A 70,882-nucleotide genomic window follows, 5' to 3' on the forward strand; every position below is an offset into this window, starting at 1 on the left:
CAATTTTAGCCAAGTGGGGAATATTTCCATAAAACCTGTTTTGAACTTGCAAATGCAAGTGTTCATGCTGGAAGTCTCATTAGAAGAATTACAAGTAATATTCCATTAATGTATCCAACAAAAAGAAATTAATTCTGAAGATGAGCTACAAATGAACTTCAGCTCAAGAATTGTCTGCGGGAATTACTTTGTGATGAACTGAATAGTGAATACTGGCAATTTGTGACAAGAAAATGAGGCAGAATTTATTGAATAAATTACCTGTGGTTTTGCTGTAGTGGTGGTGGGGAGATTGTTGGGCTGAGTTTACCATTAGGACTTGTGCTTTTACTGTAGAATAAACCCTTTGTTTTCATTTCTTGACCTGGCATTTTCAGGGATGACCGATTTATTTTTCAAGATGGGGAGAAATGGACAGAGATAGATGGGGAAAAAAAGAGCAACATCAGACTAAAAGCAGCAAGCAAAAGCAAAGATTCTTAAGCAAAAATGAGATCCAGCAGTGCTCCCCAGAGGTGCACCTTGCTCAGGTGAGGTAGGACAGTGCCTGCCCTGCCAGATGTGCGGTTCTTCTGGCTGCCTCATGCAGTGCCTGTGTGTTTGGGTTGGCACCCAGTCCTTATACAAAGACTTCATCTGATGGCAAGTCCACATCCTTGTTGCTTTGCTGTATGAGCAGGTAAGGGATTTTTAATTGAAATGATTAAAAACTAAGACAACATGTGTGCATTGCTCCATTAGAGAAGGGAGCCAGACCCAAAGCAGTGATCTCTGGTGGCTTCCAGTATACCCCTCTTCATGCACCTTGTACTGCTGTGTACATCATCAGCAATATGTAGACACACACCCTGTTCTGTAGAATGCACTAGTGCACTTTTGTTCTCTTTCTATGTTATAACAGCAATATTTGCCATGAAGACAAGATTGAGCTCATGAGCTCACTCTGCTGCCCCATTCTGGTGAGGTTTTCGGGGAGGAAGGGTGGAATCCCTTCCTTGGCAATGGGCCATCAGCACAGAAATGAGGATGCCTCATGAGGTGCAGGAGCACAGGAAAGATCAAAATAGCTACGAGCTTTCTACACCTAAGAGGAAAAGTTTATGTACGCTTTTAATCACTGAAGAGTTTCCCTGCATTTCTTGCATGACTCTCTAGGTGGCGGATGCTACCTTACTTAACGGAGTTATTCAGTCAGTATTTTCTTGATATTTGGGTGTGCGCTTCTTGGTGCTAACGTACACTTAAAGGATGAGTAGGAGCATACAGCTAGATTTTGTCATTTAATCCACGGAGGAGTACATCACCATTATTTCATCTCCCATTGAGAGGTCTCCTTGAAGGAAGAGGCACTCCCCAAGCCAGAGTATGGATAGCACAGCCAGGTCCAAGAATGGTGTCAGAGACCATGGGCTCTCTAGGACACTGTTGAGCCTGGGCAAATCTGCATGACCATCTGAAGGAGTTCCTGACCATAGGATTACTTCACATCACTGCCAAGTTTACTCTTCTGTATCTGGGGAATTCTTTGCACTACAAATAAGTAACCAGGTGCTAGCCTTTTAATCACACAGAAAAGAAGCTTTTGTTCAATAGGGGAAATGGTGAATAACACGTCTAGCTAAAGCTAGCAGGGACCATGCTTTACTTAGAGGAGTTCTCCAGTCTACAGGTAGTTTCATAGATTTCAGTAAGGTTCAATTTGCGTATTAGGAGCATTACTCTGATTTCTGTTTTCTCAAGATTTATAGGAAACCAGTACTTCTTAAATACTGAAACAAACCGGATAAATGGCTCTCAACACACCAGTGACCAAATCACAGAAGGCATTGCTACTAAAAGCCCATGTTTTTGACAATCTCAGCAGAATTATTCAGGGATGAGGGAACTGTACGTCCATGGCGGGACTTGGATTTGCAATCAATGCCTTCAAGTGATGAAGGAGTATGGGGACATGAGTAGCATTACTGGAAGTTTTCCTGAATCAACTGCTTTTTTTACTGAAGACTATCTCCTTGTACTGTGTCCTTTCATACGCCATCACACAGACATGTCTGCAACATTCATAAATGTCACATCAATGAAGAATAAGGTTCAGTTAAAAAAATGAATATAGTAGTTTCCAATCTGGAGGAAATCAGTGTAGCTTCAGTAGAGTCAGCAGGGAGATGCTGATTTACAGGCACTGAGGAGCTTGTCCTAAGACTACAGTTTAAGCAAGTTGTAACTGCCATGACAGTTTAAGGATCTGGTGATTACAGAAAAAAGGAGTATGTGATTCATTGCACTAGATGAGCTTTCCTAGCACATGGAAGTGCAGTGCCTGGAAATAGGCAATATAATTAAAAGACATTTTTTACTTTTTTTAAAGTTGTACATGATAATGCACATTTGAGACTACCTGATTAAATGCACTTTAAGATTGCAAAAGTAACAAACTAATAACTACCTTGTTCCATGCTTGTAATATAGAGCAGTTTACTTTTCTGTACCTTAATCAAAGGCAGCCAGCCTTCCTGCAGCATATTGTGATTCTGTGCTTGCTGGCTAAGAGAGCTGTGTGCTTGGGTATGCTAAAGACCAAGCGAAATTGTTATCAGCAAATAGATGACAGGGAAATATGAAATGGTCAAGAACATCTTTCAATCTTTCCACTTTTCCCAAAGAAGAATCTCAGCCTTTGTTTTTCTGCAAATATAAACTGAGATTTATCTCAAACAAACCTTAGCTCATGTCTGACCATTTCACCTTGTTCTGAGTACAACCTGTGCTTTGGCTTTCAGTCAGGGATACAGATTTGGGAGTGGCTCTCTTGTTCCTCTTCTAGCCTGTAAAATACTTGAAAAATAGTCATTTTATACGTAGTTTAAGATTCTGGACTGACTTTGTATTTCTTATCTCTGAGTTTACTTAGCACTAAGACTACCAAAATAAAATCATCCATTATGCTTGAGATTTTTATTAGCTTCTAATCTAAGAGCTGATAAGAGAAATTGGAGTTTATTTCAAGCAGTGGGATCTGCAAGTGTGCAAAGCAGTACTGGGGTGAGGCTCAGTGCATTCCACACCGGTGAGAACCCACAGGTGCATTTCCTGAATACAGCAAGTACTCTTCTCCCTTAGATTCTGGAATAAAACAGGTACGTGATAGCTTGAAAATAATGGGAAACGTTTATGACCCAAGAGTTCCTTTCCACCCAGCTGTGCAGAGGGTCAGCAGTGTCCAGCACTGACACTGAAGACTTTCATTAATGCTCACTGCTGTGTTTTCTTCCACAGGAGCCCAATGCCTCTGCACCCTGTGAGACAATGCAGTGATCACCATGCCTCACACAGAATCGTAGAATTAATGCAGTTGGAAAAGACCTTTAAAGCCATCTAGTCCAACCGTAAACCTAACACTGCCAGGTACACCACTAAACCATGTCCCTCACATGACAGGGTGATGCTCAGGTAAGACAATTCCCACAATACAATCACCCAAAACCACCTGTCCCTGAAAGGCATCTGGGTCTTGTTTTGTGCCATGCAGGATTTCAGTTTCAAGCTATTAAATCCCCACCAGAAGTGATAAAATATCAGATGTATAATGCAATTGCTCAGAAACAGAGCTGGGAGGCTTTATAAAATATATTTATTGCAGTTATTATATGTGCTATTCTCAGGGGACAGGAGGCTTAAAAGCAGCAGCTAGTAAAATATCTCAGCTTGCAGATTATCATTGGAGATCACAACTAGCATACCACTTGTTTTTGCCTTTTTATAGTTCAGTGCTCAGTTCAAAGTGGAACTGGACATCGGGGATGCTGTGGGTGTATGAAAGGAACCAGCAGGTCATTCTGGCAGGTGACCTGGGCTCTGTTCTCCTGTGTGCTCACAGCCTTTTGGCTTGCTTGCCTGCCTTTTTTCTAATTAAGATGAGCAGTGAGTACGCTCTGAAATCATCAGATAAAAGGCATTCTATAAATGCAACAAATTAAATATCCAAGAGGAATTAGGCAAGATAAAAACAAGTTCCCATCCCCGTGTTTGCATTTTCAGGAAATTTGAAGGATGTGGGACCTAAGCATATTCTAGAATATGTTTAGATCTAGGCATTTCACAGTCATTATTCAGGTGAAAACAATACTTAATGTACCCTTCACCTCTGAGGTATTTTGTCTCTACTTTTTGACTTTAGCTTTACCAGTCTATTTCATAACTCAGGTGATTAGTGTGAAGATACGTATCCACACATATACATGGCTTTATGTCTAGTTCAACTTTAGAGATAGTTTCCAATGCTGCAAACTTCCTTATGCTCTTAAACATGCATAATTCATGCCATGGAGATTACTGAAGAAAAATAAAATGCATTCCTGAAGACGATAGGGACTATTCATTCAGATTACCAACGCAAGATTAAATGGAGATGTTTGTCGCTTAAAAGGTCAGCTGAGAAATTCCCAAGTAAGTAAACTCAGAGTAGCAATTGCTCCTTTTTAGCAGTGTCCATTTTGCTCTCAGTAGAGGTTTCTTTATGGGATTTTTTAGAGTCATTCTGTAATACTCAGGGCAGGGGGGTAAAGTGAATGGCATAAAATAAACATAGATTCTTGCTATTCCTGTCTCAAAACCCTTTTTGTGTGGAACTCTGAAAATCTGGGTAGTCCTAATAGACACACACACCAAGGTCCTTTGAGCATCTGCCATAGCCTTGTAGTGCTTGTTGTCTGCAAACAAGTACATTAACATTGCAGTGATTGATCTACTGGAGAATGAGGTTCTTGCTGGATTGCAGAATGCATCTGGACCAGCCTAATGAGCACATTCTTCACCATCAGAGAGGCTGTGGAGGGCCTGCAAATATTTTAGCCATGATTCACAGAGCCAAAAGGTCTTGTTTACTGATATGCTATTTATACCTTACTCAATTAAACCTCTTTGGAAAAAAAAATAATCAAGGATGCCAACACAGGCAGTGCTGTTGGAAGTGAGTGTCTCCTCATTAAAGAGGTTAGAAAAACACTATTAATAATTTTGATAGATCCTTTTGGGTATATTTATATTATCTTTGTCCACCTACATCAAGTATTTTATATGGTGCGATTCTGGCAGCAGAGAGGGAGTTTAACTGTGTCTTGGTGGCAGTCAGCTACAGGTGCTGCATCCATGGGGATGAGCTTTCCCCCTATCAGCCCAGTGTCACCCTGCCAGGAGGTGAGCTGCCTGCAGTGCTCCCTCCACCATGCATCAGCCCTGCAGGGCTAGCACAGGGGCTCTAGGGCAGCCACCCCTGTGTCAGGGCAACTGCTGAAACCAAGACCTGCAGCTCCCTCCTGTGAGCAGTACCGTCATGTCAGGGTGTCTTCTGAGCAGAAACATTTCTGCTTGCTCCAGCTTCGTATGAACACCTAGTAGAAAACTGATTGCTGATTCTCAGTGCTCAGCAGTTACAAAGCCTTCAGGGATGGAGACAGAAAACAGGGTGGCATAACCTGTGAGGCACATGGCAAAGAAATGAAGAAGAGACATGGAAGGATGTGCAGGCAGCAAGCTGCTTTGCTGAGGTCAGATCAGTTCCTGCAGGTCCTGACTTCATGAGCTAGAAAAGAGGTAAATTGCCAGAAGGTTCCATTCTTTGTGTTAGTTGCAGGCTTAGAGAGATGCCTGTTTGAAGGAGAAAGCTAGAGAATGATTCATACTGTTTGAATCTCAGTTTCTTGGAAATCCAGGTCTTTCAAACCTGATGGTTAAAAAAATCAGTGCTATGGGCATGAAGTTGAATGTACTGCAAAGTGCTCTTTCCTGGAGCTTTCACTGTGGAATTAAATACCTTGCCTTGAAATTCACATTAATGTAAGTACATGAACCAGCTGGAGCTTTTGAAGGTGTCTCCCTGAGCAGTGTAGCCGTACCTTACTTAACCCCTTGATCAAGAGCAAGAAGCCTATGAGATAAGCATGAATGCTCATGTGGCAGTGAGCACTAGGAGCATTAACATCAAGTACTGAGACTTAAATTAGTAGTGGAAAGTAAGCACAGCAGCTTTCATATAACACTTTATAATGATGCACCCATTAAATAATGAAAATTTTGTTCCCGTAATACACTATTAATAAATTTCAAACCATCATACCTTTAAAAAAATGTACTTCAGCCAAGTGGAAAGCAGACTAATGTGGATTTAGAAAGAGGTTGGGAGTGCAACAAATTATAGATTCTTTCTCCTTTATCAGCATTACAGAGTACTATTAATTTTAAAAATAGCTTTTAAAAACATACGTGGCATACCATAATGGAGATGGCTGTGTTTCAATACATCATCCTGATGACTCTTTCCACAGCCATGAGTTATGCAGACGTGCCAAGCTCTGTTTTGCAAATATGGAATGTACCATGCTGCAGCTGGAAGTTAAAAAAAGTAGTTTCGTCTTTTGATTCAAGATTGGGCTCTGCTGAGGCTTCCGAGTGCAAGTGCTTACGGATGTGCACTGTGTGCGCATCAAAGGCCGGGATGCTCCCTTCCAAATGTGGATCTCTCAAGGAAGCACCATCCCTGAAAAATTTCCGTTGTTCATTATCCCCATACAGCGTTGGAATCTGATCACTGATGCACGTTTTGAATGATTAAACCCAAAAGCGTTAATGGAAAATGGTAATGCAAACGAGTAGCTCCATTAAAATACGTTGTCCATAAAAGTTTTCCGTGCTAATTGTCTTGAGGATCCTCAGAATAGTGGGTTATGTCTGTCTGAATGATGAAGGAGGTCGTTGCCATAGCAAGGACTGTTTTTATTGACTGCTTAAAGGAAAGAGACACATAAAACCGTAACCGAGGCCAGAAAACGAATTACAGAAATCTCTGGGTAGCTCTAACTTACTCTCCAGCTTGTTTGCTTACCTTCTTTATTTTTTCTTTTCCCTTAGACTCCACAGTTCTTTACTCCTCATAAAACAGCAATTATAAATATGACAGAGGTCAGCGACCCCTCCCAGCAGCCCTCAAAGGCTCCGGCTTGGGTAAAGCTCTGCCTTCTCACAGACTGCAAGGCCCCACAGTCCCCAGACCTGATGTCCCCAGGCTTCAGGCTCAGCCTTTAGCATGCCCCAGGTGAGCGGCAGCCACCACCCCCTTGCAGTGGCTTAGGAGCTGGTGCAAGAGGGGCACCAGAGCTGTCCTGTGACCCTGCCAGTTCCTCCTCCCTTCTACCAGCAAGAATTTTTTCTCCTATTTGTGGGTTTCAGCTGAATTGCCCAAAACCTCCCTGAGTCCTCAGCACAGTGCTCACAGTGGTGTGGGGCTGGAAGGGGTCTTGCTGCTGCTGGGAGAAGGGCTGCAGTGTGAGCTGGGCTAGATACATGAAGATCCTCAGAGAAGCCTTCTGCTCTGAACACAACTGGCCATGAGAACAGAGGCAGGGGTTGTATTATTTAAGGCATCCAGAACATAAGCTTGAGTTTCTCTCTTGAATGGCCTTTTTTTATGCACTGAGACATGAACCCCAGTTCAAGCTTTCACTTCAGCCTTGTCATTCCTAACTTTTTTTCCCCAGTATTTATGAGCATAACTATATCACCACTTTCTGTGCAGACGAGAATGCTACTTACAGAGCATGTACATGCTGCATTAATATGTTCCCTAGTCCCATTTTATTTTATTTAGTAACATAAGAACATCCCCAATTTAATCACCATTTATTCATTACCCAATTCAACCCAAAAGACCAGAATTCACTAAAAGGAAGACGATTTCTTCTCTAAAAGCATTAGAATAATGATTAGACACTAGCTCAAACTGTAACAATAAGGTTAGCAAAGTCATTTATTACTTTATCACTTATTAAACATAAATTTGTCCACCTAGAAATGGCAAACTCCATTTACCTATGTACTGCTCTGTTCAACACCCCTTCTTCAGGCATTCACTCTTGCCTTCCTACCAGCATATGCCTACTGAGCTAATTAGTTTTTGCTGCCTGTTGAGGACTACAGTAATTGAATCTGTCTTTGTGCTCTTTTATGCCAATGTCCAGTTACACTATTTGGAGCTGCATTATCATATTCCTGGTCAAATGAATAGCAGATGCAAAAGCATCTCTTCATAATGCTTATGTAGCACTCTGTTTCCTGTATTGTTGATGTGATTATACAGATAAATAATTCCGCTGGAACTGTGCTGTGTAAAATCTTTATAGTGACAAGTACAAAGAAATTCCCTTGCCCAGATTTACTTCCACATGCTGCTGTGCAACTAGGAGCTGTAAATCTGGCTTTGTCTGTTGCTGACAGCCACATTCCAAAACCATGTGGTGAATGTGTGTGCTTGTCAGTCTGGGGTGGATGGATGGATGGATGGATGGATGGATGGATGGATGGATGGATGGATGGATGGATGGATGTACGCACCATCGTCACAATCAATCATCACCAGCAATCCACTTTCTTTCTCAAACACTGGGAACTTCATGTTCAATATCAAACAGCACCTTCTCCAGATTATAACTCAGACCATCATGTGATGCTTCCGTGGAAACAGCTATTAGGGACTAGGTGCAATAAAGATGTTTTTATAGCTCTTATGAAAGGCCACAGACTTTGTATTACTGGTCATGGAGCCCCTGCCTGGACAGCAGATTAAGTGTGTTTGTGTAGGATCCAGATATGCTGCAAACTGTAACCTCACTCCCTCGTTTTTTCTATTATGTTATGATCAACCACTATTATTCGAGAGTATTTCAACTCCATTCATGATGCATACAGAGAAAAATGTTCCACACCACCATTCTGAGAGTAAGCTATCGAGCTTAAATGAAACATGATCATTTCTGCTTCAAGCAAATGAGAAGAGACTTTCTATTTTGCACATCACTGAGTTCTACATGTTGGCATTGTTTATTTTACGGAGCCTCCATTACTGAATTGAAATATTAATATATTGGTGCTATTCAGATGGTAACTTGAGTATGTCTCTCATTTATATGAATTTCCCAGAAGGGAGATGTTTCAAAGACCAAATCAGGGAACAGATACAACTTTATCTTTTCAAATCGTGAAACATCCTCTCCTTTATTCCCAATTAGGGGTTTCAGCACCGCATCCCTAAGAAATCACCAACAACATACTCATCACATGTCAGTCATCCAATGTCCCCTGTTTAGCACTTCTGGCCGTATCTCTCAGCTCCATTCCCAGTTCAGCATGCCTGCCTTTCCCTGTCTCTGGGCTCTTTCACCATTACTTTCCTGGCACTCGCAGAGAGGATGCTTGGGCTTTAGGATGCAGACTTGTTCGAGCAGGTTTGTTAGGAAACACTGCTGGGATAGACCCAGAGGTGATTAATAGAGATCTCGAAGCAGCTGACATTTCCTGGAGCATGTGAAACTGCTCTGCTCAATGAGCAGCATCTTCTAGCTTTCACTCCAGTGTGTGCCTATGCTCTGGCCATGTATTGGGAATCACCCAATCTAGACAGATGGAGATGAGAGTGTTAATGGGGAATAATGGTTTTACAGTGTCTCCACATCTCAGCTGGGAACTGAAAAATCTGAGGTTTCACTTTCCCCCTCCTGCAGGTTTCTGAGTACGTGTGGCCCCTGCTACAAGAGCAGGAGGGGAGTGTGTGACCCTGCCTGGTGTTTATACTTCCCTGAAGCAGCAAGCAGATCAAACTTGACAAAAAACATGAGGGCCTTTGTTGGGAAGTGTCATTTTCAGATGTGCTTCTCTCCCATCATGACTCTTTAGACAGAGATGTGTTTTAATAACCCCTCCATCTCAATGCTGATTCAGACTGTGAGCTCCTTAAAGCAGCTCTGGGCTAAAGGAGGGCATATTTCCAATGACAGGTCAGAAGAGTTACAGCTCCTTAAATCAAATTAGCAGACAGCATCTGAATGGGAGCCTCTGCAAGATGAATGGGGTTTTGAAGAGTAAAAACGAGGTAATAAACAAGATTAACACAAAACTAATGGAGGAATGGAGATAAATAAGGGAATGTCCATGTAATGTCAGAGGGGGTAGGATGCCAGACTTCTGGCAACATGTTTGAGACAGGAATAGGTAACTCATACCTACTAAATCACAGCCATAAATCCTACACTGTGTTAACAGAAAATGAATGATCTGAACTGAAATGAAAGGGAAAAAGAAAGGAAATTCACTGTTCATGGTAAAAAGAGCTGCTAGTCTAAGCTGCTCCTTTTTTTGCTTGAGCCAGGTTTGGAAAGGCACTTCAACTGCCTGATGAGGCAGGTAAGTGCACACATGGCATTCAGCCCCCAGCTTCATAAAGTTCCCCCTTCATAAAGTTCACCCCCGTGTGCTCAGGGTGCCACAAAAATGGCTCCTACAGCTTTGAAAAAGAAGAAATTCATACTGACAAGTTGATTCTGAACTGCAAACCAGGACAAAGAAGAGGTGAAAACAGCCCATTCCTTCCCTTCCATCATAGCAGATCCCTTTCAAAAGCTAAGATTGCCTAAACCAACCCATTAACCTGCATTGTGGGTTGACACAGAGATTGCAGTGTGTCAGATTTCTAGGTATGGTCTGAAGTCTTAGTCATTTTTGGTTAATCATTAATTAAACAAAGGACTTTATTGGTTAACAGGTGGACTTCTTACTGACAGAAGTACAAAAACCTGTCCAAAGGAAAAGATCATTTTGTGGCTACAGCACAAGGATGAACCTTTACGGCTCTAATGCAGAATTGCCCTGTTCATGTAAGCAGGTCTTGTGAAGTTCCTTGTCCTTCAACCTTTTTGGACAAAATCTGGGTAAGGTACGGGATCCTATCTTTTATTATGTGACTTCATACACTTGGAAAAAGGAGCCAAAGCTTTTGAACTGGCAGACCTCATCAGACCCCAACTCTACCCACACCACAGGTTCCAATTCTATCAGTGGGTCTGGAGAGGTTTTACCTTCCCTGCAAACCTTTCTGCCTCCTGTCCTCAGACCATCCAAGTGTAACAAGAGGATTATTTGCCTGACTCTCTGGAGCTGTTGAGTGTGACTGTGCAAACACGTAGTTACAGTCCAGCACATTTTTACAGTCGAGTACATTTTTATTGGCATCCACACCTGGAGAACAAGAAGAGATAACAACAGGGGCTTGTAGGGCTGTGAAGTGAAGAAAAGCCTGTAGTGCAGCAGTCTGAGCTCTGCTGAGGCTGGGAGAGCTACCAGAGCCCACACCACTGAACAGATGCAGTAATCAGCAATGTGAGGGCAGAGATGGACGCAGAGCTGATTACATGGGGCCATCCTAGTGAATAGGCTTGTGAAAGTCTCTTTGCAAGGCAGAGTTTGCATTTTGGAACTGGGCTCATGTTTTAGGCATGTACGCTCATACTTGGATTGGAATCCTTTGGTGATGTTTGGTGCCCTTACAACCATTTCATTAAATAATGGAAAATATTACATTTGTGATTTTGTCTGCCACTGCTCGGAAACAGCCCGTATGGTACAGAGATGCCGTTCATTTTTTAAGTGCTGCGTGGTCTCAGCTTGCAAGAACATTTGATAAACTGTAGCTAAACTATAGGGAAATAAATACTTTCTTTTAAATCCATAGTTGTTTTATGAACTTGGGAGCAACCAGTTAAGCTAGATGGATTTTGAAAGGGCCTACAGTGTTTTTCTGTTGAAATACCAAATGATAAACACCATTTTTCTTCTCTCCCTGCAGAAACAAGACAGCCCAGGGTAACATAAAATTTTCTTTTACTTCCTTCCAACAATGGCACATTTCTTCTTTTAGAGGCTGATTAATATTTATTACTGTAGTAAATGGCAACTTAAATACATGCTAGCAGTTCTGCAGTATATAATTAATTTAAGAAAACAGGACACCTACTATCAAACTACAATGGGTCCTTCTACAGTGAATAATGGTGGTGATACGGCAACCTTTTGAAAGGAGCTACTGAAGTATCCCGGTAGTGATTTAAATGGCAACATGTTACCATGCAGGAGCAGATCCTTCCAACTGGTACCTATGATTACATGGGCAGTCAATGAGTGAGGCACCTTTGGGTATACACTGCAAGTGGCAACACAAAAATAAAGTGGGAAAACATGAAAATCGGTGTTTTCCTCATAAAGGATATTGAAAGAAGTCCTCATCCTTTGTCCATCCTAGGGGTGCAGGCATGCATTTGGCAGGGCTAGCGGACATCACCGCATGTTTTGTGAAAGGCTGGTCTTAAATTCTTCCAAAAGAGGGTTTGAAGTTGAAGCTGAGAAAGACACTTTTGGGGCTGTGTTTCAATTAAGAAGGCACTTTGAAGAGGAGGAATCTTTGGGTTTGAGTATTTTTCTTTCTGAGATTCCTGAGTTGTGTTCAGATGTGCCCTTTGGAAAGTTGAACGAGGACTCTTAGTGTCATAATGAAAATCTATATAATCCATAAAATGACTCTTCTTCAGAAGCATCAGATAAGGTTAGTTCTACTTTGTTAATGGTTCTATTTTTTAACTACAACAATCTGAAAAATTGCTTTTGTTACTTTTGTATTCATAGAATCACAGAATCACAGGATGGTTTGGTTTGGAAAGAACCTTAAGATCATCCAGTTCCAACCCCCTGCCATAGGCAGGGCCGCCTCACACTAGACCATGTCATCCAAAGCTCTGTCCAACCTTCTAAGATTTCTTGCTCAGGTAGTAAGGGTCTTAATGCCCTAACACTTCAGTCCTCATGTAAAGACAAATCCAGCAGCCTGATACAGAAACATACAGGGAGGGTGACACAGATACTTGACGCAGGACCAGACCTGAAGGCAACTACTTTATATGCATGTACTTAGAATGCACAATAAGGAACTGGCATTGCTGGATCAGAGATCTCTGCCATTTGTAGGCAAAAAGATTTATAACCCTGAACTAAACTTTTCCTGCTCCAGGATGGCTTCACTATGGCTTAAGCACCACAGCTGGCTCCCATGGCCATTCCAAAGCTGGCCTTTGTCTGCCCTACCACCCCCATCATCTCAAGTGCCTTGTCTGAACAGTGCCCTCTGGATCCATCTACTGACCTTCTACAGCCACATACGTCAGCTAAAAGCAGCCCTTCGCCCTGAAACCTCCTTTCTGGAACATTTCTTAGTTTCTTCGTGTACGCCCACAGCTTTCTCAGGAGGTTTTGCCTCATTCAGTTTCTTCCCTTCCCAGATTTGCCTTCCTACCAGGTGGACAAAGCCACTCCTTCCCTGGCAGCGTGGCCACCTGGGCAAGGGATGCTAATGGGGCTTGAGCTGATTGTGCCAGGCACCCACCTCCCAACAGGTCCATCCACATGGGAACAACTTCCTCTGAACAGCATGGCCAAGGCAAAAGTGGAAAACAAGTCTTTGATTCAAAATAAAATGGCAAAAAGTGTGATTCATTTTCTTCATAAACACTATGTCATTTCTTACTTTATGGATAGACTTACAGGATTCAGAGACTCAGACTGATACATGACTTCAAGAGCTTTACTCACTACAGATAATCCTTTGATGATGAAACTAACTGCGTAAAGCTTTGGAAAGAAAGACTTTTCATGAATATACCCAAATTAGGCAACCCATATCGTAACAGCTGTGTTCATAACCACATGTATTGCTGGTTTATTTTTTTAATCTACATTACTGGATCTATTTTTGACTACAAGCAAGATGACTCATTTGATCACAACCAGTGAAAAAAACATAGTATGTTGCCACAAAATATGTCTTAGACTTGATGCAGTATTATTTTTTTCTCACCACTGCAATCATGTATCTCTTTAAAACCAGCCATGCGCAAAATCATCCCATAGAGGAATTTGGCTTGTTTTATTCAATAATCAATAGAAAAGGAGCTGCCTGGATTTAATTGTCATTTGTCTGCCTTTCTGATTTGTTTCTTCCATTTATTTTCCTGTTCTTTTGCTTTGATTTTGCTCTGAGACTCCAGGAGATCAAAATTTCTTCAGAAATATTTCAACCAAATCTGTAGTTTTACTACTACTACATTCATGGAAGAGGGGCAAAAACTTAAGCAAAAGCAGCTGCAGAGCAGTATTTTCTACTTCATTTATTCCTTTATGTTTGTACAGAAGAGAAAAACTGAAAATTAGCCAGGAATGTAATACCGCAAATTCTCTCACTAGAAAACACAGCATAGTTTGCAGTAATCCCTTTTACCATAGCATTAGCTGCTTGATCTGCAGCACACAGGCTGCTCTCAAAGAGGCAAAAGGCTTTGCCAGCTCATACAGACTCCTGTGTCGCTGGGGCTGTGGTGGTCCACACCAGCACATCGGTGCGGGCTCTCTGAGATTTCAACTAGCTCATGGCATGAGAAATTTATAGTCATTGCCTCTGGACCAAGTTTTCACTTGCATCAGCCAAGGAGCAAGTCAGGCAGCAGTTTTAAATGCACAGTATCAGTGTGGGTCCACCCTGGGCAGAGCAGGGCCAGGGCTGTGTGAGGCTGGGGTCAGCTCTGACAGCCCAGAGGCATCAGCCTTCTGGTTATCAGCAAAATTCACTTTCAGCTCCAAGGTTTTTCACTCCTCTTTCTGCAGTGGTGCCTTTTATTTCTCGAGAACAAAGCAGCCCAGCATCAGTTCCAGGCAGAAATTTGGCCCTTTCCTCCATGTGGGATTCCTGAAGAAATCAAGACATTCCTAAGAAGATCTTTGTGCTCCTCCAGCACTGCCTTTCTCCTGCAGCAGGACTTCAGCCTTGTCTGTGCTCTGTCTCCTAAACCCCAATCCTGCAGCCTAAACCCGACTCCCCAGCCACACAGCTTCAAGCTAACCTTGCTCCATGTCACCCTTTCACCTCCCCTGAGACTCATCCTGTTTCCCTGAGATGCCTGAGAAAGGAGGTGATGCCTGTCTACACCTCAGCACCTGATGGGCTCCTCTCCTTTTTCATCCTCTTCTTCCCACCTTTTGGTGAGCCTCTGCTGCATGAGGATAAAGCCTTGAGCCAGGCTCTCCACCTCGAGGTGCAGCCCTGAGGCACACTGGATCAGGGATTAAAACTGGATCAGGATTAAAACCGGAGATCCAGGTTTGGCAACCTGCTCCTCTCTGCTGAGTGGAGCATCTGGTGAGAGCGTGTGGGGTTTGGGAAGGGGCAGGGATGATTTGGCCTGCATCCCCCAGATTCAGAGTCAGAAGGGCTGGAAAACCACTTGCTCCATTCTTCAAAGCCACGGCTGAAACAATGCGAGCGGCAGGAATATAAATGAGGAATAAAGCTGCAAACTCAACTGAATTAGACCTTGCAAAATCCATCTTAGAAAGTACAGATTCTGACCTAAGAAATGAGTATTGCTTAGGTCGCTCTAAATCACAGAGAATGATGCCCAAGGAGAGACAGATGACCTAATACGTCTTTTCCTCCCCTGTCCTCAGTGACTTCAATAAACTCCTGACCTTGCAGGCCAATAAAGACCAACCCAAAAGAGACGGGAAGTCTGGATTCACCCTCAGCATCTTGTCAGAAGAAGCGAGGAGCTCTGTTTCAGAAATTATTACTAATGCCAGCCTTTTGCTGCCATTATATCAGCTATCAACTATTTTTTTGTTCAAGTACAGGCTTCTGCCTTCAGAGCTCAGCTGACCACTGAGTGCACTTCAGGATGCAATAGTCTGGTGACACCTCAGTGGGGATAGTTTTGCCCTGATAAAAGTTGCTGGTGAATCAACAGGAAGCTGAAATCTCTGTTTCTCATAATTGAGCATCTTTCCCCTTTGTCCATTTGCTGGCAATTTATGGGGAATGACTACTGCAGAGATTTAGCTGTGTTTAGTCATAGAATGATTTTGTCTCTTCCTAGCAAAGAGCTAAGTATAGCGCAGACTCATTATTCAGAGGCCGTCAGTGATAACTGGTGCTGGCATCCTTCCCGAGGCAGAGTGTGAGAGGCCGGGTCCTCCTCAGAGCCGTCTTCAGCTTGCCTTTGCCTCTCCCTGACTGCATGTTGCTCTGCATCGCAACCTGCCGTGATGCCAGAGCAGATCTCCTTCTCAATGACAGCTTCTATGGTTGTCTATTCCTGATGACAGGCTGAGTCGTTCCGAAATCTGTAAACTAAAATGGTCACCATCTGGCTTGGCTGAGTTTCCCAAGTCTGAGAGCACCCACCATCAGGAGCTTCTCAAGGGGGTTCTAAACACGAGAAATAATCTGCCCTTGATTTAGTTTTTCACTCTGGCTACACTTAACTATAGCTTGCCATGACTTAATTGGGTTACCATGAACTACAACAACTCCAGATGCAAATATAAGCATCTAGAGTGTTTTTAAGTCACATTCTGATCATGGCTTTATTATCTTCCAGTATTAAGAAATCATAGAGCCTAATGGGACTTTTTGCAAGGGTGTGTAATGACAGAAAAAGAGAGAATGGCTTTAAACTGAAAGAGAATAGATTTAGCTTAGATAAAAGGCAGAAGTTCTTCCCTGTGAGGGTGCTGAGGCACTGGCACAGGTTGCCCAGAGAAGCTGTGGCTGCTCCATCCTTGGCAGTGTTCAAGGCCAGGTTGGACAGGGCTTTGAGCAACCTTGTCTAGTGGAAGGTATCCCTGGAACTGGACGATCCTTAAGTTCCTTTCCAACCCACTCTATGATTCTATGATTCTAATTACACACTGCGTCAAGCATTGTTTCCATGCTGACGAAAAGCCTTTGCTACGTGGGGAGAGCCTGGTCACTACCTTGGCACCCGGAGCCTGCTGGTGCACAGCTTTACAGCTACTATTTAAAACTAAACCCAAGAAACTAAAATCCCCCAAACCCAGCACTTTTCTGTGTAACCTCTCCCTACAACACAGATTTGCCTCCCACAAATGGATCGCTTTCCCTCCATGCTGGCTGGAGTGTGCCTTCCAGCTGTGAATGAGGACGGGAGCTGATGGGGACCTGTAGCAGCTCTCCCTGGGGCCATGTGGCAGTGGGGCAATGTTAGCACTCCCTGGGGTGTCCTGGCATCTCACCCTGTGCCTCGTGGCTCCCAGAAATCCCTTTGTATGTCTTTGCCTATTTCCCAGGTTGCTGTATGCATTGAGAAAGGGAGCTAATGTCACCTCATTGCCATTTCAAACGTTTCTTGTGGCTGCCAAGGTTTGAAAAGCAGCATGGGTTTGAAAAACAATATCCCTGGTGCTGTTCCCTCTACTCACTCCCAAAATGCCTCTGGAAGGTCAGGTTCAAACGCCCTCCCCAGAGGGACTTTATCATGCCAGAATTTCTCTTCTGCCATTGCTTTTTAACCCAGATTTTTTGAAGATGTTAAAATACTTCTAAAAAAGCCACAGACATCCTCGCTGTGTGTCAGAGCACATTCCCAATCCCAGGGGGTTGCTAGCCCCTCATGCCTTTGGCCTGCTTGTTCTGTCAGGCCAGCATCTCCTACACAGCTCCATCCCAATTGCTTCTTTTGAACAGAGTGAATCCCTTCTCCCTGTGCTGGATCCTGGGAGGCATCAGCCACTCGGTCCTGTGCTGGAGCAGGAGAGCACCCAGCACTGTGCATGGCTGTGGAGGAAAGCCCCACACTCACCAGCTGTGGAATAGCACTGCCACTGTCCCTAAGTGGGTTTGAGGCAGGACTGGAGAATTTAGAACTCAGTGGGCACCCAGTTCCCCATGAGGCAGATTTGCCCCTCTCTGCATAGACCCAGGTAACCCATACCATGGCTAGAAAGCAACAGAAAGCCCTTTCCTTCTTCTGCAGACTGAGGGACATTGTAAGAAGCAAAGCAGAGCATGACTGGAGCATGAGAAGGGAAACGCAGGCAGCTGCATTGCGTTCCCATCTCCTCCAGTGAGGTACCAGCCTTTGCTGCCATTCACTCATTTTCCTTTCCACACGGCTGCTACAAATTGTATTGCTTCTTTTTGTCCCTTCCTGTGGCGGGAAGGTTGGAAGCAGACGATCTTTATGGTCCCTTTTCCAACCCAAACCAGGCTATTATGTGATTTTCGAAAAGCATATCCAGGTGCTGGGGAACAAAATGCGATGTGAGCGCTAATAAATCCTGCCAGGGTCACACGAGTGACAATGAGGAAAAGGGACGCAATTAATCGTGAAGTTCCCTCAGAAACTGAATACAGAGGAGGCTGGGATATCTGTTTCCTTTCTCTGCAGGAACGTATGCAAGAAATCTTGGGAAAACATACTGACGTGAGATATTAAATCAACACAAGAGTTTAGGATTTCTTTTTTCTCTTCAAATTACAGAGAGTTCAGCCCTGGGCTGTGTTTGCATTCTTGCTCCTGGTAGCTCTGTGTTGATCACAGACCATAAGCAGGCAGCTGGATCCTGAATTCTGCTCTTTCAGCATGGGTTTTTCCTGGACTCAGGCATGAAGAGGAAGGAGAACAGCGGGAGACAGCGGAGAGGGAGAAACCAGGGAACAGAGCTGCGAGCAGGAGCACACAGAGCCCTCTCACCCTCACCTGCACAAAGGGGCTTTGTGCTGGGCCCTCCCAGCCAAGGCAGGAATGCCTGTTGAAAGCTGTAAAGAAGACTTTGCCATTTCATGTGAAAGCAAAGCCCCCAAAAGCAATAATAGATTGTCATTCAATGCTTGACATATTGAAATAACATAAGGAACACGGGTTTGGAGAGTTTCTTTTGCAAAAATTTCCTCATCTGTCTTCTGTGATAAACATTTTCCCAGCATTTTCCTGCCTGATTTGAGAAATCCATTTCCCTGTGCCTGGTGTCAGAGCCTGGGACGGCAGGGCAGAAGGACGCTGGGACAGAGGGACAGCCCCAGCCCGGCCATGAATGGCGACTTGCCTTGCGAGGGGCCAGATTCCCAGGCCCCCATCCAACCTCCCCTGCATATCCTCCTCCCCCCAGTTCAGGCAGACCCTCTTAAAACCACTTTTATTTTCTCTTTTTCTCTTTGCCCTATTCTTTTTTTTTCTTAGTTAAGCCACCGGAGCTGCGCTGGGGAACTGGGGGGGTTGCGCTGGGATGGGATGGGATGGGATGGGATGGGATGGGATGGGATGGGATGGGATGGGATGGGATGGGATGGGATGGGATGGGATGGGATGGGATGGGGGCGCGGAGGGGCTCTGCCGCGTACACGTGCGCGCGTTAGTCAGCACGCTCCGCCCCACCGCACGCCATTGGGCAGAAAAGTTTGTCGCCGGCGGCGGATTGGCTGAGGGATGCTCGGGGCAGCAGCGATCGCCAATGAAAGGCGGCCGTCGGGCGGCGCGCCCAGGGTGAGTGGCGGACGCGGTTCGGGATGGATCTGAGCCCCGCGGTGCAGAAGGTGGGTCCGCGCCGGTGGCGGGGAGCGCACAGAGCGGTGGACAGATCGGGGCGACCCATGGGGTGCTGCTTCCCCTTCTCTCCTCCTCGCCGGGGCTGCGTGGTGCCGGGGGTGACTGCGTGCTCGGGAAGGCGCGCCAGGGCTGCCCCGTTTAACCTGCTCCGCTTCCTTCGATCCCTTCGCCTCCAGTCATCTCCTGTGCAGTACCAGCGGCTGCGATGGGCGAGGAGGAGGGGGCAAAGCACGCCCGGGACGAGGAGTGGGCAAAACCCATCTCCGGGTCTGCCCAGGCACACTGCATCTGGGTTTGAGCCTATTCCTATACAAGAAACCAACTTCAGCGAGGCTTTTGCTGAAAAAGCAACTGTTTGTCGGCTAGACTAACTTGTGTGAGGTTCTGACCACTGCTCTTCTGAGCGCCTGTATCCTTGGAGGGAGTTGCTGGTCTCCCTTTAGACCCGCTGGAAAGCCTTTGTGCCTTATGCTCTGGCTGTCAGAGGCTTGCTTTTCCTGGGATATCCTGGGTCTTGGCCACGGTGTCTTTTGATGAGCAAAAGAACCAGAATAACTAAAAGGCCCTCTTGGCATGGCTGAATGGAAGGGATTTTAATTGCTAAATAAAAATCTGTGTGGAATGGGTTGTCAGGGAGCAGCTGCTCCTGTGACCTTACTTTCTGTACCTTTGTCACTGCATAATTAGGAGATGAGTTAAACACCTAATGTCAGCACTTCTCGGTTTCAACATTGTTGTAATCCCATCTCTGGTGCCAGATGGCCCTGACTGCCTAGTATCATATGCTGTGCCCTGAGACTGTCCTCTGTGGTTCTGCTGGGACCTTCCTGGTGCTGGATGGCACTGTGTGCTGGGAGCTTATTGAGATGTTTCTTGCCAATGCTGTCCTGAGAGTTCCCTCCCGGACTGTCAGGATGGGAAGCTCAACCTGCCTGCCTTTGAGGTGTGGCTCCCTCTGTCCTATTGGGTTTGAGCTGTGCAACTGCTGGATCTGAAGAAAAACTATTTGACGAGTTCTGTGGAAAACAGGATGCTCCTTACAGGCTGTCCCGGGCAAATGTTAGCGTCTGGCAGCAGGGCTTGTGTCTGCATTGCAATCTGGGTGGCTGGGGCTGTGCAATGCACTATCCTCTGCAGCACGATGCTCCTGCTCTGTGTCCTGCCTGCAATACCTGGTGCTGTGAGGTGGGATTGAGGGGTTGGTTCCTCCTTCCTTCCCTTCCTCCTTCTTGTGCCCAGCTCTGCCCATCTCCCCTGTCCCTGCTTGGTGGGGACCTGCTGAGGAGATCTCTGGTGTGCCATCCTTAGAGACCGAGCAACGTGTCCTCTGCCAGAGGGTCCCTGTGGCTGGTAACCTTTTAGGCATGTCCATAGGTGCTGGTTGCTGCAGCTTCTGGGGGGGGGGCAGGGAGGACATCTTCGGATGCCCCCTGGGGAAGTTATCACCAGACTCTGGGTGGAGATTGATCCTGTAAGAGTGAAAACTGACCTTTTCTCATGGGTAACTGCCCCTGTGTGCTGGTCAGCCTAGCTTTGTCCGACAGCAGCCCGATTCCTGCCTTGCCTAGAGTGCTGCTCATGGGGTTTGGAGGGTTGGAGTAGGGTAAAGCCCTGCCAGCAGCCCCAGGGCGGGGGTACCTTGTAAGGGAGCAGGGCTAGGCATGGGCAGCAAGGAGAGCTGAACAAATCTGTGCTGTTGAGCTTAACTATGCCCTAGTAAAGCTGCCACTGCACTGTACCCGTCTGCCAGGAGCTTCTTGAACATCACCCACAGGGGATGGAGCAGTGAGGCTGCACAGCGGTACAAAAGGGGCTTACAGTTCACCATGAGGGACTTGTGAGTGCAGCCATCACCGGAGCCTTTGTGAAACATGTGGCAGGATCCTTGGCTCCCCTTGGTGGAAGCACAAAGAACAGGACATTGTTACTAATTTCACTTAAATCTGTTCCGTACAGACTGTCTGCAGCGGAAGGGTGTAGTTCTGCTGTGAGATCTACTCAGAGCACTGGTGCGGGACAAAGAGCACATGATGCCCTCTGTCCATGTAATCCTTCTGATGGGCTGCCTGTCTCCTGTCACCTGAGTGGAACAGGGCATATCAGTGTTAAAAAAAGGAAAAGTCCCATCTAGGTTGCCTTTCAAAAGGGATATGAATGACATAATAAAGATAGAAAAATACAGACCCTGGATCACTGTCTAAATAATGCATGTCCAAAGACAAATGGATGTCTTTGCAGTAGACGGCTGTTTAATTTCCTGAATCATGAGAAGGGCACTTTTTCTGGGCATGGGGTGGAATGCTGTCAGGTTTTAATTTGGCTTGGCAGTGCTGTGCAACCAGTTTGAGCAAGTCAGGGAAGGCAAGTCTGGAACTCATTAGGGCCTGTTGCAAGGCCCTGAAAATTCGATTTTCAATCACTGTTGGGTTTAATTATTGTTGATGTCTTGCCTAGCGTATTATGGGATTCTTTCTGAGGAAATTAAAACAGCATGAGTGGGCCGGCATTCTGTTTGGCAAATGGGTTGTTTAGATTAAATTCTAAATGGAGAGTTAAAACGTGAAACGAAGATAAAGCGTGATGGCTGGCATTTCATGTGTTACTGGAGCTGGTTCAGCTGGACCGTGCAGGCAGCAGAATTTGTGTACTGTTCTCACTAAACTCAGTCCATTTTTGTCAGGAGAGGAAAATAACCCACTAAGCTAAAAGCACTGCTCAAAGCCAAGGTAAAGTTTACTCAGTTAATACAAGTTTTGGTTCTTGAACTTTTTCTTCCTGCAGTTCTTTAGCAATGGGTTTTTGCAGACATCTGAAGCAGACTGTAGGACAGGAAAAAGGCATTGCTGCTGGTGTGATAAATTGGTCCCAGTGCGTGCAAGTGTCTGGGTGATGTGGGTGGAGACAGAAGCCTCCCTTCTCCATCAGCAAAGTATCTGGACACTTGAAAACTCCTCTGCATATGTATCTGCAGATGTGAATGGAAACACTATTAAGAATTAGGAACTTGCCCTTTTAGAGTCCAAAAATGTAGAGCTCTTAAAATACTTGAATACACTGGAGACACAACTTCATTTTTTTTCATAAACTATGTCCCTTGATCAAGGTGTGCAGAGCATTTTGCCTCAATCCCTACCTGTGATTTCACCTTGGAATGGTGAGTGCTTGGGCAGGTGGCTGGCATCACAGAGAAAGGTAGCCCTAAATAATGGGGGCTATGCCCAGAAGTCATCTTCTACGGGACACATCTGAGAGACCTCTATTCTGTCCAAAACCACTTCTAGGCCATTCAGGCACACAGTGATAACGATAACAAGTGCTGTAAACTGCAGTGAGTGCCCACAAAGCCGTTTTTTTAGTTGTGTAAATGTGCTAGGGCTTGTTTGTATAAATGCTGTCAGTAATGGTACAAGCAGTTTCACCTCTGCTGTTGAAAGTTGGATCTCTTAACTGGTAATTAGACCACCAAATGTTATTCATCCTCTGTAGACTACTTTCATGTTCATGCTTTCTGGTTATAGTCTCCACTAGCAGAAGCTCAGGTTCATTATGAAAAGGTGGAGCCTTTGCTGTAAGTCCTCTTCTTGGTGGACGAGGAGTTTGGTCGCTGCACTGGGTTTTACCTGGCTGATGGCTGTGGAGATGGCTGTTATCACCCGGTGTGCCCTCTGAGAGCTGTGGGACTGAAACCCTGCCCAAGAACAGTGCCCTTGTGCTGGAGCCCAAGGGAGGAAGTGCTGCTGCAGCTGTCATGGGGAAACAGATGTTGATCTTAATGAAGAAACCGGCTTAGCACTGAACAAGTATTTATAGATATGAAATCATAAAGCAGCCCATGGGTTAAAGAGCTTATTTGGGACTTGGACTCAGAGCTAAGTTCAGGCCCATAAAATACAATTTACAAGTTACAAAATCCCTCTTGTCCTGTAGTGTTGCTCTGTCTGGAGTATTTGTTTAAGTTGAGAACTTTTTATTGTTTTCAAAGGAAATATTGTATTTCAGCCATTCAGGAAAAGAGGTATTATGATGTCCTAGCTTGATGCCCTGTTTAACGATGGGGCTCAGAGAAAGTGAAAGATTTCAGGGCAGCTATTTGCAGTTTTCAGCAGAACAAGAGTTTCCTGATGCTGGTGATTCCTCATACTTTTACCAACTCACCTACTCCAAACCCTTTGACTCCAATCTCTTCAGTTACTAAAAGCCTCCGAGCTGCTCCAGAGCTGTTATTTCCTTCTGCAGTGGGTACTTTCTCCTTTCTGGGTGTGCTGGCTTTGAACTCCCCTTCAGTAGCCCTGCTCATGTGTTAAAGCATTAAAAGCAGTTGATGCAACTGAAACAAAGAGCAGCTTTGACTTAATTACTGGCAGATAAGGCATTGTAAATTGTTAATTCTTAGCTCACTGGGTGCAGTATCTCAAACCTGTTCAGGAATGGCTCCCCTGAATCAGAGGTGGCTCTTTAGAATCAATCAGAAGGGCAAGGGAAAGGAAAGCTGTCCCTTTCTCAGCACAAGGGGCTGAGTGATCCCAGTGAATTCAAATAGGGACTATTGGACAGGATCATGTGTCGCTGGCTCACTTAAGTCAAATGGTACAAATAAAAACACTAGGGAAATGGAGGGGATGGCTGAGTAGTAGGAAATAAGGAAGATGGAAGATGTTTTTCTGCTAGTACTTAATTGTAGATGCTGTTAGCTGTGCTTTCAGACAAGCAAAAATACATGCTTCTAGGAAAGTAGCTGCTGCTTGTGCCTGCAGTGTTAAAGCTGCATTAAAGAGAAACACTCAAGCATTAAAGCAGCTGGGTGACTGTTTTATACAAACTGCTGTGCAAATATCATTATTAATTTCTAGCACAGTTGTACGTATCTGTTGGAAGCTTTAAATGTTGGAGGTTTATTGCCCTACCTACTAAGAAATCAGGTTAAGTTCTGTTATTTTACATAGTCCTCGGAAAATCGTTCCAGATGTTTCAATGGGAAGGAGCCTGACATAGGATGAAAAACCTGTTTTATCAGAGGAACACAGGGAAACTAATTTGCCCAGAAGCTTTGTGGCTGGTTGCCTATCCCTTAGCAGTAGTTGAGGTGGCACAGCCCTTCAGCATCTGCAGAAGAGTTCAGGGCATCAACAGCCACAAAATTAACTTGAACTTATTGATTTGCTTTTCCTGAAGACCTGGAAATGTGTCACTCAGAACCACCTCCCTTTATTTTATTCACTCGCTGTAAGAAGGCAACTTCTGTCAAAATTTCAAAGCTTCAGGGGGGACAAAGTATCCCCTGTGTTCCCATCACATGTGCTGCCAAGTCTGCTTGGACTACTAAAGAGCATCTTGCAAGTGCCACCTACAGCAGGGAGTGTACAGAAGGGCAGCTAGCTGGCTCCTGTCAGTCATGTGTCTTAATCCAGAGTATCAGGATATAATAACTGATCAGTATTTCTCCTAGCTTAAAGTAGCTGCCCTGGATCTGGACATTTAGGGTGGGAACACAGACCTGTACCCCAGAGGCTGAGTAACTTCTCAGTAGCTGACAGAGCTGCTAATTCACCGTACCTTGCCTGTTCAGTGCTTCATGCCCAAGCTATCTTTTTTTGTCATTCTTATACAGCTGGATGGGCCTTTTGAGATTTTTGGAATGGTTTATGATAGTGACCAGACCCTATAGAAATGCTGGAGCTGATACAGTGAGGCCGCAGTGCAGGAAGGATGGGGCGGAGGAGAGGGATGAGTGGTCCAGGCATGCTTCTGCCCTTTGCTCTGCTGTGAAATGCCTTTGTGCCCTTGGCATGTCTTTAGCTCTCTTGTGTCTTGATCACTGCTGTGAAATGTGAATAGTAAAGGTGAGAAGGTATTTAGGAGGACAAAATCAATCATGTTATACGGAAACTTGATAGAAGCAGCTCCTGAAGTGCAATGTGCGAGTGTACCCGCAGACCCCCGTTCCTGATGGAAGTTCAGCATCTTCTCCATGCGTTCAAGGTGGGAAGGACAAAGTGAAGGTAACTGGGGATTACAATGAGACACTTACCTGAGCACTCTGGAATCCAGCACAGCTGCTGTTTAATTAAATTTGGGTGGGTTCTTCCCATTCCATACACCTACTTGCAGCTTGGCTTGGTTTTATAATTAAGACCAAGTGTCTGAAACACTGTCTTGCTTGTGGAAGAATCTATTCATCTTGCTTTCCAGTTTGCCCTTCTGTTATCATTAATTCACACATTGTTAGTGGAGAAAGGAATGCTGCCAACTATGCGCTCTTGGAAGAGTGAGTTATTTGCAGAGGCTCTGGTTGTGTTGTATCTCTCATCCTGTAGGTTGAGATCTGGCAGCTCCATTGAAATACTTTTCTCAGATACTGGTGCCTTTTCCTGGTCTTTATGTTGCTAAAATAAAGGGCAGCAAACTTCTCACTCTACAAAGTTTAATATCAGTAAGTGCCTGCAGTACTCTGGATGAGACCAACTCATTCACTGGTGACTTACATCCTATGGGGAGAATCTGAGATGAAAGACAGCCTTTTGTTAGTGATATTTTTCTGTGTGATAATTTAGATAACTGCTTGCTCAGAATCTGGCAGGGAAATGAATTGCTTTCAGGTCATGATTACAATAGATGTTTTCTGTCTATGAAAATGAGAGGGAAAAAAAAACAATCCTTCACTGTTCTCAGTCAAAATTATAGTAGCAAGTGTGTGTTTTAAGAGTAGTTGTTTGCACTTCCACAAATCTATTCCACTTGTAGGTGCTGTCAGGGAGTCCCTTCTAAAATCCAGAAAAGTTTGTCTACCAGAGCCCAGTCTCCTGCTCGAGGCAAGCCCTCCTGCCTGCCCTTCTGCTGGTCCAAGGTATGTTTTCAACAGGTTTCTTCTGTGCTAGTACTGGGAGTTGACTCCTGAGCACACCTGAACCTCACTGGGCATCAAGTATTGTCAAGGAGGATGTTTGGTCATCAGCAGGACTGAAGAACTAATGTAATGCCCAAGACGTAAAACTGTTGGACAAGTTGATATGTTTCAGGAGCAGCAGTTCTGCTGCTGTGGCTCTTCTGCTCTCTTGTATCAGTGTCTGTAGTGCTGACACTGACAAAGTGGAAAGAAAAATCCACTTCCCTGGGATCATCTCCAGAGCTGATGATTTTGTACTTTAGTTTGTCCAATTTTAGACCATTGTTTAGGTCATACTTAAGTGAGGATTGACTCTTGACACGTTCTTCACTTGTACCTTGTGAATGCAGAGCTCAGCTTTCAGTGTTGCTGAGATGCAGGTTTATGGATAACCTAAGGAGTGCTAGTGACAACTGCCCTTGCACTTGAACGTATATGCAAATGCTAGGCCTCATTTAACCAAACACCTGTGAGTTCAGATTTGTTGGACTAATGTGAACCTTTTGCCAGTGTAGGATCCGCTGAAAGGAAAACAGTCTTGGTAACTTGATCAGGTAACTGAGAAGCTTAATGCTAGTGCATCTAGTTTTCTGCTTGAATTAGGAAATTAAATAGGACTGAGACTATTTCATATGGGTTTCTTGTTAGTTCAGTGTGAATATTACTTAGATGATCCTTTACTGTGTATAGCTATTAGAAACATGCCTTATTTAAGATTCCCACTAGCGTAAAGAACATTATGGGCTCAAAACTATGGTAGTTCCAGTTAGTAGAAGATTTGCAGGGAGCCTCCTAAGATGTGTTCATTGCTAGCACAAGTGTCCTGCTGTGCCTTAAGTTTAGGGCAACCTAATAATGTTCATGCCCCCGGCTTGGTCTCAGTGATGGCTCTGTTCCTGCTGCTGATGCCCTGTGGCTTTGCAGAGACAAGTCTTTCAAATGAGGTATTCTGAAGGAAGCTTTGGATGCAGCCCCAGATCAGCCCAGGGTCTCTATGGGGTGCCATGGGATGACCAGCCCCACATCATCTGGCAGCAGATGAGCTTTGCAGCTCTCTATGGTGGGGAGGTTCATGCCACTGTGTCCCCTGCCATGCCAAAGAAGCCTTTCTGGCCAGTAGCTGGTGTTACATGTGAGGAGAGTGTTGAAACTCCCTAGCTTTGGTCAAACAGACTGCTGGCCTTCCACCCTTCCTAGAAGAGAGGCAATTGCATGTATGCTCAGACATACATAAGATAGTAGGGTGCAACACATGATTGTGTCTAAGAAGACAATTATAGGAAATTAGCCCTGCTGGGCCCACAACAGAAAGAAAAATGCAAATAAAGAGGCTTTTTGTATGCACAGAGTCTGGTTTTATTCCTGCTTTTAACTAAAACACAGACCTTTGGATGTGTTAAATCAGTTAGTTAAGACCAATAGCAAAATATTTTCTGCTGCAGCCCAGATATAAGCTTCTTAGCTTTAACTGATGGTGGTGTAGTTTTCCAGAGCTTGCAGTGTTCCTATTGCTGTGATACCTCTTCTGTTAGATATAAATACTTGCACCCTCCAGTTATTGAAAATCCTTAAGGAAGTTTGAATTAGCTCCCTATTGTTATGTAAGCTTAGCTCTATTATAGTCAAGTAATGATGACAAATTGCTATCTATCCAGATCCCTAACTCCTCAGTTGTTCTGAGCAAACTGGTCCCAACCATATGAATCTTGTATGACTTTTCCCTTTTACTTTGTTCAAGGGACTTTCTCAAAGTTAGAGTTATTAATCTCCAAAATGTGTTGCAGCTGGAGGAACCCACCCAAAGTGTTCATGTGCCCCTTTTGCTTCACTTGAGCTCTCTTCTGCCCTGGCTGTGATTTATTGAGGTAGGTTATCCAACACCAAGACTGCATGATGGCCTTCCAAAGGCTGTGCAGAAAGGTTTACATGGGTGCTGGGGAGCACATGGGAGAGGTGAAATGAGGACCTCTGCTCTGAATGGCTGTTGTGAAGTTGTAGTAACTTTTTGGAAAGCAGCTTTTCCTCTCCCCTCCCTAAAAAGGAGGACAAAGCATACCTGAGGTAGTGACGTGACTCCATCGCCGTTTCTAGTCTCCAAATAAGGTGCTGTGCAATAAGTGCCTTTGGGATCCAGACGCCTCCGCAGAGGCAGGAGGACCCTTCTCTACCAGCCCTTCTGGAGCAATGGCTGCAGTGTCTGGTCCCCAGAGCCCTTTCAGAGGATGGAGAACAGTGAGTAACACACGCTGCAGTGCCAGGGAGGAATAAGGCTCTTGCAGGGCTACCCTTCATCCCACTCTTGGATCTGCTCAAATGGTACTTGTGCTCTCTGCTGGCATTGAGAATGGCGAGTTGGAGCAAGCAGAGTCCTGCTGCATGTCGCATCACTGTGTATGAAATGAACTCTTGCAGGAAGGTGTATGTTCTTTGAGTCTTCAGCAGCCCTTGATTAAAAACCACATTGACCAAACTTGCCACAACTCTGAGCTCTATTTCAGGTTTGGTCTGAGGACGCAACTGCAAATTAAAGTGTCAGCTGGGTTTGTGACCCTTGTGACAGGTCCACACCTCCATCCACAGCAGCATGATGGAAAGTGCTGCTGGCCAAAGGGCAGTTTTCTTCCATCTGAGGCTGCCCTGCGCTTTGCTGTGGTATGTGGTGTATGTGCTGCTAATGGCAAAACCATCCTGTGAGAAGATACCTTGGCTTTTAAGGGCGTTTGTCTTAGGGAGTATGGTCCAAGCATCCCTGATCTGATAAGCGTCTCGTACTTCAGTTATCATCCTTTTGTTACAGTGACTGATTTAGCAGCTGGAGCTGGCTCCACTTTCCTCTTTCCACCTTGTTTGTCACTTAACCAAGACCCTAGTTTGTTTTGTGTAGCATGCTTCTGCTGGAGATCAAAATGAACTTATCAAGTCTGTCTTGATGCTGTGCCTTGTGCATAGCTGAAGGAAGATGACGTAAGGAGCAGACAAATAACAAAAGAAAAGTAAGCATCACCAACAAGCAAGTGCCAGACTCATGACTGCATTTCCCTTATGTAGTTGCAGTAGCAAATTCTTTAGCAAAGGTGGGTGCCTCTGACTGGTGGGGACAGACTGCAGGCAGTGAAACAGCCCCCATGGCACATGCTCACTGTATGTACCTGTGATAGCTGGTGTGTCTGAGCACATGCAGGTCTGAGTTAAGCCTATTTGTGGTCTAGAAGCTTGGTCTCCTTGTCTGTAGTGTTAACCTGGTTGTTTCTAGGGGGGTCTTTGCTGGGAAACACCTAAGCTTAGACTGAAGTCTCCTCTTGGGTACATTGAATCTCTGGCACTGAACTGGTTGTGAGTGTGAGAAGAAGCTTACGCTTGTTGGAAGGATTTTCAAGTCATATGGATGTAAACCCCAGCATTTTCTCCATGTGCCATTGAGGATGGTCCAAACTCTATTGTCAAACTAGCTTCAGTACGCCCTCTGGCCAGGGGTCATTAGCCAAGGTGTGCTGGGCTGGTCAGGGCGTGATGATGCACAGCAAGAACCTTCTGGAGTCTCAGCTGAGCTGCAAATGGAACAGGCTGGTGGAGTTGGGATTCTGACCCGCTCATAGCTTCTAACCAGTGGTCCATCCTGCAAGACCTGCTTTGGAAGCTCAATGCTCCTTTCCAAAGGAGTCCTCAAAGTGCAAACCAAGGTTTTCCTTGTCTCTTGTCATAATAGGCTCTATTGTCCAGCCACTGAGTGAACTTACCAGTGTTTAGGATGACCCTGCCTTTGGCCAGTGTAATAGTGAACCATGCTATTACTAGTGTATTCCTGAGGTTGGTCAGAGATGTTTTTGTGGGTAGAATGGCCTCAATTTCCTATCATTTCACTACCGAAGAATTTCCTCTGCACTGGTTTGCTTTCTCGCTTTTAATAGCAAGAATGCTATAAGACACAAAGCCAAATCAGAACTCTCAAAATGCGTTGTATATCTAGTCATGGTGAGCAGAATTTGCTTTTCTTCCAAGTGGTTTGTTGACACAGGCCTGTTTTTAAAGGCATTACAAATGTCTTCACATTCTTAAACTCCAGTATTGCCTTGTTTAACACTGCTGTTCCCAAATGGGCTTGGGCATAGGTGGAGTCTAAGATAGTCAAGGGAGCATTTGTTTCACATTATCTTACTGGATTTGGGTTGTTTTGTTTTTTTTGTTTTTTTTTGCAGTGTCTTATGTCTGTTTCTTAAAGAAATCTCCTTTTATGCATATTCAAGGAGCTGGAGCGGAGCTGTGAGGAGAAGCTCCATATCTGGGCAGGAAGTCTTTCTGACCAGGCAGCCTGAAAAACAGGCAGCAGCGCCTATTGGGTTTGGCCCCTGCACAGAGATGGAAATGAGTGCCTCAAACCTCCCTCCGCTTCTGAGGGAGTGAGGGATAATGCTGTCCTCCAAATAGAGACGTGGCTGTGATTTGGGCAGCCGTGAGGAGATGCTGCCCAGAGGACCCTGAGCTTGTAGGGCAAGGCAGAGCAGCAGCCAGTGGTTATGTGCCCTTTCCCCGTCTGGAGGGGCTGTGCCACCCTTTGGCTTGGAACTGCTTGTTGGACTTGTCTATGGGTCTGTTGTTCAGCCCACAGTGATGTGGGGCACCACCCATCTGATCCCAGCTCTGCCAGCTGGCAGGCTTTGGGATGCTCACCCTGCCCTTGGCAATGGACAGTCATGACCAAGCCATTGAATGGCAGTGTTTGGAGTTGGGTAGATGTCTAAAACAGATCCAACAGCTTGGAGGCAGAGATCCTCCAGCTAATTGGGGTGATGGGTAGTGCCAGCCTGCTCTGGAAAGCTGGCACGAGGTTGTTCTGGGAGCACTGATTCAGTAGATAGTTCCGTGGGTTAGACTGAGTAAACATCAGTTACTCTCAATTACACTTGGACCTAGGACATGCACCAGAAGTCATGGTTGGACAAGTAGAATGAACTACCGAGACAGGAGCTTGTTAACACTGAAGGAACAGTGTGAAACGCTGGGTATACGTACCAATGTGGAGGTCACAGGCTGGTAGTCACCCCAAATGGCTGTGAGCTCCTGAACAGGCACTTAATTAGACTGCGAAGTATCAGTCTGGTTATGGGGGTTTCATGTACTGATGTTTGCTACTGGTAAGGCTTTTTTCTCTTTGCTTTTCCTCTTGTATGTAATGAAGCTTTTCCAAATGAGTTTATTTAATCCAGATGTTTGTATCTTAAATAAACAGCCATTCACAGTCACTTGCCTATACTCAGCTTCTAACTCATTAAGATCAGAGTCTGTTAAAAATCCCCATCAGTTAGTGGGCACTGAGCACATGATTACAGAACTGGCAAGATTGTGTGGTCTGTGGGGATCTTAAACTTCTGTCTTCTGGAGAGCTGGCACATAGCTGAAGAATCAAATGGCCTGTTTCTCTGGGGCAGGGTGGGGAGTGTGTGTGAGTGTTAAGGCTGTTTTTAAGATGTGTTTTTATGAATTCCCAGAGCGAGAGGTCTTTTCACTGGCTTCAAAATATCTAGAAAAACTGCAGGTGAGAAGAGGTGAAAACTGCAGGTGAAAGCGGAGGCACAAATGAAATAGCATTCCCTGGGGCTAAGTGAGCTGAAATGGGCCATTTCGTACCCTTAGGGCTGTGCTTCTCAAGGTCGAGCAGCCTTGTGTGGAGGCTTGATAGTTCTGTGCAAAAACAACTATGTAAAGGCTCCTTTACCTTAAAATCGGCAAACCAGCACCCAGCTCTTTCCAGACCCCTCTGTCCATAAAAGCTTTGTCCTTATTAGCAACACTGGGGTTTCCAAGTCAATTAAATGCCTTTCCTAATGAAGTGCCATAAAATAACTTTTTTCTCTTGGGAACTGGAGTATGAGTTTGAATGTCAGAGGAGACCTTGGGGCGCTCCAGATCCCTGCAGGAGCTTTGAGGAGCCCAGGAGCCACTGCTGAAAGCTGGATGGGTGGATCTGGGCAGGAGCAGGAGGAAGGGGCAGCTGCCAGTGTCATCAACAGCTTTGCATCCCAGTGGAGCTGTGAAGCCCAGTGCTGCTGGGCAGAGCTACAGGCTGGTCACCAGCTACATCACTGCCTGCAATGCCCAGCCACCCGTGCAGGATCCCTGCAGAGCCTCCTCAAAAGGGGATTTAACCACCCACAGCACTGAAGAGTGAAGGAGCTGAGCACATTCCTTCACTACATGCTTTAAAAATACCCTCTGTTCTTTTACTGCTATTGATCCCTCCCTTGGAATATGGGCTTTGGCAAAGACTGCCTTTACCCATCCCCATCTAAAGCTGTGGAAGCCTCTGACCTTGCTGGGGAGGGAGGCAGTGTGCATGGACAAGGGTTGTGAGTTGCTGAGTGGGGAGAGGAGCTGGAGCTGGGTGAGGAAGATGAGGAGCTGGTCCTGGAGGAGGCTTACATAGTCTTTCATTACAAGATCATATGCTGTCATAACGCAGAAGCTCATATGGACTAGATTAATACTGCACAGGCAGGCAACAGCCTCTCCAGCATTAGAAACTTCTACAGCCTTAACTGTTCTTCTGATGGGCCCCTGTAGAAAGACCAAGGAGGCCCAAGCTGCAGTAAAGCAAGCTCAGCATTAGGTTATGGCAGTGCACTTCATGTCCCACTGGAGGAAATTTCACTTGCACAGAATCATTTGCAAATATATAAAGTAAATAAAAATAGCATTTTAATGAGACCTGAGGCCTCTGTGTATGAGATTAAGCTGGCTATCTGGGCTGTGTGCATGCTTGCTGTGTTTGATGTGTTGTCCCCCCTACGCTGCTCCGGACATGCCATCTTCTCTTAAGGTGAAAGCCTTCATCCCAAGCATCTCTAAATAAACTTGAGCAGGTCTGCATGGACAGCGCTCAAATGGCCTCTGTGAGGTTTGAGGTTTCACAGGACATAAGACAGGGCTGAAGAAATCATTTGAAGGACAAAACACAGAATTAGTATTCTAGTCTCAGATAATCTTTGAGGATAAAGCATTTCCAACTGCAGTGTCCTGTTCTTTTCCAGATGTCGGTGAGCCAGATGCAGTCAGGAAGAGGTGTGCCTTGTTTACGCTGCAGAGGGATGTGCACGGGCTTTGAGCCACATTCTTGGAGGTAATGTCCTGGTCCTGACGGCCCCTGTCCTGACACTGTCCCTTTGGTCCTGTTGATGTTCAGACTCCAGTGACTGCATGCAAAGAACTGCAGGTAGCTTGAGGTGTGTTGGGAGGTGCAGAGGACACAGTCTCTGGCTAGGACAGCTGCTGAGTTGGGGAGATGCTCATGCTCCCTGCTCTCTATCCCCCGTCCCTCACTGGTGCTGCTTAAATCAAGCTGGGGGTCTCATGCCTGGGTTTGGGGTTCTTTTCCACTTCTGCTACCATTGCCCCCTCCCTGGGAGTTGACTGTCTCTGCTAGATTGTTCATAGGTCTTGGCAGTGAGCTGTGGCATGGGAACAGAGAGAGCTGGATGGGAAATGACCCATCTTAAGAAGGGTCTCACCAGACACGGGACCATCCCTGGTACAGCACTGCATGGCTGGTGCTGTTCAGTGGGATGTTGGGAAGGGACCATGGTGCCAAAGCTTCTCCACATGGCTCTGCACAAGCCACTTGATGCACTGCATAGTGTGTGTTCTGGAGCATGGATCCTCTGTGTACAGGATCTTCTGCCTGCCACATGCTGCCTTCCCAGCCTGTCAGATTGTTTGGAAATCAGTTTGTGAAAACAATTACATCCTTGCTTGTTTTGGAGACAGAGAAATGCTGACTGAAAGGACAATCCTGTCCGTTGGCAGGAGGTGTGCCAGGTGCCTGGCTGTCACCATTGTCCATGAGGGCTTTGTGGGTGCAGAGCTGGCACAGTGAAAGCCCTTGGTGGGGGCTCAGTGCTGTGTTCTGCTTGGCAGCACCATGGTGGCTGTTGCTGATGGCCATCCTGAGCATCCAAACGGCTGAAGTGCCAGAAGTGTCTTGTTATTTGACAATTTATTTTCTGTTTTTCCACTTAAAAACACTAATTAAAGTAAATAGCCACCAATATTGGTAGCTGATGGGGGCTGACCATACTGGGTGTTGAGCTCTGGGCAGGGGCAGCAGGCTCCTGCCCTATCTGCTTGCAAACCCAAATGGGAGAAACAAAGGGGGCTTTGAAATAGAAGGGAGCTATCCAGATGTCATTAATTAAAAAAGAATTGGTGCTCTCTGAGGCTGTCTTGCAAAACACTGGACTCTTTTCTGTGAGCCTGGAGAGCTCCTGAATGCTGTGGGACAGCCAGATCCTATCACAGTAGCACATGGGGGCCTGAGGTCTTTAGGTGTGCTGCTGGCAAGCTTCAGTAGGCTTCACTGTGCAATAGTATCCTACAGCCTTCAGTTCCTGAGATCAATGCCTCAGCTGTGTGGAAATCCAAACTTTAAAACACATTTGGTGGAATCACTACTTTTTTAATTGACTTAAAGGCTGGTTTGAATACTGCTTGTCCCAGGATCCTGCTGAAATACTTGGGGTTGCATCAGAGTTACTTTGTCCTTTTTGCTGTTAGCATTTGATTGAAAAGCTGGCCAGCAGAGAGTGGCCTTATAGATTTAGCTATAAATCATAAAGATATGATAATTAAAATGATAGACACTGAAGTATCAATTCCTTTTAGCAGTCACTTTTTTAATGGTATGTAAAGCTTTGTAGAAGGTAGTGCTGGTGCTTAGCTGTTGGGGACTGGTGAGGGTGGGAGATACAGTGGTGCTTGAAGGGGCTTTCAAAGTGCACAGATAGTGGTAGCTCCCCGTGGTGGGTGGCAGGCAGCATTATATCAGCACTGCTGCAGCTGCTTTTGCTTGGGGTTGGGCTTTGTGGCTTTCTGCTCTGCCACTGCCAATCCCTGTTAGGAAAAGTTGGACATGAGCTGACAATGTGTACTTGCAACCCAGGCTATGGTTGGCTTTCCAGGCTGCATCACCAGCAGTGTGATCTTTGTACCTGGAGTACTGTGTCCAGCTCTGGGGCCCCCAGCACAAGGAGGACATGGACCTGTTGGAGCCCACATGCCACAGGTCTTATGCCATAACCCTGCTCTGTGCTCAACCTTTGGAAGAGGCTGCGCCATCACATGATCATATGCCTCTTATGGCCCAGCTCCCATCAAAAGCATGCTCTTGCTTGTCACCCACAGGAAGATCTGCAAGTCATGCAAGTGCAGCCAGGAGGATCACAGCCTGAGCTCGGATCTGGAGGATGATCGGAAGATTGGGCGCTTGCTCTCAGACTCCAAGTACGCCACGCTCACTGCCCGGGTGAAAGGAGGTGATGGCATCCGCATCTACAAAAGGAACCGCATGATCATCACCAACCCCATCGTCTCCCGGAAAGACCCCACTTTTGACACCATCACGTATGAATGGGCTCCACCAGGGCTCACCCAGAAGCTGGTAAGATAATCCATGGTGTGTTTGGTGGGTAGTTGTTGTTTAATGGAGATCATAACATAGCTCTGGAATAAAGTTATTAGGCGGAAAAACAGTAAAACATACAACTTGTCTCAGAGAGCTAAAATGCACATAACATCTTGTATTTTGGAAAACCACATAAATAACTGGGCTAGGTGGGAGAGGGGAATGGATTGCTTTTGGGTTTTTATAGCTTTGCTTACATTTCTAGGAGAAGTCTTAATGGGTTTTACAACTAGAATGCTCACTGTTTTGATAAAGCTCATGTCCAGTAAAAACATTGCTGAGGAGAGATCCCATCTCTGCTGTCCTGTCAGTTGTACAATACCTGCACAGCCCAAGCAGGCATCTGCCTGCTCCAGAGCCATGGGCTGGATGTGGGAGCGATTCTTCCAGGCCACCTTGTGGTGTCAGGGCTGGGGTTTGGTCCTTTCCCTGGGCACCAAGGAGACAGAAAGCTGTGCAAGATGTGGGATGAGGACAAGAAGTTAACTCCAGAGGTGGAGGTAGCTGGGACACTTTCACTAACCTGGAGGTCTTTTCAGCAAACACTTCAGGAAATCATGCTTCAGTCTGCCTCAGAAGCAGAGAAAATAAATCAGTGTGGAAAAAAGTAATGCTGCATCTACATCCAGTGCTGTGTTTGTAAATCACTCTGTTATAGAAGTGGGCTTTAATGACGATAGCAAAATAATGGCTGTCTTTAAAATAGAAGATAATTATTTTTTCTTTGCTTGATGAGGTAGTTATTAAAATCTTGGACTTAAAATAGACCTGGCATCTCAAGCTTATTAACCAGGAGTGCAACTACTGCTCACTTGTGCTGCTGTAAATCACAGAATGGCCCTAAGTCCCCCCCCAGAATGCAGCCTTGTTTTCTGTTGAATGCTGTATCACCTCAGCCCTGGACAACTGTCTGTAGGAACACTGAAAGAGCCAAAACAGCGTGCTGACAGCAATCGGCTCATGGCTTAACTGCTTTGTAATGCTGTTCCCTTTAATTTCAGCTCAGATCTGCTGGGCAAGCAGAGGAGAGGGAGGGGAGGTTGAACTTCTTGTGGCGGTGGGCAGTTGGGTGGTTGTTCCTTGGGGCTCTCCATGTCCTGCTCCCAGAAGAGCATTGCTTTAGTAGGAAACATCCTCCTGCAGCAGCCCAAGCTGACTGAGCAGAGCACTGGGCTTGGAGCCCCTGTGCCCAGGGACTCTCCAACAGCAGCCTGTCCCTATTCCCAGCAGACTCATGGATCTTCCTTCCCTGTGGAGCAGGAACATGGAAACTCATGGTGCCAAGGCGTGATAGCTTGGAGGAAAGTGAAGCTGAGGTCTGTGGCTGAGAGCATCCTGCCCACAGCTCTTGCCAGCATGGGCATGAACTCTGCCCGTTGCTGCTTCCTGAGGAACCTCTCCCAGATCCAGCACTGAGCTGGGATCTGTTTCCTTACAGATAAACACAGTCTGGTCCAAATAAAAGAAAACATTTGTGTTCAGGTTTTGTGAAGAGAACTCAGGGTAAGAAAGTGAGATGGGGAGTATGGCCCTGTGCTCAGGGCTGGATCTGAAAACAAGCCCCCCCAGCCCCAGCTTCCATCCAGGCAAGTAATATTGCTGTGTGGGAAGGAATGGACGTGTGTTTTGGTGTATGGAAGTGTTAGCCAGCAGAGCACTTCTTGAGGGAAAGCATTTAACTGACTTTTAACTGTATTGTGGTACTAAAACCGTTATATATTACACTGTCATTAGTGGACAGCTTTTGCTCTTCAGATTAAATAGTTTAAAGCTGCTGGAAATTGCAACCAGATTTTTATAAAGAATTGAAACAAATGTGAAATTGCAGCTTCAGGCCCAAGAGGCAGACTTGATTCTTCTTAACTCACTTGCCCTCACCCCCCTTGGAAAGGCTGACTGCAGGTGGCATGAAATCTGCATTGAAAATGCAGTTGTGACCTGTGGTGCCAATTGGAGCAGACCACTTGGGTTCAATGAGGGACCGAGACCCCCATGCAGCTGACTCGCTGTCTGCTTAATTGTAGTGCTGCTGCTCTCGGCCTCCTTCCCTTCCCTTCCCTTTGGTAGGAGCTTGCCTAGCAGGAATGTTTGTTTAACCAGTGTTTGCCTTCCGCAAGTCCCAGGAGGAATCAAGGAGCTCATGAGGGATAGAGAGAACAATGATGGCACTCCTCCCATCCAGCCTGATCGTTCAGCCTGCTGCCCAGCCTGGGATTTACCAGAAGCCTGGGTTTCACAGCTCTGAGCTGGCTGCAGTGCTGTGCTGCCAGCTCCTTGGGGCAGGGTCACTTCCTTACTGTGAAGGATGCCCAAACTCTGCAGTTTCTGGGCTGCTTTCTTCTTCTATGGGCCTGAACCCCAACCATGAACCTTGTGGGTGCATGTTTGGGGTGATCCCTGTCCAATAGGGGCACTGGGGAGCCTGGCAGCTCCGCCACCCAGTGGGGCAAACTCCCCCCCCATGGATTCTGGCAAAGGGGCAGCTTAGAGGGTACATGCTTCATGAAAGCTTTTGAACTCTTCATATTGCCTGAATGGGCTAGAAGATATCTTAGTTCAAGTAACCAACATCCAGGAAGTCTGTAGATAGCCTTGATGAATTTTGGTCTGAAGATCAATTTGACAGACTTTCAGGAGCTATGTGGGATGTCAGCTATTCTCAGGATAGCTTGAAAGAGATTTGGGCCAAAAAGCTTTTAGTGCATAACTGACTCACTCCAGTGGCTTCCTTCTGAAGGCACGTTGGAAACTTGGGATTGTTTTTAATATCGTTGTCTTGGAGGGTCCAATAATAGAAGGAAGTCCAGAGTGTGTTTTCATTAAGCCATGCCTGGAGAAGCAATGAAATAGTTAGGGTCCTTGGGGAAAGTGAAAAGAACAGATCATAAAATACCTGATGTGCAGTAGTTAATTTTGAGGAAGAGCATTTTAGATTTTCATTGTTACCTGCACTAAGGCAAGCAATAGAGTAAAGCATTTCACCATAGTAATACATGGTAGCAGCAGAAGAAACAACTTTTCCTCATCCTGCTTTCCCTGAGGTATTCTGTGGATGTTTTATGACATCGGCAATTATAACCTTAAGCATTCTGTTGATCAGTGAGTGAAATCCTACCGTGTTTCTGGGCAGATATTGGACCCTGCCACTGAGCACTCCAGCTGTACTTATAAGAAAGGCTTAAGACTTTGCTTCTCTCTCTCGCTTTCAGCACAGATGTTTTGTACTGGCAGTGGAGAGTCTGGTGCTAGAGTGGAACGAGGCGCTTCACATGCATGTGCTGGCATGGTGCTTTCTCACAGTGCTGGTAGAAGTGTTCATTAGTCTTGGCACGTTTGTAGTGGATTAAGAATTTCTTCCATTAAGATCCTACTGTGCTAATGCTCTGCTAGTGCTCTTGCTGCAGCTGCACCAAGCCAGTGCAGACTGTGCAGCATTTGCTGTCCTGAAGTTGTGTTGTACAGCATTGAAGCTTTGGTTGTTTTTCTTTCCAGTTGTTGGATAATACCAGCAGTATCCTTATTTTGTAGGGCAGTGCCTGTGTGAGGCCTGGGAGGAGCTGTCAGGAATTCTGTTTTCCTGCTTCTGTAGTTCCTATTAGGATTTCTCACTTCTGTGAAAGCCATCTGTGCACCAGATCACTTCTACAGCATCCTGTAGCTCTCTAACCAGCTATTCCCAAGCAGCACCTTCTCCCATGTGCTTCTTCCTCCCCTGGAAAAACTCCTGAATATGAATCCTGCCATTGCACAGAGGCATAGTATACTGAGTGTTGATGTGTAACATACTGTGCAGCAATGTTAACATGCACACTAAGAAATAGGGAAGAGGCCCTGACTCATTAAATAATTCATCTGTTGCTGCTGTGAATCTTCAGGCAGAAATCTTGCCCTGCAATGATTCTATGGGGCTGAAAGTAGCTGAGGTGAAAGCTGACTTTGAAGTTCTTGCAGGTGTGATGAGCTGTTTGGTGCCATGCAGATGTTTCTGCATTTAAAGACCCAACTGACCTGGCCCATGCACAGTAAACAGTTAATCACTTCTCTATGGTTTGTAAAATTCAGATTTCAAATGCTGACCAAGTCAGAAACAAATCTAATGCAGATGGATGCTGGTCTTTAAAGCGGAATGGCAGAGTGCCAACTGGCTGCCCCATAGCTCTTCACACTACAATAGGAAAAATGCCTTGAGTGGAGCCTCCCTTCCCCTCAGTACCAGGCCAGCAGAAGTTAACTGTGCAGACCCCGCTGTCCTGCAAGTGCTAATTCAGTTTGGGGCAGACCTCTTGCAAGATTACGTTTTAATCTGCTTTTAAGACAGCAGCTAGTAGCCAGTTGAGTAGGAGGCTTTATTTTTGATGGCTTCTTGGCATTTACTTTCCATATTGCAAGGCATCAATGACCAAATGCTTTCCTTTTACTGCAGAATCAATATCTGTGCAGCATTGGCAGCTCTGTGTTACGTACAGGCTCAGCTGCTGACTGCTTTTTCCCTGAGTTAAGATTCTGGGTTTAATTGATAAAAGGGGAGCTTTTACTGTAAACTATGCTTCATGCAACCCATGGGGGCTATGGGGTGTCTTGATGCAGGCTGACCTGCTCCTTGGAGCTCTACCTGTCCTGGCACAAGGCAGTAGGAAGCTGCCTGGTCTTGAGTTTTGATATTTATAGATTTCTGGTCTTTTCAGCAGCCCGGGATAGTGGCATGTGAGGGATGGTGTGTTGGGATCTGGGTGTAAAACTAAGTAAGTCTTCAATGCTTTCCTGGGGAGTTCTGGGGGTTTTCTTTGGCTTAAAAAACAGCACACAACCCAAAACTCCCAAAACAAACAAAAAATGAAGAAAAACTCCAAACAAATCCAAACCCCCACCCAACCTGTTTTCTGAGGATGAAGTGATTGGTACTTATTTTACATGTAGCCTGGCTACTGCTTGCATCTGAGTAAGTTTAGCCTTTCATTCCTGAAATGTTAGAAGAACACAAAGGGAGAAAGGAAGGACCATGTTTTCTGCCACTGCTCCATAATGTGAGCAGAGCATCTGTTTGCAAAGTACTGTGGATGTGATGAGCGCTTGCGCTTCCCTGCCAAAGGCAGCTCAGTAACTGTTGGTGCTCTCTCCATCCCAGGCCATGCAGTACCTGGAGCTGATCCCGAAGGAGATGCAGCCGGTGGCAGGAACGGAGGGGGCCTACTACCGTCGTCGGCAGCTGATGAGACAACTCCCGCTGTACGACCAGGACCCGTCCCACTGCCGTGGCCTCGCCGAGGGCGAGCTGAAGCTGATGGAAGACTTTGTGAAGAAGTACAAAGCCGAGGCGCTGGGCGTTGGGGAGGTGGCTCTGCCGGGCCAGGGTGGCGCAGGCAAGGAGGAGGGGAAGCAGCAGGACAAGAGCATTGCAGCCAGCAAACCCTCTGAGTCCACCAATGGGGCCCTGGAGAACGTGCCTGCAGGAGGGCAGTATGTGAGTGCTGTGGTCCGTGGCGGTGGGATGGGCTGGATGGGGTGTCCCGGCTCTGCTTGGAGCTTGGGGAGCTTTCAGGGAACAGCTTTGGTCTCCACTAGAGGTGGGTAAAGATTGCATCAGCCCGGGACGTCTGTTCCTTGTTCATAATACTGCTCCTGTGGGCTTCTGCAGGGCTGCTGCAGTGCTTTTTCAAACAACTTGAAGCAGTGCTGCAATGCTCAGTTCCATCATGGCATGCTTTTGTGGAGCACTATGAAACACCCTAGTGGGACGTGTGTACTCCTGCCAGTCCTGCCTGTCTGTATAACAGGGGTGAAGAGAGGTGGTTATAATCTCCTCTTCATCACCCTCCCTCCACAGCAAAAACTGTGCTGAACCGCCAGGGTAAGTAAACCCTCTGCTAGATGCACAAGCAGTGATTTTGACTTCGGATTCTTTGCAGCTCTGCCCTAGGTGTTTGGGAGTCAGTAAGGTACTCAAGGCATCTCACTGCAAGTCAGTGAGTGTTTCCAGCTGGGCATCCAGACCAGAGCAAGTGGAAAGACTGCAAGTGACAGGAGGTGGTGGCTCGCTGTAATTAATGCAGAGCTGTGAACGTGGAGATAATGCTTCCAGGGCTGTAATCGCTTGGGGGAACTTTGAACAGATGTCCCTGGGCATAAAAATACATTTCCACAGGGAAATGATTGAGATTCCCTAACACCCTTTCAGATTTATATTCTCCCAGCGCTGTCTGGAGTGGCCATTGTGGTTGCTGAACAAATGCTTATCATAAAATATGGTGAGTGAAAATATATCAAACTGTCCCTTGTGAGGGTGACTTGCAGCAGAGGTTTTAAAGCTGTAAAAGAAAAATGGTGTCTGAGGGTTTATAAGACAAGATTTTTCTTGCCATTGCTGCACTGAGATTGTAACATGTTCAGAGCAGTTTTCATTTTCATTCCATATTGGGTAATGTATCCCCTCTGCTATGGCCTTTTCTGCTAACATGCATCTGACTTTCAGAGCCCAGTGATACAGTAAAAGTTTTTCACCGTTGCAACAAAATACTGAATCAGGCAAAAAAAAAAATCTAAAACATAGCCAGGAAAGGAAGGTTTCTATTAAACATTTATTAATAAAAGTTAACTTAGCACTGCAGGTTTACTTAGACTGCAAGTTTGTCCTTCCAAAATTACATAGCTGTGATGTTGTTCTCCTTAAAGCATCATTTTTCTCAAGGCACTAGCTGAAAAATCAAACCACTTCAAAAATCAAACCACTTGTAGAAGATCCACTTTGACCAATGCACTGTGCAGCTCAGTTTACAGCAGCCCCATGGAGTGCTGTGGTTTCTTGCTGTACTAAGACAGGACTTCTGTTTCCCCCTCTAAGAAAACAGTGCCCATGTTGATTTGATGTCCTGTGCGGGAATTAATGATGCTGACCTGATAGGAATGGACTATGTCCCAAGATCTGAAATGTGCTGAACTTCCAGAAGGTCTGCTGGCTTTCATGAAACTGCAGTGGGAAAGTTCTGCCATAGAAAAATGAGATAGCACTTTACTTTGCAATGTGTGTGAGGCTGAAAGTGATGTGAGTGAAATGAGCTATATGAAGGCTGAGAATAGATGTGAAGGGACTGAGAAATGAAGTGCATAAAGCCAGTGATACTGGAGGTTTTAATGTTCTTGCTGTATTCAGGGTTGAAATGTACATCAGCACACTCCAAAACAAAAACGTTACCTTTGCTCTACAAGAGAATGAACCCAGAAAGCACCAAAGCTGCACCAGGAAATAAGCTGGAATTTCCTTGGGTGTTTGTGTGGTCCCTGTGCTAAGGTTGTTAAACCTCTTATTGCACACTCAGGCCAGCTGTGTTGAAATTGGTGTGCAAAGGAAAACATACAGGGCCAATGTAAATCGCCATGAGAGAGGCATCTGAGCTCAAACAGCTTTTTGAACTCATCTTGGCTGCAGGGAAGGGGCCCCATGGCTGCAATAAGTCTGTCCTAGGAGCTGAGTGTTCTCCACTGAGCATAAAATCATCTTTAACCCCCTCAGAACTGGAAAGTCTTCAGGTGTTATGAGCAATTGTGCTGGAATCAAAAAAATCTGAAGCAGTTGATTAGAATTAGCCATTGTCCCAAAAAGCTTGAGGTTACCAATGTAGGGAGTATTCTGGGGAAGCCTTGTAGCATCTGTGGCACTCATTCTGTGGGAGATGCGATTGCAAAGTAGCTGCTAGTGGAGAGGGTGAGTTTGGAAAAGCTTAGGAGAAAGGGACACTTTCTTGGCCAACAGCTCTGGTTACTCTGCTAATAAAGTCTTCACTCCTCTCCTTACATGATGGAGATGTAAAATAAGTACCAAGCTGTAATGCCATCTTAAATTTGAAGAGCCACTTTATTTAGTGTAAATGGCAGAGCGGTGGAAGTTATATGATGCTTAGGAAAAGCCCTGTGGATAACTGCCATAGAAAGAAACAGCAAAGTTGTTTTTCTAACAGTTCTTGTTGGCAAGAAACTTGAGCTCAGAGTTGGAAAGCTGCTCGTGTTTGTTCTCGCTGTTAGATCTTGCAAGATAAGCAGGGCTGGGATGGATGGCTCTGGTTTCTCCACACTGTCACCCCCAAAGGCAGCTGCAGGGTTGGGCTCTGCTGCCCTGTCTCACGCAAATCTGGTGCCTTGGGGAGGTATCAGGTGTATAAGGAAAAATATGGTCTTAGTCGCACACAATGGGTGCAGAATCCATTGGTGCCCATCTGCCCCCCCTGCCAGTGAGGCTGGTGTACCAGTAGTGATCCACATTGAGCATGGCAGCTTCATGTACCTGTTTCCTTGTTCATACAGACCAGAAATAGCATGGCTTCCATGCCACTGAGCTTACTCTTTCTTTGGTGTGGGTCTTGGGAGTACTTAGAAATGCGTCTGAAGCCCTTTGCAGTAGAAGGAGTGGTGTAAGCAGACATATCCCCTTTCAGACTTGCGGAAAAGCCAAGCCAGGAAACATTTTGTCTCTCTTCTATTGCTGCCTTCACTAGTCATACTGGATTTCCTGGTAAAATAGGAGATGCCCGTCAGTGTGGTGGAACCACTCCAAGGACTGCTGGGCAGCTAATGAAAATCCAGACTGAACCAAGGAGGAGGCAATAATGAGGAGTGCTAGGAATAATAGTAACAAAACAAAGAAAAGCCACTTGGTGGGTGTAGATGGGCCTGAAGCCTTCTGCTATGTAAAGGGCAAAATGAGTTTAAGAAAACTCCCCAGATGCAAAGAATGGCCTCTTTGGCAGTCAGGTTGTGAACTAGCAAAAGAGTGGATGTGGTGGGAAACTTGCCTTTGGTTTGACATATGTATAGTTCACAGAGAAGCCCCACTCCCTCTGTGCCCCAGAGAGGCTGTTTCTGCTGCTGCTTTACTGGGGTTGTATCAGGGAGGATCACAGAGGGGTGAGTTTCACAGTCTGTTGTGGCATCAGGGTGGTGTTCCTCAGGTTGTGGACCACAGCTGCCCTGTGCAATGTCCCGCTCTTCTCGCCCCATCCCTGATGTTTTCCTTCAGCTCAGGAAGTTTTATTTACCTTCTGGTGAGAAATGTTGGTTTTGTGTCTCTTCTACCCACCTTTTAGAAGCTTGTTGGCTTAAATCAGTATTTGTGAGCAAATCCATCGTCTGAATGCAAGGAAACTCCCAACCCCATGCTGCCTGGAGCATGCTGGAAGGGGGCCAAGGCCATGCAAACAGTCTGGTTGGGCACAGCAGCTGAAACCACAGCACATGCGACACGCAAGCTGCTTCACACTGCATCTTGGTTTCATAAAAGCCTTCAACAGACTGCTAGTAGAAGTCTGGCCTTGCAGCCAAGGGCTCTGCTGGAAGAGGCTCCAGCCGCTACTTAAGAGTGTTTTGTTTAGGGAGTGACAAAGCACAGGCTCCAAGTTGTTATCCTGACCTGGACTATCCAGACTTAAATGGGAATTTAAATAACAGCTCACCAGTTGTCAGCCTCGAGAGGAGAGCTTTAAAGCTTGCTCTAAGCTAATCACAGGATCACTCTGCAGGCACAGATAAAGAGTAAGCCCGGTTGGCCTTGTGTGTAATGTGCATAAATGTTAATTAATCTTCAGATTAGCCAAGTCTAATAATTGGGCTGTTATAAACTGAAAGCACTGTGCTGAAAGTGACATCTGTCTTATGCATAGATATATATATTAAAATGTAGTGAGAAAAGAACCAAGTCTCTAATCTCTATGCAAAATAACATCTTTGCTGTGCTGCAGTTCAGCAGTAGAGGATGTTCTAACTCTGGAAGCCTTGGCATTTTGGTGATTTTGGTTTTAGCTTGGGAGGAGGGTCCCAAAGGCCAGACACTTAACTGATGGTGGGCAGTGCTATTCCTACCTGCCTGGATCTGGCTGTGGACAGAACTAAACAGTATTCCAGGGGAAGACTAGCCAATATGTATTTATAATGACTTTTAATTATTTTACATCTTGATACTCCATCCATGCATAGCACTGGTCCAAATGTTTGCACAGGATGTGAAGTGTGGTAGGCTGAGACATCTTGGTTCTGTTGGCTGTGAATGCCCTGTGATGCTGTGTGTTGTTTGAGTCCTACTGCACGATTGAGATGTTTTCTCAGCACTTTTCTTGAGCTGCAACCATTGCTTTCTCTTCAGTTTAGCATTTCCTTGTTCTTCCACCTCGCTGCACTGTTTCTATAGCCTCATTTCAGGCTGGTGATACAGCTGTGAAGTCGAGCTTTGGTACCCTCAAGATTCCCTTTACAGAACAAGAGCTCAAATGAAAGCAACCAAAGTTGCACAGCTTAGCAGGCCTGGAATTAAACATTTTATTTCCACTGTCCTCCTTGGTGCTATGGGATGTTGAGCAGGGACACCGCAGGTCCTCCAGGCTATGTAGAAGCAGGAAGCATTGAGGATGCGCTTAGAGAGCCTGGTGTTGTGCTTTGCTAACTGTGCTCTTAACCAGCTACGTGGTCCATGCTCACTCCACTGTCTCTGTTGCAGCACTGTGAGACCTGCAAGCAGGCATTGCCGGAGGACTGCCCGGTGGTGTATGCCGACAGGGCGGGCTACTCCCGGCAGTGGCACCCAGCATGCTTCGTGTGCTGCCGGTGCTCCGAGCCCCTTGTCGACCTCATCTACTTCTGGAAGAGCGGGGCCGCCTGGTGCGGGCGCCACTACTGCGAGAGCCTCCGGCCGCGCTGCGCTGGCTGCGATGAGGTATGGACCGGCTGCTCCCCGACCCTGTTGGGGTCTTGGTGTGGGTTAATTGAGGGCTGCTTAACCTGCCTGCCTACTCGTGCCTCCTAGGAGAGGCATCCTTCTGGTGCTGGTTACCGGGCTGCTGTGGAGCTGGAGATGTCTAAAGAAAATGGGGCAAAATGGAGTAATATTAATGATAGTCTCAGCTGGCGATGCTGTATCTATCTCAGAGCAACAATCAAGCTCTAGCTGTATTTAAAACCTGATGGTTTTATACTGCTTAATTGCATCCCATGACTCATTGCTCAGGACGTCCTATCTCTTAATTACTCCTTCCAAAGCCTGGCTCCATGGCTGACTATTTGGTGGGATGCATGGGGTGGGCTCTCCCTGTTCCTGCCATGCTCCAGCTTGATGAGACAGTGGAAATAAGCAATTGTCTGTCTGCCCTGTAGATCATCTTCTCGGAAGACTACCAGCAGGCAGAAGGCATGGCCTGGCACAAGAAGCACTTTGCCTGCCTGGAGTGTGAGACGCTGCTGAGTGGCAAACCCTTCACTCTGGACAACACCAGCCTCCTGTGCACGACCTGCAGCAAAAGCAAACACCTCTGAGCAGGGAGCAGCCTGGGCCAAAGCCGGGTCCCCGAGGTCCCAGAACTGGGGTTATTTGACAAGTACATGAGAAGGGAAAGGTTAAAATGCAATTAAGAGCCTGGCTATTCACTTGCAAGCAACTAAGTGCCCCCTTGCATCCAATACAGCTTGCAGGAGATTATTTCCCTTGGGGAAGAAGCAAGAGAAACTCATGTGCCTGTGGATGGGAGGTACATAGTGTATCTGACTAGGAGGGACTGAAAGGAGGTTCTGTGTTGTGCTGTTCTTTTTATAAAGTCTTTCCAAGCTTCTTATGACTATGATCTTGCAATAGGCTTTTGGAAATAACACATCTCAAGAGTCATTTTTGGCATACTAAACCTATGGCTGTGGTCAAAACTAAGGGTTATTCATATTTTTGGAAATCCATACTGGAAGCTTAGACTAACAGGCTGCTGACAGCTGTACTAAAGCCATGGGTTTGAAGAATCTGATTAACCCGGGTGATTACTTTCTGAAAGCAAATGATATAAAATTGCAGCAACATGTAGCTGTGGCTTTCTCCTCCTTAGTGTACAGTAATGCATAAATAACAAGCTGGCACACAGGGAGACTGGTTTAACCGTGGAGAGATGGGAAGGGTGCAGCTCTGCCCCAGGACACTGACAGCTCATTGCTTGTGAGCTTTAGTCCTGAAATGGGAATGCAAAACCAGGCTCCCCAGCCCCTTGCCTGCCTCCAAATGCTGTTACTGCAGGCAAGTGTGTTTCCACAGAGCAGCACTGTGTTCTACTGCAGTGCTGAACATTGTTAAGCATTTAAATTGTGAGCCTTTATTTTGGCTGGGTTTGACCAGGAATGTTATAGAAAGCAGCTTTTCAGCCTAAGCTGTCTGGGGGGTTGTGCCTGAAATGCTGCAGTGCCAGGATTTTCCTGTAATGTCAATGACCCCCTCCAAACACCAGGGAACTGTTCCTCTTGGAGCTGGCACCACTCTTGACCTGGACTCTGCCCTGCTCCTTGTCCCGCAGCTCTCCCATCCCTAGGGAAGGTTCCTGTGACCTCCTGGGTCTGATAGGGGTGACACTATCCCAGGATCTGGCACTGAGTCTCTGCCATTAGTATTTGTTCCCTACATCAAGCAATGCTTCTGGTAGTCACTGAAAATCTCAGCTAGTCCAGGCTGGCAAATGTCTGTGTGCTCAGTCTTTTTTCCTATATTAAACATACATTATTTGCCAGAGAACTGGAATATTTTTTGCAGAGGTGAATGTGCAAGGAGCTCACAGTCACTGGGTTTTCTTTCTGCTACAGAAGATGCTGGTTTCTCTTTAAAGCATGCTCCATGCTGTGGATGTTTGCTTGCTTATGATAAAATAACTTGCAAATGAGAGTTGGGGGGAACTGTACATGCTGCAGGGTTGAGCTACGTTTGAGCTGTGGGCCAGGTTGTGCCCCTCTGCCATGTGTTTTGGGGGTATAAAGACATATCTGCATGTAGGGCACAGTGCTGGTTAAGCCTTGCTCAGCTCTATGCTGCTGCATGGTTGATATTCCTGGAAATGCTGGGGTATTTAAAGGGGGTAAATGAAATGGAATAGAAACATCCTGAGGTGGCAGCCACAGCAGTAGCTGTGGGGTAATGGATGTGTTTTGCAGTGTGTCACGATGCCTATGCTCTTGGGGTCCTTTGTCCATCTCGGGTTAGTGGATGGCTGTGCTGAGTGCCAGGGTTTGATGCTTCAAGTCAAGAGAGGATGTATAGACCTCAAGCAATGCTAGGAATAATAAAGCTCCCTTGGATCAACCTTGGGTACAGGCTCTTTGGTTGTAAGTAAAGTGGGAATGAAAAATAAAGCCCAGTGCTTATTAGCTTTATTGCCTCTTCTTCATTTTTTTCTTTCCAAAGGAAATGGTTCTACATCTTTGTAATTTTTTTTTTTAAGACACTTTCTAAACCCTGTGATGTTAAAGCAGCCAAAAGTGCATACTCTCAGTGTAAGCAGTGATAGGAATAGTGTGACTCACCAATGAAAGGCCAGGCATTAACATCCAAACAGCATTCACTGATGGAAAGTCGGTGTCCATTTGCAACACAGCTGGTTACCTCTTAAGGTGATCACCTACAAGGTAGGTGCGTGGCCACTGCATAGGTGTCTGCAAGGAAATTAAATGGAAAAAAATAAAATCAACAAAACATCAAGTTTGTCAATGTGAGACACTATTACCTAAACTGCTGCCATCACAGCATGCTGCCCTCTTCTCCCTGGGTGGTGTGTTTGTTTTGCCTCAGCTGGTTGCATAGTCCTTGCAGCATTTGGGATAGAATGAGCCCCTTCCACTGCAGCCAGGGTTACAGTAGAGGCTCAAAGGGAGGAGGTGGAGAAGAGGTGGCTCTTGTTTTCTGTGCTGAAGAAGAATGTGCATGGTGGGAGCTTGGGTAAAGGTCAGAGCAGAGGCATGGGGAGAGAATGGGAGTTTGCGGGGGGAGCACTGGCACCCCAGTGCAGCAGCAGGGCAGGAGTCATCAGTCTGGGGTTGTGAGGGCAGGGCTGGGTCATTCCACCACCCTCTCTGCAGTGGGATGGTCTCTGAATGACAGAGGTCAAGCCTGCTTTACATACAAGTATGGATCTCAATCATATTATCTTGGTTAGGTTTATCTTGCTGCGCTGTGACCACAGTCTGCACACAGTAGCATCAAGTTCTTGCACAGTCTATCTCCATGAACACAATCCTTGATCACTAATACCTTTATTTGGCTACTTGGAAAGAAGATGCCTGTATTGGCATCAAAACCCAAAGCTTTGGATTTTGATTTTGTGATCTATAAATTGTAAATCTTGTCTGAAGTCCCTGTTTCAGTATACACATGCTTGCTTCAGGCTTTTTGGACTGCTGGCATCCACTCAAACCTTTCAGGTATTTCTGCAGCTTGTAAAACATTGCTAGAAAAATTGCTGCAATTACACAGCTTAACAAAATCCTGGACCTCTCAAGTGTTAGGAGCAAAAGCTTGAAATTAATGCATCTAATGGCTCAAGATGTATGTGATTCTTCAGTTTTGCTATTAAAATTGAAACTCAGTGTAACCATGAGAAGATATTTGTGCCAAGTGAAGACATTACACTGTGTTTTGCTATGGGTTGTTAGCTATAGCAAAGGAAGCTGCTGCAGCTGCCTTCTGTAGGTCATGAGCTCTGGTTTTCGAGATGGTTACATTTACAGAGCCTTGCTGGCCTCGCTAATACAGAGCCATCAGTGAGCATATTGGGGTCTGTCCTGAAAATTAATAAAATTAATTTTTTAATTAAAAGAGCAGTTTCCCAGGGTTACTACGTATAATAGGATAGACTAAGGGCAAAGCCTGTGTTGTGTGACTGTCTGAAACGTATCTTGTGCTACAGCTGTGTCCAGGCATGGATGCTGCTCCCTTCAAATGCTGCTGCATGGCACAAAGGATGGCACAGAGCACTGGTGTTTGCAGGCCAGAGCAGTCCATAAAAGCTGAACTGTTGAGCTGAGCATCTCACATGGGGGGGTTTAATATCCATTGAATACTTCTATGAAAGCATAAGGATAAATTGTCCAATGGTCTATTTAGCATCATGTATTTTGGCAACTAATACCAGTATTTTAACCTGTGAATCTGCAAAGGACAAACATATTTACTTTGCCTTTCGATGGCCAAAGATGGTGAGTGCAAAGACTTTGTGCCTCCTACACAAACATTTAGCTCCAATTTAAACTCAAATGTTCTGTATAACTGTTCTCCTAAATAAGACTGACAATACATGAACATGTTCCTGAAACTTCAATTAAACTGGTCCCAGATATGAAAGTCTCCCAAGTCTTGCTTTGCTTCCTTCCCAGTCTCAGGGCAGCAGCTCAGGAGCTGCAGTGGGGCGACAGAGGAAGGTCTGAGGTGCTGCTGCTTATCACAGGCCAGAGCACGCTGTCATCCCTATGGCTGAGACACAGTTGGTAAAAAAGGCTGTGACAGAGCCAAAGAAGGAGACTGTAACAGCAGCACAGGGGGGCACGGAGGGATGCAGTTAACATGAAGTCACAGCCTGGGGAGCCCTGCCTGCAGAGGTGTGCATTTACCGTCAAGGAGCTGGCTGCAGGTTTCCTGGGGAAGCTTCCTGATTGACTTTGCAAAACATGTGGGTGCTTGTTCCTGTTGAGATAAAATTAACTCATTGCCCAGTGCTGTTACTTATTTGAGGTTAATGATTTAACCCAGTTAGTGAGTGTGATTACCTCCAGTATTTCCTTGCAATGGTCTGAGAGGGGAATCACTTTGAAAGCAAACTCTTTAGTGCAGGAGAAATGAGTATTGGCGTGTAGCAGCTCTGGCAGGGAGCAGTGGCTGTGCCAGAGCCCTGGCCCAGGGCTCACAGTCTGGCACATGCTGGCAGCCAGGGGATGAGCGTCAGGACCCACCTGGAGTACAAGAAGCTGTGCTGAGCACAGGGGATCCTTCTCTTGCTCCCTGCAACTGCAGACCCAACCAGGAACACAGGGTGAGTGGGACGGAGGGTAGAACCCACCAGCAGAGAGAAAATAACCTCTGACTGGGTGGAAACCACATTTCAGCTGAAGTTTTGCAAGCTGAAGCTTTTCAAAGCTGAACTGATCTGAATCTGCAAATATTTGCAGTGCTGTCTCATTTGCGGTCCTTTTTTTCTGAGAAATATTTGAGGAAGAAGGGACTGTGTGTGATTTGGGAAGATTTCAGCAGTGTAAAGGCAGAGGCTGTTCAAGTACAGCATCTCCTTCAGGTCACCTTTGTTCTCACAGGTTTCCTGTCTGCCTTCCCTGCTGGACCATGCATTCCCTAACACCAGAGGGGGAACTGGACCCCATTCAGGGGGCTCCCTGGGCACTGTCCTGGAGCCTTCACTGCTCAGGTGGGGATAAAGACAAGAAGTGAGCAGTCAATGGAGTGATACCTTTATCCACCTCAGCAAGGGCCCAAAGGAAGGGAGCCCTTTGCTTAAGTGAATGCTGGATCCTGGTTTGTATTTGCAATATCTGGACTAAGACAATAAAACTTGAAATAAAATTTCTCAGCTTAGATGGGTAAGAAAAAATTAGCTATTCCTGAGACAGGAGGACAGCATCTTACCTTCAAGGCTAGATGTCACTCAACCCAGCAGTACTGAGGAACTGGTTAGCGTATTGCAGCAAGGCTTCCTCCCACCACTGCTTTATATAGGCTTCCCCAAGCAGGGTCAAAAGGAAGGCATTTAAGAAGTTCCCCTCGAGGGTTTATGGAAAACACCTGGGTGCTGTGATTTACTTATGAGCCCTAAACTGGTGAAAGGGAAGCTCTGTTGTCAGGAGTGAATGGTGACTGGGTGAGAGCTGGGTGCTGTGGGGCACAGATAGTGTGCGGGCCTGGGGCCAACTCTGCACACCCCAGGCTTCTAGGGCTGTGCAGAAAAGGTAGAAAACCCTTAAAAGAGGGGAAGAAATATGTTTTTCTAATCTCTTCCTGAAGGGCACAGCTTTGGATGTGAGAGCAGTTCTGTGCTGCACGACTCTTCCTCTCCACTTGGAAGAGGCTGCTGTGCTCTGGCCCAGCAGTTGGAAGTTTAGATTGGGCTGTGTTTCAGATCATTCCAGGCAAGAAAAGCTAAGCAGTGTTCCCTTCACAATCTACTTCAAGAAAGAAACTTGTTTGCTTGGATATTTCTCCAATGAACAGACTTGGTGCTGACTTGTTGGAACCAATGAGATTGTTATTTACCTTGAGAGTAACACCTATAGAAAAGTTGTTGATCTTGAGTATAATTCAATAAGAATCTGATACTTTAGTGGAGGACAATTGACTTAAACAGAAACTTTTAAACACTTTTATTAATTCAGTCTATTAAAAGAATGTAATTTCAGATACCTGTTGATGATAAACTCAAAATTCAGTGGCTTCAGGTGAGAAAAACATAAACCACAGGCAGAGTGAGGTGGCTATATAAACACTACAATAAAACTTGCTTAAAAGCCTCTGAGAGAAAAACTAAGAGGTGAAAAAACAAGTCCTCATGAAGTGCTGGTGTGTTTCAGTGGAAACGCTCTTCCACAGGCTTGCAACAGCTGCTGCTTTAGGAGCAAGCTAAATAAAGTTCATATGGCTAAGTGTTATTGTAGAAAAAGTGAGGTTAATTATGCCTACGTAAATCTCATTTGAGCTTTTATTTAAATTTTAACTACACTTCTTCAGCCAAATCACCAAATAAGTAAACGTCTCCACAATGAGGTTTTTATGTGGTGTTGCCCTATTTCAAGAGTTGACGCAGGGAAGGGTCTCCAGCAGCCCCATGGCACAGTGCTCATCAGATGGTGCTAATCCCATCCTGCCTTGCACATCTGCTGGAATACCTGATCTATGACTTTGCGTGTCCGTGTACTGTGTTGTATTGCTAATAAAGGAAAACTGAAAGGAACAAGGGTGCAAAGTGCCTTCTGAACAAATCATGCCGAATAGTGTTCAGATAACCACTTGTACTTGTTTAAGCAACTTCCATGTGTCGGCTCAAAGTGTCTTGCAGACAGGGAACCCCACTGAGCAAGGAAGTGCAGCACACCCAGCTGTGGTTGCTGATGTGAGGCTGAGCTGTGGCCTTGCTAACATGTTTCATTGCTCTACTTGCTTGACAAGGATAATTCTCCCGTTGCTTTTCTACAGCCTTTGCTAGAAATTGTCCCACTGAATCACCTGGGTACCCTCTGCCCATCCCTCGCTGCTAGGCTCAAAACGAGTAGCCTGTGTTGGTGAGAGCTTTGGGAAGGTGGCCGTGGGGTGGCAAGGGGCAAAACATCCACGTGGCGAGTCCAGGTCTGCACGTCCCAAACGCAACAAGCATGCTCGGTCCCCTGGAGTTCCAACTGCCCATTCTTTAGCTCCATCTACCATCCAGAGGGGGAAAAGGGATTTTCCATGAGCAGTTTCTGTCCTGATGCACCTTAGCTAGCAAGATACAGCAGGTCTGGGGTAAGAAAGCATGTGAATCACCCAGCATACTGCCCACTTCCAGGTTGCACTAAGCCACATACATTAGTTGAGATGTCCATGGTGGCAAGGGCTACAGCACCTCACCACTGGCATGAGAAGGAGCTGTGCACAGCTGTATTATTGTTGAGCCAGATGTTTCATTATGAGCTTAGCAAATTCCTTCGGAGTCCTGTGACAGTGCTGAAGCATGGAAACTGTCAAAGAGAGACATTTTCTCTGCACCTGAACTTTAAAAGCCAAATGAGACACAGGCCAACTTAAAGACCAGTGAATAAAGGTCCCTTTTATAAAAGAGACCTATTAATACTTGGCCAAGACCTTCCCTTGAGACTGCCTAAATAAATTTCCTTAGATTGACAAGGCTTGAAAAACAACCCTTTTAGTGAAATGGGATTGAAAGCCATTCAACTGGAAGGCACCAGCCTTCTGGTTTTACAGCTCTGAATTTACTCAGAAAATAAAGGTAATCTTTCACATCCAAGGAAAACTTGTTGCAGCAATTCTTCCTTTCTGTAAACTTTACAGGGACTAAACAATCACATAATCTGGGAATCTCCAAATTAATAACAAGTTGCCTTTAATTAACTACTCTTGATATATTGACTGTGTCTAATGTTGGGATGGACCTTCCTGTGGCTGGAAAAGAGTGGAGTCATGCCAAACAGCTTCAGTAGTGCTTCTGTGCTAGGGAAGAGGAGGTGTGCTGGCCTGCCTAGAATGGAGAACAAACAACAAAAAGGAGTGGTGGTTCAAGGGGATCCCTCTGCAAACACCATCAGCCAGTTTATAAACAGTGTGAGTACAGTGGTTTCCTTGTGTCTGCACTAGAGCTCTGCTTTAATGAAGTTCCTTTGTGTTCCTGGGCTTCTTGATGACTAATGCGTACTTAGCCGAGTTTATGGCTGAGTCTGTCATGCTCATCCCTCTACAGGTACACCACCGTGGCTCCCATGCTAATAAAAGAAGTCTTAAACCATGTGATGAGAAACAAGGAAAAACAAGAAGGGGCAGGTTAGGATGGAAAAATGATAATCGCTCCAGCAAGCATTGCATTCCTATCAACCAGGCTTGCGAGCCCAGTGATGACAAACAGGGTTTGTTCAGTCTTAGCCAGGCACATGCCACATGGCTGCCCCACACCCAGGGACATCACCTCCACAGCATCCCATGGGCACGGAGCCTTCCCTCCCCTGCACAGGGGGTGAGGTGATTTCCCATAGTGGAGACCCAGCCGTCAGGTCCAGGCTGCTCTCCAGTGTATTAGTGCATGGGAAGGGCTGTGCATGGTCCCATCCTGGCTGTGTGACTCCTGGCAGCACTGAGATGCTCTTCCTCCCCGTGTCTCCCAGCGATGGGCAGCATCCCAGCAGTCAGTAGCACGGGGACTCCATTTTTGGGCTGTGTTTTCCTCACGGAGCTGGGCTGTGGTCAGGAACGTTCTAAGAGCCAGTTTGTCTCTAACCGTGCAAGGTGTCTGCGTGGCCTTAAATGGGCAAGATGCTGGAGTTACATCTTACTTTTCTTGGCGGGGAGGAAGCCAAACCAAGCCCTCAACATGCTTCCTGCTGCCCTTGCACACGTGCTTATGCCACAAACCAAAATGAAGCGTTTTGTTCCTCAGCCTTTAATTCACCAGTGCTTCCTCCCAACACAGAGGCCAGCAAACAGATGGCTGTTGTACGAGCTGGGCCACGGGACAGACAGAGCCATGCTGCTCTCGGGCTGCTTTTTCCATGGGTGTTTCCATGCTCCGTGGTGCCAAACCGCACCTCCCGGGTGAGTGCCAGCAGCGAGCACGGGTGAGGGTGGAGGCAGCTCGGGAATGGGGACAGGACCTGCAGCCTTGCAGCGGGTGGCTATGGGCAGTGTAAGCACTTCCTGACTCCATACTGACTGCTGCCAGCACCTACCAAGGAGACCAGGAGTATCAGGGAGGGGGGATGTGCAAACCAGTGACAGCCTTGAGTCATCCCCGTTGCAGTCGGAGTATGTTCATAGTGAGCTACAAGAGACTGTTCTGTTTCTACATACCTGCTTATACTTTAGATCTTCCAGAGAATATATACCTTCCCACATTCCCACTTTACACACCATGAGTACAGATCTGCACTACTTGGTGGCTTCAGTTTTCATCCTTTGAAGCAAAATGACGTTGCAGTTTGAAGTTTTGCTTTGGAGAGGAATTACTTGCTTTCTGTAGCACCATCCTACATAGTGCTGGCATCTATCACATAGCACATAGCACTCACCGGTCACCGGACCCAAAGAAGAATCTGCAAATAATGGAGAACAGGAGACTTGCCCCAAAATGAAGAGACAGGCAGGAGAGCCTGGGTGTGCTGTAATACAAGGGCCTGGTGAGAAAAATAAACCTTCTTGAGCAGTCTACCTAATCCAAACCAGCTCCAAGTTTTGCACCAGAGTTTATTTGCCTGCCTCTGACAGTGCAAAGGCAAAAGCATGCCCATCCCCCTGAGTGCCTCCGGGGTCAGTCAGCAGCTCTTTGCATCTGATTTTTAAATGACAGAGTTTAATCATTACTAGATGATAAACTCAAAACAAACATGACGCAAGCAGGACCCTCAAGGCTGGTCAGCAAGCAGAGCTGTTGTGTTCACCTCTGGCTCTCTCAGGAGGAAAGGCCAGAGCATTCATCCCATGGGAACACTGCCTGTCAGTGTCCAGCAGTCCCTCAGCCCAGGTTCGTGCTTCCCTCTGCCCCTGTGGAGCTGCCAGTGCTCCTGGGCTATGAGAAAATCCCCCTCTTCCCTGCCCAGGCTCAGATCCAGGCAAACAAGGGAGCTCAGACTGATTTCACACTGCCATTATGAGGGCTAATACACCATGACTGCCACTCTGAGCTTTTTCCCTAGTGTACTAATGGGGGAAATGAAAGACTAAATTACAAAGGTTAACAGTTGGTGGCTCTCCTTATCCCCTGTGCAAACGAACGCTGCGGAGGACCCGTAATACCCCATGAATATTCAGAGCACAGCTCCCACCCACATCAGGCTCCTTCTCTATTTTTGAGAGAGGCAAAAACGGTATTTGCAGAGCTGCTTTCCTAATATTTTGGCTGATCAGCTTAATTGTTTTTCTCCACAGCCCTTAATCGTGTCTGTTCCTGAGCTATTACTCAGGCATTACTTCCACAGATATTAATGTGTATTTTGTTTAAATACCAAGTGCCAATGTCAAGCCCTAAGCCCTGTGCTGTTGGAGGACTGGGAGGAAATCCAGGCAGTGTCTCGCAGGTTGGCAAGGGCTGGGGTGCAGCCAGGGCATTAATCTAAACTAAGAAACACCGGCTGTATTTTAACACTGTCCAAATATTAACACTGCCCAAAGGATGTGGAAGTGTTACCATGACATATCAGCATCCAGAACGCCACCTTCCGTCACCAGATGTTTGATCTCTAAGGCACCTCTTTAAAAGCTGGCCATGGCCATAAACTATACAAGTGAGAAGACTTGAAGCAAGCAAGGAAGAAAAGCCCAGATGCCTTTACAAGATGATGTCTGAGAGTTTTCAGTGTGGCTCATCTAAAACCACTGCCTCATGGGTGTCCTCCAGCTCCAAGAGCTGATGAGCTTGTGCCTGGGGCTGTGGCAGAGCTCTTCCCTGGGTGCTAGCTGACCAAACCACTGCCCTGGATTGCTGCCATGTGCACAGCTCTGGGGTGAGGCTTTGTTTCAATACATCATGTTGGGTTAAAAGAAAGGGACGTCAAGACCTCTCCATCACTCTTTGCTATCCTGCTGCTTCAGCACAAGTTGGCCTGGGGAAAAGCCAACACTTGATAAAACTTGTCAAGTCCCAAAAGCACCACAATAAAGAGGGAATAACCCACGCCACAGGAAATAAGCCCCTGAGGAGAGGCCACCTCAAGGAGTTCCTGGTGGTTCTGGAAGCTGCCTTAGCTCCAACTGTTCTGCCCGGCACCCACATTGCCCTCCTTAACATGCCAGAGATGTGCTCATTGAGGCACACCAGCCAAAAGAAGAGCCCTGTGATTTTTTTTTAGTACAAACAGACTGAAAAAGTTACAAATGCCCTATCCTTCAAGACATTTTTTTTTCCCAAAAAGGACAAAAGTTAGACAAATCAACCCCCAGTGTTTACAGTTGAAAGTAACCAGCAAAGAAACTGCATCTTCTGCTTTGTTTAGGATATACAAGAATTTACATGACTGTCGGGCATGATATTTAAACCATAAAAGTTCAACATATGGTGCATGCTTTCCACTAACCACAATAAATGCCACGTGGACCCACACATCAGCCAGGGACATGCAAACGGCACCAGCTCTCACCACACCATTCTCTCCTGTTCTCCAGTGTGCGGGGGCTGGCTGGGATGGAGTTAGTGCTCAGCTGTCTGCAGCCTTCCCATACAGACACTGCCCTTTGCTGCTGGTTGGAGTCTGAAATGCCCAGCCCATAATACCATGACACAGATATTGACTTAGGGTAGGAAGTAAAGCTGCTCTCCAAGAGGAGCACCTTTTGGTACCTATGAAAATAAGGCCAGTGTCACTTTTTCCCATAGGAAGGAGCAGGGTGCAGCTGACGGCATCCTTGGCCCCATTTTGTTTTGTTTTGTTTTACCTTTACCAGAAGTCCTGCCCTTTTCTCTTTCACACCCTGTGGGCAGTTTCAATGTAATTGATCTATCCAAGGCTGCAGCCTGATCTTAGATCTTCAAGAGGAAACCTTTCTTTCCTTTTATATTATTCTTGTTTTCTTGGTCTGGCTTTAAACACTTCAGCAGGGCATGGCGTTTGGATTTCTGGTTGTCATGTCCCAGTCCATAGTCCCTCATGTGACTTCCATCTATGCTTCAGAAGAGCATGAAAGTACCCTGTGATTAAACTCATAGGGTCGCGTTCCCCCATGGAAACTCGCTGCAGCCAGTTGAGTAGCAGCAGGGAAAACCTGGCCCACTCTGCCTGGAGAGAAGAATTTTGGCATCAGGTTTTGAAGGCTGAATAACAGCCTGGAGAAAGAGTCAGGGCTGCTGCAAGCACAAGTGCTGGCGAGATGGAGACTGTAGACAGCACTCTTCATGGCAAAGATCAGAGGATTAAGGGAAAAATATCTATTTACAGCACCAGAAAAATTGCCCCAGGATCTCCAGGATCTTTCACTAAAGCAAGCCAGGATTGTTCAAGGGTTTTCCTACAAATGCCTGGGAAAAAGGCTGCCTGTCTGTTTTTAATTTTTGATCAGGAGACATTTTAAAACATCAGTAGCTCCTGCAAAACTCTAATGCTAAGTTTTGATCAATTTTGATGGTCATACAACCAATGTTGTGTGAAGATAAATGTGTCTTCCCTGACATAGTTTTTCTTTATGGTTCTTAGTTACCAAAAATCTGACTTAGAAAGGCTGCCATGAAAGTGAGAATCTATTTACCTTCTTCCAAGAAGAAGTAAGCTTTTCATCAGAGTTAACTTCTTGGATCACCTTTTGTTCTTGATTTCACTTAGTTTGCAGAAAAACCCCAGGCAGAGGTGAATCAGGATCCGGCAAATCAGTTCTAACATGGAAATGAATGGGTTCATGGATTTCAAACATGGAGTATGCCTGCCTGCCCTAGGAACGCGAGTTCAGACCAGGGCTGGGGATGGGTCCTGAGCATGTCTGTTGTGTGCTGTATCCCCAGGTCCACAGACCCACCACCACCACCATGCAGGGGACAGAGCTCTCATGTGGCACAAGGGCTGGTCTCTAAAACTACATCTGGCCGACAGGCTGACATGGAATACCTTGGGCTGGTTTTGACTGCAGTCAGATTTTTAGCCCATACCATCTGTTTCCAACTGAGAAACAATGGGTTGGCAAAGCACCAGCTGCTGATGGCAGGGGTCAAGGGATAAATCTGAAAAACCCAAACCAGATGCATTTGGTTGTAACAGGAAGCCATTGCATCTCTTTGGGCCTCTGACAAAATACATTTTCAAAGGGCTGTCTATGGCCTCAGGCAACAAGCCTCTTGGTATTAAACACTAACCACAGCCCCTACAGAGCCTGCAGCTTGCTCACGGAGCCCGTTCCCAGCCGTCAGAAAGCGGAACATGCAGCATCTGTGCAGGAACACCAGCCCCGTAGAGCACAGGACTTGGTCTGCTGCCTGTTTTGGCTGCTGCTAGCAAAGATTCACACCAGACAGCTGCAAATAGCCTTTCTGGGGGCTTCTGCCCGAATCCCAGAAACCTCCAGCACCACTGGCACTTTTGGTGTCCCCACTGCCCCAGGCTCTGCAGGCAGGCTTTCTAACAACAGCGGTGCCAGGTCACCTGTGGACCCCATAGAGGAGTAAGACAGCAGGGACTGGTCTGCTTTCACACTGATCTCCCTGTTTCAGGTGAGGCTGGAAGATCTAATCAGTGTCCTCTCATCTCCTCCTGTCCTTCACTGGAAGTTTAGGGTTGCGCTTGATGTTCGCACATCAACGCCTTTTCCTGCAAGGCAGTGCAACAATGCTTCTGCTTTCTTTTGTGCTGCTGAAACACTGATATTAATTTAAGCCTTGCCCTTGCCTCATAGCTCACATCTGTATTTGCATGCAAAGATAATTCTAAGTATACACACAGAGGCCAGCCATCCCCTCATGGGTGATAGGCAGCCAGTATTGGCATGGTAAGAACTAGGATGAAGAGATGTGCGTTGAGTGGTTATCACAAAAAGCCCAGAAAGAATGGTGGGGACAGTGGTGGGAAACGACATCATGCAGGGGGCTGTGTTTGGCTACAGTGGAGCTTTTGGAGGCTGTGGTGCCCCACTCATTGCTGCTGAGTTCATGGGTACCATCAGTGGGGTCCAGGTTGCACCACATTTCCTCAGACGTCACTTTTTTTTGCAACTTATACTCCAAGTCTGATTCAAGCAGAACAGTGTGCTGTTGCTGTCTTACGCTCTCCATAAGTAACAGCCCTGCGACTGCACCACCATTAACAGCAGTTCCAGGGCTTCGGGTAACTTCCAGCTGGATTTCAGCTTTCTCAATTTTTGCCGCAGTTTTCAATGTCTGCATAGAAAATGTGATGATGATTATATTTGTAATAGTGATGATGATTATATTTGTTTATGATTTGCTGCATAAACCAGAATATTCAGCCTGCTGAGGCCTGCTCCAGAGCCAGGTTCTTCATTCTGCACTATCTCTGCGAGAGTGCTGTTACACCATGTCCCTCTGAGGATGCCCATGATCCCAGTGTTTCCTTTGTTCTATTTGTTTTAATGCAGAGAGGAGCTCTTTTCCTGCAAGTGGCTTAGAATAAAATAGAAATCTTTATTATTATTTCATACATCTCATCAATCTTTCCCAGGTAACAGCCAGCACAAAAGCCATGTCTGAAAGCTGCAGTGAAAACATCATTGAGATTATCCAGCTCTGGGGTAGGAGCTGAGGTGAGAGCAGAGGGCCAATGAAACAGCTACAGCAATGCTCTTGACACCCGCTGTAGGGTGAGTGCTGCTCTCTATGCTCAGGACATCTGGGTGCTATTATTTTCCTACGAATTCAAAACAAACAGAAGCAAAGAAATTGGAGCCATGGTTGCTGGATCAAAGGCGTGGTGGTCTGAGCAGTTCAAACACTTGTGTGCACCCCAAGAGCTGCCTCAGCCTGGCAGAAGCAGCACATAGGGTGCCCCAGCCCTGCAGCATCCCCCCTCCCAGGAGCCACAGGCTGCATCCCATCAGCACTGCCACAGCGCTGCTCAGCTGGGAAAGAGCCAGTGGAGGACTGGAAAGGGAGAGGAGCAGAAAACCCCTGTGAAAATACAACACTGACAGTAATCTACGTATCCTGGCACTGCTTTTAACTGCAGCTGGATGCAAAATTCCAGTTAGTTTTGAAGTATCAAATATAAAGTGAAATGTGTGAGCCCAAATCACAGCTCTCTGTGAAAGATCCCAATTCCGGGAAAACACGTTTCAAATGTTTAAGAGAAAAAACTCAATTGAAACACTTCAATGAACTGAAGCTATCATATTTGCTCAAATTTGTCTTGGAACCTCCCTAGATTTTCCTCCTTAATCCCAAAATGAATTTCAATTTATTTCATATGTTCTTAGTGCCTGAACCAATTAATGTATTTTCTTGTCCTTAAAAACATACTCTTTTATGATAGCGAGCCTTGTAGCTAATTCATAGTCATTTTGAACCCAAGAACTATACAAAATAAAGAGAAACACTTGCTTGGCTGGGAAAGCGAGGAGCTGCACAGAGGAGCACAAAACCTCTTTTGAGCTGCTGCCCAATTACTAATTACTTTTCTATTGCAAGGGCAGCCCTGAAGGAGCAAAAATAACAGAGCAAAAGATGAAATCTCTTCTCTGCTAGTCTGTGCTTTGACAGTGATAAGACTGTACAAGCTCCCAGCTGCAGCTGAGGCACATAAACATGTCACCTATCGGGGGAACGGAGTAACGTAGGAAAAGAAAGAGAAAAAAACAAAGTCCGATAATGCTGCATTTCAGTGGGTTACAGAATGTGTCTAATTGGTGTTTTCCTTATACCATATAAATTGTCTTGCTGATCCTTTCCTCTGATTTTGCTGGCAAGGTGAAGAAAGCCTTATGATCTTGGGGTCTCTGCAGAGAATGCTTCTACCCTCCCAGCCAGAAAGACCTGCCCGCATCAGATCACCAGCGGTCCCCAGGAACTGCAAACCTACCACTCAGATTGTGCTACAAGGTCTTGAACTGCACAGCCATGGGGCTCTGTGTATTTGTTTCCTAAGCAGAGCTCCATGTTCAGTACCCTGCTCAGGGAAACCATGGCATAAGCAGTTTGCAGTAGCGGATATGACACTGGTGCTACTCTGCCCTGCATGTGCCTACAGCATGGGTAGACACTGAGTATTTGACCCTTGAATTAGCTTTAAGGGCTTTTTTCCTTCCTGTGTTTGTCATAAAGCAGTGTGAGCATGGCTAGCTGACGTCTTCATCATCTGAGCTGTTCCATGTTAAAAATAGATGCAACAAGTCAAAAGATCTCCAACATCCATGGAGTTACCAAAGAGATTACCACAATTCTTGCTGCTGCTTCATGAATATTGCCTCAAATACGAAGGCTTTTTAATGCTTTTCCACTCTCTAGGTTCTCGTTATAACAGAGCAGCTTATGCTGGAAAATGTGCTTTACAGTTTTTGTTGTGTCCCTGGGGAGTCCTGTTTCTGTTCTGTTGACAGGGACGTGGAGGGACACCCAGAAGAGCATCCCCCAGCTGGGACCTTCATCAGCTCCTGCATCCCCACCTGAAAGCTGACCCCAGGGTTATCCTGCTCCCTTTCCTCCTGGGATGCCTTACTGAGCCGTTTCAACACCCATAAGGTACATGGCACTAAATACAGGGTTTCCCAAGGCAGCAGTGAGCATCCATAAGCGACTGTCACTGAATGACCATGGTCCTGGCCGCCCAGTCCCAGCCAGTGGCAATGGATATCCCACACTAAACAGGCCTCAGCCATTTTATTGCCAGAAATATTGGCAGCACGAGCTGGCAAAACCCCTTCTTGTAATAAAATGACTCAGATTAATTCTTAAATGTAGCAAAATAAATTGGTTTATCTCTTAGGAGTCATTAATATGCGAGTTTTGTTTTGTTTGGGTTTATGCAATCAGGAAATATCCCTAACCCAGAAATATCCCACTTCATCTCAGGTTTTCCAAAATTAATCTTCTTTTTATTTCTAATTAGCTCTTGGCACAGGACATTTTTATAGCAGTGTTTCAGCCAATGGGAGATTTATAGAGCTGGGCTGTGAATTTCTGACATGGCAATAAGAAAGTTCTGGATTACGGAAATAAAGCTGGTTGTCCCAGGGAAATAAAGCCAGCTTAAACCATGGCATTCTCCCATGCCATACCCTGTGTGCTGGGCACACAGCCACCCTGGCACGTTGTTGGGTCTGCCAGGGCATAGGGCTTGGAGCACTGGCATGGAGGGCAGCCCGAGTGTCTGCAAATGTGTGATGGAAGTACTTTGGGAAGCAGATCCTTAACCTGTCCCAGCAGGAGAATTCCTCTTTCCCTGGGGTAAATAACTGACAGTGAAGACACTGGTCTTGTCGTCTCACATTCATCAGGACTGGTGCTCTTCTTCCAGCCAGAGCTGCCAGGCAAGAACCAGCTGCTGAGCAATCACAGGCTCTGATGCTTTGTGAGATGGGCAGAGAAAGAAAACTCCAGTGTGTGATCTTTGTGCGGGTTATCCAGTGAATAGCAGAGTTTGGGGGGAGCATGGCTTAGAACGAGACCTTCACGTAAGCTGTGAAGCTGGTTTATTGTTATTCTAAGGGCAAAAGATGTCTGGCTTGTAGCGGAGGAAATAGCATGTCTAATTTACTGCAGAGCTGCCACCAATTTATCTGGTCTTATCACCAGTAAAAATCACTGCCAGATCAGCCAGAGCTGCAGAGAGGGCAGGGAGAGGAAAACTACTGACATGGAAAAAACCCAGCCCGGTGCAGCCAGCAAAGTGAGAGCTGCCTCACCATCACCAGGCACTGCTGCGGACAGCTGGGTACTTAGGTGGTACCCACGTCTCCCTGTGTGCTCTGTAACACACCGTGTACGATGGAGATACGTGTAAGAGAGGACTCAGCGGGTGGTTGGAGGTAGGTTTTCACTGGGCAGGATGTGGCACAGCAAAGCCCCAGTGCATCCCAGTCTCTGTGCTGCAGAGGAAGGTTTAAAGCTCCCTTCAAACACAGATCCCAGCACTGTCCAGCCTATATTTCAGGCTCATGGCCCCACTGTCCCCAGGTCCCTGCCAGGAATGGACACCGGCCCTGTGGCCCCCACAACCCCCCCGGCCCCATGGCTCCTTGCTCTGCAGCACAGGGATTCGCACGGTGATAGCGGTTTGAATTGACTGCTTGGTGGGTGATGTCACCGGAATCACAGAGAGGAAAAGGCCAAATAAGGCAACAATTCAGTGAAAATATGCCCTAAAATGGGAGTTTGACTGGTGATTAGCAAGCGCAAAACACAGACATGAAATGGCCATGTTGAGAGCTCGGGAGCCCCGCGCAGCCTCACACACTGGAAGTAAACCCACCAGGACCTGGAAAGATGAGAGGAAAAAGCAGCCTGATTCAGAGCAGTTTTCTCCACAAAGGCAGGCTGTGTCAGGAGGTCAGCCTGTGAAGAACCTCAGTGCTAAGATAGATGGACAGATCAATGCTGTGAGAATTTCTTTTTTCCCTGGGCAGATACTGGTTTTGGAACAGTTTCTTCAGTATGCCTTCGTTTTCTCAGTGTAAAGAGATGAACCTGCTCTAGCAGATGGAGGAAACATTATTTTATGGGTGCTAGAAGCAAAAACACATGATGAGGCTAAACTGAGTTGAGGAAGGGGGGAAGCTCCTTCCCCCCCTGTCCCACACTGCTGCCTACAGCTCCTGGGATTGAAGCAGGCACTGGGGGCCCTACGGGTGGCTTTGGTGCATCCCTCTGGTCTGGAGGAGGTGTTTGAGCTATCCCAGTGAGCTCAGGACCCTGGAGGAGGACAGAGCTGTGGAAGGGGACTGCAGGGAGTGAGTCAGCACAGGGAGCCCAACCAAACCCACCAGGAATCCATTCTCCTCCTGTCTTCAGCGATGCTGCACTTCCCTGACACCAAGAACAGGAGATCACGAGCTGAAAGCGCAGCCACTGTGAACAATTTATCATGTTTATTGCATGAAATTGCACTTGGGGGCTGTTTTGTCAAAGGACTGAACTTGTTTTATAAACCCTTAAAGACCCAGGGACTATGGAGGGGGGCAGTGGGAAAATTTAGGCTCACCTGGCAGAGTTTGCTCTTTTAGTCACAGACAGGGCATCCACTAACAAGTTAATCAGACACATGCTGCAGCAACCAAAGTAACAGCCAATTTAAGCAAACCCACAGTTGTGCTTGAGCTGCAGCCTGCCTTTGTGGTGTCTGTAACCCCAGGCAGCTGCACAGGCACACAGGGTGGGGGGGCCCAGGAGGATGCTGGATGACTCCCTAGGCAGCAAGTCCATAAAGAGAAATTAAGGAGCTAGGCAAGGCCCCCAGGCATCCCTAGTTATGGTGCTGGGGAGCATGAGAGGAGGAGATGGCAGAAAACTTCCCTTCCAACCCAAACCATTCAATGATTCTATGAAAATGGCCATGCTCATCTGCCGTCCCCAAAGAGCATCTCTGACAGTGAAGCCAACCCAGGGTGCCTCTGCTCTCACACAGCAGCACCTTACAAAGCTTTGCTTTCTTTAAAGCACGGGATAAGGATTTGAACATCATCACGTTTCTTGCCTTGTTCCCATGCAGCATTAATAATAAAATTAGTAGTGCAGTTATTAATAACAGCAATGACCCGGGTGCTCTGCTAGTGTAGACGCTGGAGCACAGGCTGGCAGGCAGAGCAGGAGGGCAGAGCTCTGCTTCCCTTTGCCCTGGCAGAGGCCAGCCATCTCCCCAGGAATTTTATAGTTTCCTGTGGAAGAGGTCCCACTCATTCATCAGGCATTGAAACGTATATCCAGGCCAAGTATGTATTTATTTTTGATCTAAATATAGTTGAAGTTCTATTAAAAACACGCCAGGAATGGCAGGGCTCCCACCCCAAAACTGTCACAGAGGGAGCCGGCACTGGCTTCTGGTGTCAGTCCCTTGTTCCCACACATGCCTTCATCCAGGGATGCTCGTCCTGCCTTGTCTGGGTAACGGTTTAGCACAGGGATTGCAGCCCAGCAAGTGAGTGCAGGAAGGGCTGATGGCCCCCCTCTGGCTGCTCCCACTATCCCTCCCAACCCCACCATTCCCAGGTAAGATGCGTGGCCACAGCATTTCCAAGCATGGGAACAGAGGCAGGCTTGAGCATCTAGCAGAATCCAGAGCTCTCAAGCACTCCCGTGGTGAATGCCTCTTGCGTTTTCCCTGGCAGCAGATGCAGAGAGGATAAACTTTATCTCGTGCTTCAAGAATGACTCGATGAGAGTGAAGAGGGGTTTGTATTTGTTTCTGAACAACCACTAGCAACTGCTCAGTCCAAAAGGAATCCAGCCTGATGATTATTTAGGCTATTTGGATTGCTTCTAAAGCTTATGCAAACTGTCTGGTCCCTCCCTGTTGGTGGCTCGGAAGAAAACCACCCTTCTTCCTTCCCTTTTTGCCCGGATGGTGTTGTGTGGTCTTCTCAAACAGCAAGGTTCCCTCAGGTACCCTCTACAGAATACACGACTGTACCTGCAGAGTGGCTGGTAGTTGCATCTTGATGCTCCCACAGGGATTCAGCCTGGCTGCTGATTCTGCTCATCCCAGCCTCTGAGCCTGAAACACCCCTGCACCTCCCTCCTCACCAGCCAGCCCTAACTCCCTGCCTTGTGGAAGCCATCTCCAGCTCTTTCTGTGCTCTCTGTTGTTGTCGTTCTCTACAATTTACCTTCTGTGTATGCACCAAATCATACCCATTTCTATGCTGATGCGCAGCAGTTCAGGTCTCCCTGCTGATTTGTTGCCCAGCTTCAAGCTGAATGGGCTCAGCTCTCACCCAGGCTTAGTTTTTCACACAAGACAAAACTAAGCCCTGCCTGTGGTTGCAGAGACTACAGTGAAGTTCCTGCATGTAGACAGTGTGAGCTCTTCATGACCATAGTGATGGTTCCTGCAGCTATTTCCAGGGGATCCCAGCACTGGAGCTTGCTGCTCAGTACTGCACAGGCCACCCAGCCTGATGGGCTGTAGGATCAGCTCATCCAGTCATTTGTCAGCCTTACGCAGGTCAGGGACTTGTTTAACCCAAGTAAAGCCAGGCTAAAACTGCATTAGATGGACCTGCTGAAAGCAATCTGTCACTACCAGGCAGGCAGGCTACTTGATTAATGTGCCCCCATGGGCTGCTCCACTAAGCCTGGCTATAGAAAATGCATATATATCTATATGTAAGTACACAGCACATATGGGAAGGAACAACTTTGCATGTGCATCCTGCAGTGGTGTCTAGGGAAACCTGCTGTCACCTCCTTTGTGCTCTCAAAGCTCTGAAGGGAAGGTTTGCCAAAAAAAAAAAGTGACATCGTTGTGGATTTTTACAACTGAACAAAGTTTTGCTAGGAAAAATGTAGGTGGTGTTTTTTTCTCTTCTGGGGCATGCTTGTATGGGCATGCAAAGGTAAGGAGTCAGTCCAGAATTAGCCATTAAAACCCCAAATGTTTCAGCATGGCTTAGTAAGGAGGCTATTAGCGCCTGCACTCCCTTTGCGGCAGAGCAGTGCTGGGGCTGATGGAGGAGCACATTGCTCTGTGCAGGGTGGCACTGGGGAGCATCACTCTGTGCCAGGACAGCAGCTGCTGCGTGTGTCTCTCCCCCACAACAAAATCAAGAAAGCTCAGATTAGCAGGAACAGGATGGGTTTGTTCATTTTAGAAATAGCATTAGAAAACACTTCCTTTACAAGTTAATTTTCAACTCACGTGATTAAAACTTGTCAGATGCTAAATGTCCTTTCCCAGTTGTTTTCTCTTTCCTCTCACCCCTCACAATCCCCATTCAAGCTGATGTATGGCGCTCTAAGTCTTAAAAGTTTCCCAGCCCCTCCAGCTGTTTCTCCCATTTGGATTTTTCTGTGATGACCTACAAACCCAGCTGGCACTCCAGTGACAAAGAGCACCAGGCTGCAGCCAGCACACCCCCATTGGACACTGCAGTGTTGGGGGCTGCCCATACCACCCATGCAAAACCCCTGTGTAAGGCCTCAGACAGCACAAGAACTTTGTAAAAATTAAAAAAAAAAAAAAAAAAAAGTCACCGGGGAGGAGAGGAGGGTTTTTTGATTTGGGTTTAAATATGAATGTTGGTGTCTTTCTGTTTGCTTGCACATTTCTGAAATTTGTAGGGTCTGTTTGCTTCCTCTCCTCAAGTTCTACACTGCAAACACTAGTGTTTGCACTTAAATTAAATTAGCCTGAAACCCAAAGCAAGCCAAAGTTCTCCTGCAAGCTTTTCTGGGATAAACACTGCCGGATTGGTGATAGAAAGAGAAAACAATGAGAACAGGGCGGAACTGCCACCTGCAGGCACTTGAGCCAATGACCCTTGTCTGGATGAGGCCCAGGAGTAGCCCCCAGGGCAAAGCTCATGCCCCCAACCCACAGGCACAGGGGTGACCCCTTGTCTTCTCCCCCCACAACCACCTGATCTCCCCATCCCTGAAGCTGCCAAGGGCATCACACACAGCACATAACAGTAGGAGCCTGTTATTAGACGATGATTTTCATATTGGTACAACCTCAGATGCTGGGTATTTGAAAACGGAATCCTTTAAAGTCTGACTTGCTAATTGGATAGATTTTTAAAAATACATCTTTATAGATTATATAGTAACTCAGGAAAATGGACAAATAAAATGGGCAAAGAAAGGACCAGCCATAAACTGCATAGCTGAACTGAAAATGTCGATACCCATCACCTTCATGATACAGCGTTGCAACAAGAAAGGAAAATATCCAAAGGGAGAAATCTTTACCCAGAGGCCTGATATGCACCCAGCAGGAGTCCTGGAGCTGGCCCCAGCTCGAGATACAAGGGGTTTGAAGGGAGAGGCATGATGGTTTTCTTCCCCTTCTCTGTTCTGTTGGCAGTCCCCTGTTGCAGACTCAAGCATGCCTGGGAGCAAGGTCCTGGAGCATCTCTGCTCCCTGAAGGGGTTTCACGAGGTAATCACTGCCAGAATCATGGTTTTCTCCCAGCACCAACTCTCAGATGATGGCACAGTTGCAGCAGCACCTCTCAGGGTAGTCCAGTGCATACACCTTGTTCTGGAGCCCATAGATCTAGTAGAGGTAAGGCTTCCCTGAATACTAGTAGTGAACTTCTGTGATGGAGATTAGCTCAATTGTTTGATGCTGGGAAAGGAAAACTTCAAATTAAATGAGCACTTTGGAGCAAGTGCTGTATCTTGCTTTAGACCGACACACGTAGTGTAGAAAAAAGCCCCAAGTTTTAGGCACCTCCACCAGTGATGGCTGCACCGTGTTGTGTTACTGCAGCAAAAATTGCTGCATATTTAACCTCTGCTGCTCTGCTCCCTTCCTGTCTGAGGGGGAAGGAAGATGCTTTGATCTCCATTTCTGTGGTAATTGTTATTCCCAGCTGAATCACAGGAGGCAGTGCTATGGTGGCACCTTGCCTCCTCATGGAGGGCCCTACTTTGCTCCTTCCTTGTGGTGCTCAGCATCCATTCAGGTCTCCTGACCCACTCTGGCTCCCACCTCCTGCTGCAATTACAAGTGCAAAGCCTCAGTTTTAGATAAAGCTCAATGTCTGCTGGGCTCCAGCCCCTCTAACTCCAGAGGTTATCTATGATCCTGATATTTACCTCCAGCACACAGCCAACACCATAAGAAGCCAGAATAGCATCAGCCATGCAAAGAAGAGGAGATTTTACCCTCCTCCAGATTGCTCTAAGTGATGCTCATTGTTAAGCAGAACAACTTCAGCCAACGACAAGCAGAGGGGGTGAAAAATTCAATGAGGAAAGCGCCAGGAGAAGGCCTCCCGGATCAACATAAATACCACGTGGTGCATGGATGTGCCAGGGCAGGTTTTCAGCACCTGCTTGCCTATACAGTTAGGGGATGCTTTGGCTGGGATGCAGCAGCCTAGTGAGCAAACTGCCTTTGATGCTGAGAAGTGGAAATTATAGGCTGGAATTAAGTTGGAAGGCAGAAATTTGCCAAAGAGCTGGTTTTGACAGACCACATGGAAAATCAAACCATCTCCCTTTAAGTTTATTTTGGTCTTGAAGTTTACTTGCATTTTTAATGTGAAACCTTCTCTTTCCTGTGGGTGAAAAGACAGTATGTTCTAGCTAAACTTTTGCATTTGCAATCACATTTATAATAGCAGCAGCAGACATTACGACACACTAGCGAGAATCAGATGGAGTGCAATCCTAATGTTTGTTCTAAAGTAGCTTCTAAGATAAAAATAGCAGCGATAAATAACGTTTGCCA

At 46.3% G+C, this 70,882-nt stretch overlaps 2 protein-coding genes across 7 annotated transcripts in view; one reads left to right on the top strand and one right to left on the bottom strand.

Annotated features, from left to right (window-relative positions):
* The first annotated feature begins 10,629 nt into the window (after nt 1–10,629).
* On the top strand, nt 10,630–48,748 carry LMCD1 (LIM and cysteine rich domains 1). 6 transcript variants are annotated; one of them, XM_057422920.1, is made up of 8 exons: nt 19,169–19,252; nt 26,007–26,109; nt 29,033–29,222; nt 33,174–33,262; nt 35,320–35,575; nt 40,725–41,060; nt 46,077–46,292; nt 46,730–48,748. In XM_057422920.1, exons 4-8 carry the CDS (start codon nt 33,174–33,176, stop codon nt 46,886–46,888), a joined length of 1,056 nt encoding a protein of 351 aa, XP_057278903.1. In that variant the 5' UTR covers nt 19,169–19,252; nt 26,007–26,109; nt 29,033–29,222; the 3' UTR covers nt 46,889–48,748. The 6 variants fall into 6 exon arrangements, with proteins under 6 accessions (XP_057278904.1, XP_057278898.1, XP_057278900.1 ...); XM_057422915.1 differs by lacking the exons at nt 19,169–19,252; nt 29,033–29,222 and adding an exon at nt 10,663–10,759; XM_057422919.1 differs by lacking the exon at nt 29,033–29,222 and having other exon boundaries at nt 19,170–19,252.
* Nucleotides 48,749–69,625: 20,877 nt separating this feature from the next.
* SSUH2 (ssu-2 homolog) overlaps nt 69,626–70,882 on the bottom strand; it is a 9,394-nt gene continuing 8,137 nt past the window's right edge. Inside the window, 1 exon segment of the mRNA XM_057422866.1 lies at nt 69,626–69,772. Coding sequence (XP_057278849.1) covers nt 69,626–69,772 — 147 coding nt within the window.

Source organism: Pezoporus wallicus, unplaced genomic scaffold, assembly GCF_028554395.1.
Source record: "Pezoporus wallicus isolate ANWC-B61680 ecotype Strahan unplaced genomic scaffold, APGP_CSIRO_Pwel_v1 contig_7073, whole genome shotgun sequence".
Lineage (NCBI taxonomy): Eukaryota > Metazoa > Chordata > Aves > Psittaciformes > Psittacidae > Pezoporus > Pezoporus wallicus.

Bases quoted from the DNA above. Each gene is read 5' to 3' on its own strand.
- LMCD1 (XM_057422915.1), top strand. From the start codon at position 10,680: ATGCAGAATTGCCCTGTTCATGTAAGCAGGTCTTGTGAAGTTCCTTGT. The intron at 10,760-26,006 runs GTACGGGATCCT...TTCCACTTGTAG, and splicing joins TTGGACAAAATCTGGGTAAG to GTGCTGTCAGGGAGTCCCTT. The intron at 26,110-33,173 runs GTATGTTTTCAA...GTTCTTTTCCAG, and splicing joins TGCCCTTCTGCTGGTCCAAG to ATGTCGGTGAGCCAGATGCA.